This window comes from Ornithodoros turicata, chromosome 1 (assembly GCF_037126465.1).
Source record: "Ornithodoros turicata isolate Travis chromosome 1, ASM3712646v1, whole genome shotgun sequence".
NCBI classification, from domain to species: domain Eukaryota; kingdom Metazoa; phylum Arthropoda; class Arachnida; order Ixodida; family Argasidae; genus Ornithodoros; species Ornithodoros turicata.
This window is the reverse complement of record NC_088201.1, coordinates 109,755,363-109,827,451: the sequence shown is the minus strand read 5'-3', so window position 1 is coordinate 109,827,451 and position 72,089 is coordinate 109,755,363. Positions and strand designations below refer to the sequence as shown.

At 44.9% G+C, this 72,089-nt stretch overlaps 1 protein-coding gene, 2 long non-coding RNA genes and 1 other non-coding gene across 6 annotated transcripts in view; 2 read left to right on the top strand and 2 right to left on the bottom strand.

Annotated features, from left to right (window-relative positions):
* Positions 1-8,329: 8,329 nt before the first annotated feature.
* On the bottom strand, positions 8,330-8,402 carry Trnaa-ugc (transfer RNA alanine (anticodon UGC)). The gene has a single exon. It is a non-coding gene; the product is annotated as a tRNA-Ala (tRNA).
* Positions 8,403-50,321: 41,919 nt separating this feature from the next.
* Positions 50,322-52,444, top strand: LOC135367738 (uncharacterized). Of its 3 annotated transcripts, none has more exons than XR_010414511.1 (4): positions 50,322-51,092; positions 51,210-51,287; positions 51,451-51,705; positions 52,274-52,444. It is a non-coding gene; the product is annotated as an uncharacterized LOC135367738 (long non-coding RNA). The 3 variants fall into 3 exon arrangements; XR_010414510.1 differs by having other exon boundaries at positions 50,322-51,287; positions 51,451-51,521; positions 51,597-51,705; XR_010414509.1 differs by having other exon boundaries at positions 50,322-51,287.
* A 2,032-nt stretch (positions 52,445-54,476) lies between these two features.
* On the bottom strand, positions 54,477-55,350 carry LOC135367727 (uncharacterized). The gene is made up of 4 exons (XR_010414508.1): positions 55,258-55,350; positions 54,820-54,932; positions 54,664-54,749; positions 54,477-54,513 (listed from the first exon to the last, which is right to left on the bottom strand). It is a non-coding gene; the product is annotated as an uncharacterized LOC135367727 (long non-coding RNA).
* A 14,375-nt stretch (positions 55,351-69,725) lies between these two features.
* LOC135382848 (uncharacterized) overlaps positions 69,726-72,089 on the top strand; it is a 3,755-nt gene continuing 1,391 nt past the window's right edge. Inside the window, exons 1-7 of the mRNA XM_064612610.1 lie at positions 69,726-69,923; positions 70,035-70,253; positions 70,314-70,379; positions 70,442-70,510; positions 70,572-70,622; positions 70,683-70,733; positions 70,954-71,053. Of these exons, the coding sequence (XP_064468680.1) occupies positions 69,726-69,923; positions 70,035-70,253; positions 70,314-70,379; positions 70,442-70,510; positions 70,572-70,622; positions 70,683-70,733; positions 70,954-71,053 (754 nt within the window). The remainder of the gene's footprint in view (positions 69,924-70,034; positions 70,254-70,313; positions 70,380-70,441; positions 70,511-70,571; positions 70,623-70,682; positions 70,734-70,953; positions 71,054-72,089) is intronic.

Sequence of the window (72,089 nt, the reverse complement as noted above, 5' to 3'; positions counted from 1 at the left end):
CGTGAATTACTTGTTGACTTTGTCCCAAGGTGGAACTCGCCACAGCTCATTTGCCTATCTGTTAATGTTGCGGCTTGCATTGTGTTTTTCTGTTTGTGTGCTCCAGCCTCAGAACAGTTACTTTGGATCAGGTCAGGTACATTTCATTTAGACATGGCAAACAGGAAGCGGTGTTTCTCAACACAACTTAGCAGTGGCCTTCCTGCACTACTGCTGCGGCCATTAAGCGTGAATGGAAAGCCACAAATTATATTCACTGTACTTTTATTCTGTGCTATGTAATCCTGCAAGTTCTGTCAAAGGAGCATATAATGGCACGCAATGTAGTAATATAGTCCAGTGATTCCTTAAAGTGGGAGTTATGGGAGCTTATGAATGCAGGAAGGAAACTGTCACGAGTGTTATGGCAAGTGTCTGTGTATTGTACATTTAACTACTCATTTTATTTCTTGACTTTAACCAGCGTATCGTGTCAAGCCATGTTGTATTAATTTGGAACGTGTACATTTTAGCAGCCAGAGCAGCACAATGAGAACATAGCCCGTGTGTGTGTGTCTTTTCCACCATGTCCCTTGGTTTTCCTCCCTGATGCTACACATGGTAGAGATAGGTTTTAGAACCGGTAGTTCCAGCCAAGTGAGAATTGCTTTTCAGGGGATTATCACGCTGGCAGATGAAACATATGATTTAAATTATTTGGTAGACAGGAATTGCGTAGCTTCACACAAAAGCGACTACTACGATGACATAAGGGTGGTTTCAAATCTAGCTTTCTTGTGTTCCTGACATTATCACACAAGATGTAGTATCCACTATGATCCTTTATATGGGGGTACGTACAGTGCAATCAACAGATGCTATTTACAAATATGTGTTTCCTACTGTGTTGGAATGGGGTAGTTTATATCCGAGAGCCATAGTGAAACACAGGCAGCCAAGGAACTCTGATGCCCTCGAGAAGCTTGGCAACACATTGTAGGTGTTACGTTCCAACCTTGATTGTCCGAGAACGCCGTACATGCAACCGTCTCCGGTGGCTGCCAAAACCCGAATCCTCGACACACAGAAAACCACGCGGTCCCGTACAGCTTGACGCGCTTCGTCGTCGTTACCTTCAAACACCACAGTAGGGACTCTGGATGCTCCCTAAATTTCCAGAACACAGATAACACAGGTGGTTAGAGGAATGCAAGACAGATGCATGTGTAAGTAGTCTGCTTTTGGATTTGCTTCTGCCCGAGATACGTTATCTGAAGGGGACGCACGCGCACACTCAGAATGATACTACGGCTGCCTGTGAAATAGAATGACGAGAGGGGGAAAATATATAACCCTTTTTCTTGTCCGTAATTCTGTTGGTTAAATTGCCTGTTGGTTAAATTTGTTTAGCAGCATGTGTGTGGATATTTCAGAGTCTGCTAATTAATATATCAGTTGAGAGCTAGCCGCTATATTGTAGCTGTCTGTTCTAGTGCTCACATGGAGGCAATACAATGAGGTAACATGTTCCATTCATGAACTGTACATAGTAGTGCAGATCACAATGGCAACAAGTCAGATTTTTCTGGAACTATTTTTTCTTTTGGAGCTTTGATTGTCCAGCTGATTATTGGAGCTTTATGTGATTCCCCTCTTGAGATATTTTAAGATTGCTGATCCTGTACAGTTCGTTAATTTTGAAGCTGTACTGTGCTAAGGTACAAAAAGAGAATTGTCATATCTGCATTTGAATATATAGGAAAAGTTTGTAAGTACATTCGTTGTTGGCAGATATATTTGCACCAGGTCCCAACATTGCCGATTGATGGAAAATGTCAAGAAAGAGATTTATTTTCTTGCCAAACAATACAAAAGTGTCGTCTTTTCTAGTGAGATATCCTCTTTTCACAAGACATAAGTTGCAAGGCAACGGGTTGTAGGGGCACAATGATGGTAGAGTCTAGCATTGTTTTTTGCCACTTCACATACCTATATTCACTGTTATTCGTGTGCACATGTATGACTAGGAAGGTACAGCATGTGCGTAAAAAAGTAATTTCGTTTGCAGCCTCACATATGGTTCAGAAGATTAGATGATGCATTACATATGCGTTAGCAATTGAAGAATGGAACAATCTACACTATGCAATTTGTAGCTCCCAGTCATGTGCAGCTTTTACAGAAAAGCTGGATTCCCATTACAAATTCTCATCGTAGGGTCCTAGACGACTTTGATACAAGTTGCTCCTCAATAATTGCCTTTTTCTTTTCTTTTTAGTTCTTGTCATGTGTGAGTGTACTTCCTATGTTACTGAATTTACCCACTACTTCAATGGCTCCAGAAGAGCCAGCAGTATCTTGAAATAAATAAATGTTTGGCGTCCAAGCATATATGATTCTATTTCATGTGCGATAATTATGCTAAAGCATAACTTCCAGGAAGACTCTAGTTACACGGGCCCTGTAAGACTGGAATTTGTGAATCGCTTGGTAACGTGTCTCCAACTGTAAAGGTAAGAGGCCGCCGTGAATGCTGCAAACATAGTTGCACCTTACAAATTGAATATCATGTCCTACATGATAAATACTATATACGAAGTGATTTGAGCAATAATTCCTGAGGAGGGAATTAATTCAGAGGCTGACCAGTGATGTCACCCATGACGACAGTCACATAAATTGCCTCTAACACTTTTACACCCCATGGACTGAGTTGTGAGTTCAGATAGCACTCTACGGAGGGATAAGGTGCACCCACTGATTTGATTTCTAGGACCTATGTTATGCCCTAACTCTTCAGACCCCCGAAACAACATTTCTAAGTGGTAATATGTGCTCTGGTGCTTCTTTTGCATCTGCATGGTGTGCAACCACATGGCTTCTGGAGCTTTCGTGTGCATGTTTTTGTGGTACGGTGCTCATTAAAAACAAAATCCAGATGTCAGACATGAAATGCAACTGTTTGTAACGTGCTACATGACGCACCATGACATGGGAGTGTGTGATTCAAAGAAAGCTTCTGGAAAATGCACAGAATGCCACAAAAAGTTTAAAATGCCATTGGTTTTACGTCGCTCGTCGTAAATTGTTCGAGCACACAAAACACAAACGACGAATTCCTGTCACAACATCGCGCAGAGCTTCGTCACGAAGGAGTTCGCAGCTGCTGCACTGTTTACTCATCGCGACCCGGCTGTCCGCCATCTTCAAGGAGTGACACGTGAAGCCACGAAAAGCCGTAGCTAGAATCCACTAACAAGTACGAACGCGCGTACACGTCACAATGCCCGTTCCGGTGCATCTACGTCATAAACATGGCTGCAGCCATGTGTGTTTGGGAATGAATTATCTGTTTTTCTGACATGGCACTGTACCAAACTGGGAGAATGAAGGTGCATTTTGGGGAGAGTTGGATGTTGGATGTCAGAATATCACAACCGTTTCGACTATTTGGGATATCGGCATAGCTGACCTTTAAGGTTAGAGACGAAACCTTGAAAATCATTAGCGTACGGGGCAGTTACGAAAAGGCGACACTGATTCAGTTGGGACCCTCGTTAAGTTTTGAACATAACCTAACATATTTATACGTTTTCGCAAACTGAATATACAATGTATACGTGTGTATGTGACGAAGGAACGGAGCGAGCAGTTAACCGCAGTTTTTATTGCGCGCGCTGCACCTCCTCTTTCATACGTCACACTCCCCGTTCCAAGAGAAAAACGGGTAGGGGAATGGTAGAAGCGTAGTTTGCTAAAGTGGACGATGTCGGTTTGCCTCCCAAGAGGTAAGATGGAGCACTCAGTTTCATAATTGACAGGCGCAATCTTGCGAAGTATTGTGTAGGGTCCTTCCATGGCAGGAGCAAGCTTCCCACGGTGGGGTGCCACAGTGTCTCATGGAGAACGGCATCCCCGGGGGAGAAATCAGCAGAAAGAAATTTTCGGTAGTAAATAACTTTTTTTTTTCTGATGGTGGCCGTGAGAATTGGGCACCGCTTGCATACGGGCTTCTGCGATGGAAGGGATTTTGTCAGAGATGTGAAGATCGTACGAAGGGACGCCGTGCATTAAATAGGACGGAGAAAAATGGGTGAATTCGTGCGGGGTGCAGTTGTATTCGGTGACTATTTGTGTAAGGAGTAGGTGCCAAGGGATCCTGGGCCGGTTCTGAATTTTGCACTTGAGTCGGTTGATGATAGTTTGATTCGTGCGCTCGTTGAGGCCATTGCACTGGGTGTGACCGGTCGATGTGAATAACTGATGGACGTTACAGTTTTTGAGGAACCGCTTGAACGTGTTGGCGAGAAACCCCGGGTTTCGGTCGGAGTGAAATCGTCGAGGGGTGCCGGTCGCAAAGACTTCTCGAAGACAACAGCTGTACGCGTCGGCGGTCTCATGCTTCTGCGCAAATGCCCAAGCGTATCGTGTGGCATGGTCAACGTCCAAGTGAATAAGCCGTTTGGCAAGTTCAGCAAATCCCCCGATGGTATCCATTGCAATGAGGTCGAAGGGTTTCTCAACTGGCGGCAGAGCTTCTAGTATTCCAAATTTCTTCAGTTTTGACTTTTTGCGTCGTTGATAGATATCACAGTGACGAATGAAGTTGGAAACATGGGTTCTGATGTCGGGTCAGTAATACTGCGGATATATGAGACCGAGAGTCTTTCGCACGCCAATATGCTCAGAGTCATGGTCAGCTTTCTGGAGGAGTGTCTCGCGAAACGATGGTGCTACGTAGGTTTTGCGTAGTCCGCGTTTTCGTATTACGGGGACACCGTTTTGTACGGTATACACACCGTCAAGAAGGTCACAGGAGGCGTTTTGTAGCTCAAGAGTGGAGAGCAGGTAGATTATTGGTGATCTGGATAAGGCGTCGGCTCGACGTTGGCCCAGCCCGTCTGATGCTTGAATGAGATGTCCTACATGGACAGCTTAAGAGACCACCGATAAAGACGCCCGGTAGGACGCCTGATTGTCTCCAACCACTGGAGCGTCGCGTGGTCCAATCCTGCGAAGGCAAGTTCATAATCTGCTCGAAGACCACCAGTCAGACCAGAAACTACGTGAGCGGCCTCGAGTCCCGCGGAATCGCCAAGCCTTCCCCTTTCCTCATAATATCACCCGATCGATGGTCCCTTCGCTGTCGATAATGAATAAACGCACGGAAAGGGTCGGCAGCCGATGTTGCAAAGCAGAGAACCATGCGGGATTTGATGTCCTCCCACGTCTCGCTGGTGTCAAAAATTTCGTTAACGTGCCACCGGAAGGCTTCGCCTTCGGCATATTCGCTGAAACTCTGCACCTTTTCATACCTTTTGAGACGGAGGCATTTCTGGATGGGTACGGTGCCAGCCTCCCCGTCATATTTGCGAATGACCAGTAGTTGGTGTTTCGGTGGGATGCTGGTGGCTTGGTTTCAGGTTTTATCTTGTCGACTTATGCGACGAAGGAACACATCGAGCAGTTCACCGGAGAACGAACACATATTTATTGCGTGCGCTGCACCTCCTCTTTCATACGTCACATGTATACGTGTATGTGAACGTGTCACGCGTTCAGAACTCAAAAGAAAACACATCCGAAGTTATTATGGTTTTCGTCCTTTTCTTTTGGTTTTGTCTCAACGGTCGAATCTTCGGGAGTTTTGTGGATAGGGGCGACGTTTATGATAGTGGTTCCGGACACATGATAAGCAAGACCGACCATTCTTCCAACTCACTGATATCATCGGTAAAGTGACAGCGTCGGTTGTGGTATGGTTTTCGCAGGCTTTCTTTCAACTTACTAAAACTCGCCAACATGTCTTCCTTGAACGCACGAAGGCACTGCTCGGACGGCACAACGGTACACAACCCGTGAAGTAATACATTATGTAGGAAGTTTCAACGATTTTATTGGTCACTATATGCTTCCTATGCCGTCCTAGCTTCCTCCCGCTTTTATTTTCCTGGAGACCCAGCCAGCGATGTGCCCAAATTTAAGCATTTCAAAGGAATAACCGGGACGGCGATATCGCCGTTGCAACGATACGATGCAACGATACCAGACGAAAGAATAAAACATGCGAGATGCTCTACCGCGGGATACTACATCTCAATCTATTTAGGCGCTATGCACGTGTGCAAGTTGGTGCGCAGCGAGAGAGCTCAAGCGGTGGTATGTTCCCAGGCACTCTACAATATTGATTCTTCCACTAGCACAGGCTCTAGAAATTCGAAGTGGATTTCGAAAAGGAAAATGTTCGTTTCTTCGTAGCATCTGGGAAAGCGCATACTTAAAGGTCAGATATGCCGATTTTGAAGTGCCGCAGAACTGAGCGATACTCGCGCTGTGTGTTTGTTAGCGAAGACCGAATGTGTGTGCAAAATATCTTGGTCCAACTGTTCGTAGTTTTTTAGAAAACATTTTTTGTAGTTCCAGACCGTCGGCAAACCCTGCGCACCGGCGCACCGACGTCACTGCTCTCGGTTTATCTGTCTTTGGCTTGGCATGAACTCTTGGCTTGGCCGCTTGGCTTCTTTCGTTTTCTCCTCTGTGCATCGTACGTAAGCGAACAGCTGTTATGTTATTGCTAAGCCAGAAACAAAGCATGTGAATATTTTGTTGGCACGGCGTCGTTTGGAAAGTGCACTTCCTTGTTCTGACCTTGCCTTTTATGGGCTGGAACGATATGATACGTAATATGCCACGGCGAAGTTGTCGAAGATGCGACGGTGCTACGCTGTTAGAACAATTCATCGGAGCATTCAAGTGTTACCTATTATAAGCTGCCAAAAGACCAAGCAGTGCGAAGCTCTTGGCTGACAGTGGTGCCTGCTAATTTCCACTGCAAGGATTTCGTCCACGAATGTTATCATAGATTACGCGTGACTCCAGAGGCAATTTGGAATCTCGGCACGAAATCGCCTGATGAAAATCTGAGGCGCCCGACGCACAACATTTTGAACGTGGCACGGAGGATCAAGGCGAAAAACGAGAGCAAAAAAGGCAAGTCGAGGTTCAGATATAAAAATAGCAAGCTTAATGAATCGATTGTGCAGCCGTCCTACTGCGCTTACTCTGATATAACCACGATTAACAACACAATAGTTCCCACACAAGTATTGATAATCTAACTTCTGAATTATCACAGGGGCACGCCGAAGGCGGAAATGAAGCAGGATCTGACTTGCGTCTGATGCATGAAGAAATTGCTGACACGTTAGTCGCAGTCTACCTCCGCCAACAGGTATGACAATGTGCTGTTATAATTTGAGTATTCACCTATGCTCAACTGTTCATGTGCGCTCGCATGCAGACATCTTGACACCACTTTTAAATCTGCCCTCAAAGTTACAACCTGTGCTTTCAGGGTGGAAAACAAAGGTCGCCATTCCGATTAGCTGCTATCCCCCAGTTCAAGCACTTTTGCTGTCTGGTCACTGGTTCCTGTGGATGGTTGTGTGTTACAAGCTTCACTGTCTGATATCGAAGGTACGTTACATTGGTTCAGTTACTATGTCTTTTGCACATTTTTGTTACTGTTAGCTGGATTACTGTTGGACATACAATCCTTTCTGACACGCAAAAGCTGATGTCGCCTCTGATAACGTTTTAGAATTTTGAGTGTCATCAACGTCCACTGAGGAAGGTGCCTTTACTATCTGTGAATATTTGATTGAGGAATAGCCCAGAATTCATGTTAACATTGTCTACTCTTATTAATTCAGTGTCTGTGTTCTGAGAGCTAAGAAAAATGGAAACTATTTATTTGTCACAACTTCACACTGGGTGTGGTACCGGATTGGCATGTAAGCTAAAATACCTGGATTCTACAATAACTGTGTTGGACTTGGTGCATTACCGTGGGCAATGCCACATTCATTACATTTTTAGTGGGTCCGGCGAAGAAATACTGTGTGCATGGTGCATACATACATACATACTGTTGGATATGCAAAAATACCTGACTAGTGCTGTGTAGTCTTTCTACCCAAAGTCTGTACTCTTACTGCAAAGTCACAGTACGTAGAACAGCAATGTGCAGGTATGCTGCGATAGAAATTCACAACAGAAAGAAGACTGTTGAGAACATCTAAATTTTAATGAGACGAGACTTTTGTGCACAAGGGCGCTCTTGTTAATGTCTAACACGAAGTTACAAGATCCCAGAATATATAAAACATGTTGTAATGTAGAGAGCGCGGGTTGGTACAGACATAAAAATAATTATACAATCATATATAATAAAATAAAAAGGGGGTACAACCCCCCTCAACTCAACTCGACAACTCAATGACTCTACTTGTTCTCTACCTTACGACATGTCTTATATTAACGATGAAAGATGAAAGTCACTGAAAAGGTTAGCTAGCTGTAGGACTCGAACCCACATCTTCTGGATTGCAGGTCCAGGGCTCTACCAATTGAGCTAAGCTAACACGCCTTCTCAGCGACGTCCAGGGTGCGTCAAGCGGGTTCGAGTCCTACAGCTAGCTAACCTTTTCACTGACTTTCATCTTTCATCGTTAATTTCTTAGGCAAATTGAGGCTTTGTATGTATGTGTCCTTTCTATGTTGTTCCAGCCTCAGAACATCAGTTCTTTCATGTCTTATGTATTCCGGAATTTTGTAACTTGATGTTAGACCTCAAGAAGTACAGCCTTCTGTGCGAAAGTCTTCTTTCTGTTGTGCACAATCATTATAAAGTAAATATGACTATCCATTTCTTGCATTAAATGATTTTCCTTTTTTTTTTCTGCAGTGATGAGCAACCATAAGGACACATGCCAGAAGGGGAGTCTCTTTGGGATGACAAACCCTCATCACCTCATTAGGATACAAGTGTTGACGAATGGTTCATGTTCTCAAGCACATCGAAACTTCAACAAATAATTCATGAAAAAGCCAGTCAGTGCTAGCACCAGGAATTGAACGTGGACCGTCCTGCTACCAGTCAGGGATTTTATATTTCAGGCACTCATTGACTTTTGCTGAATTACTTGTTGACTTTGTCCCAAGGTGGAGCACGCCACAGCTCATTCGCCTATCTGTTAATGTTGTGGCGTGTGTTGCGTTTTTCTCTTTGTGTGTTCCAGACTCAAAACGGTTAATTTGGATCAGGTCAGATACGTTTCATTTAGACATGGCAAACATAAAGTGGTGTTTCTCAACACAACTTAGCAGTGGCCTTCATGCATTACTGCTACGGCCATTAAGCGTGAATGGAAAGCTGCACATTATGCATGATGTAAAACCCCAAGACTAGGGAACACGAAGGGACAGACACAAACACGTCCCTTTGTGTTCCCTAGCCTCGGGGGTTTTACATGATGCATCATCTTCACCAGCTCGCTTGCTTCCTAGCCATTTTTTTCTGCACATTATGTTCACTCTACTTTTATCGTGTGCTATGTAATCTTGTTCAAATTCTGTCAAGCGAGCGTGTAATGCTATAAAAAATTCAGTACACTCTTTATGTGGGTTGAATGGTAGCGCATGAATGCAGGAAGGAAACTGTCATGTTATGGCTAGTATTTGTGTATTTATGTATTATGTATACATTTAACTACTAATTTTATTGGTTAGCTTTCGCCTGCGTATCATGTCAAGCCATGTTCTATTAATTTGGAACATGTTCTTCTTAGTAGCCAGAGCAGCTGATACACAGTGAGTACATAGCCCGTGTGTGTTTGTCTTTTCCACCGCAGCCCTTGGGTTTCCTCCCTGATGGCTACATATGTCAGGGATAGGTTTCAGAACCGGTAGTTCCCGCCAAGAGTGAATTGCTTTTGAGGGGATCATCACGCTGGCAGATGAAGCATATGGTTTAAATTATTTGCAGGACAGGAATTGCGTAGCTTCACACAAATACTATAACTACGACGTAAGAGTGATTTCAAATCTAGCTTTTTTGTATTCCTCAAATTATCGCAAAGGTTTGTAGTATTCACTATGATCCTTTATATGGGGGGGGGGGGGGGTATGTACAGTGCAATCAACAGATGCTATTAATAAATCTGTGTCTCCTACTGTGCTGAAATGGGGTAGTTTGTATCTGAGAGCAATAGTGAAACACAGGCATACAAGGACGGATGCCCTCGAGAAACATGGCAACACATTGCAGGGACTCTGGACGCTGCATAAATTTCCAGAACACAGAGCTCAAGGCAGCGGTTAAACAACAAGTGGTTAGAGAAATCCAAGACAGTTGCATGTGTAAGCAGTCCGCTGTTGTACTTGCTTCTGTCCGAGATACGTTATCTCAAAGGGGACGCACGGGCACACTCAGAATTATACTAGGGCTGCCTGTGAAATAGAATGAGGAGAGGGGGAGATATATAACCCTTTTTTCTTGTCTGTTATTCTAGTGGTTAAATTGTCATTTGTTTAGCAGCATATATATGTGTATATTCCAGAATCTGCTAATAAATATATCAGTTGAGAGCTAGCAGTCGCATTGTAGATGTCTCATCCTGTCATTGGCTGCTTATGTTTCACTATGGCCATGCTTGCTATTTCAAAAACAGAAAACAAAAAAGGACCATAGAAAAACACGAAAAGAGCGACCTAAAAACCTGCCTGATCTAGTGCTCACATGGAGGCAATGCAATGAGGTAACTTGTTCCATTCATGAACTGTGCATAGTAGTACATATCACAACGGCAACGGATTATTCAGATTTTTCTTGAAGTACTTTGTTTTTTTTTTTAGCTTTGTTTGCTCAGTCTATTATTGGATCTTTATGTGATTCCCCTCTTGAGATACTTTAAGATTGCTGATGCTGTGCAGTTTGTTAATTTTGAAACTGTACTGTGCTGAGGTACAAAAAGAGAATTGTCATATCTGCATTTGAGTACATAGGAATAATTTGTAAGTACTTTCCTTGTTGACATTAATATTTGCACCAGGTCACAACATTGTTGATTGATAGAAAACGTAAATAAATATATTTATTTGCTTGCCAAACAATGCACAAATGTCTTCTTTTCTAGTGAGATATTCCCTGTTCACCAGACATAAATGAGGAAAAGTTAAAGGGGCACAATGATGGTAGAGTCCAGCGTTGCTTTTTGCCGCTTCACATATATTCACTGTTATTCGTGTGCACATGTAGGAATAGGAAGGTAGAGCATGCGCATAAAAAAATTCGTATGCAGCCACACATATGGTTCAGAAGACTAATTAGATGATGTCCAAGCATATATAATTGTGCCTCATGTGCAATGGGTATGCTAACGCATTGCTTCCATGAAGCCTTTCTATTTATTTTTTATAAATTATTTTTATAAATTTTATTTTTTTTATTTTATATAAATTTTATATTACTTATTGTATACTTATTTTCTTATACATTTTATAAATTAAAAAACCCAAGTTACACGGCCCCTGTAAGAGTGCCCTTTGCAAATGGTTTGGTAACGTGTCTCTAACTGTAAAGGTAAGAGGCAATCGAGAATGCTGCAGACAGGGTTGCAACTTACATATTGCTTATCATGTCCTACATGATAAATATTAAATACAAAGTGATTTGTACAATAATTCCTGAGCACGGAATTAATTCCGAGGCTGGACAGTGATGTCACACAGGACGACAAGTCACATAATTGCCTATAACACTTTTACGCCCCATGGGCTGAGTTGCGAATTGAAACAGCACTCTACAGAAGGATAAGGTGCACCTGATTTCGAGGATCTATGCTATGCCCTAGCTCTTCAGAACCCACATTTTTAAAAACACCATTTCTAAGTGGCAATATGTGCTCTGGCATTTCTTTTGCGTCTGCGTAGTGTTCAACCACATGGATTCTGGAGCTTTCGTGTACATGTTTTTGTGCTACGGTGCTCATTACAAACAATATCAAGATGTTAGACATAAAATGCAGTAGTTTGTAGCGTGACATGGGAGTGTGTTATTCAAAGAAAGCTTCTGGAAAACGTCAGTCTCTACAATGGACAAGTGCTGTAAGGGGGCTAACGCAGACGCGACTTGATACAAATTGTATGTGCTCACAAAACACAAACGACGAATTCCAGTCACAACATCGCACAGAGGTTGGTTCGCGAATGAGTTCGCAGGTGCTGCACTGTTTACTTATCGCGGAACGGTGGAACCCGGCTGTCCGCCATCTTCAAGCACAGATACGTGAAGCCGCGAGAAGCCGTAGCTGGAATCCACTGACAAGTACGAAGGCACGTACACGTCACAATGCCCGTTCCGGTACATCTACGTCATCAAAATGGCTGCGCCCATGTGTGTTTCGGAATGAATTATCTATTTTTTTTTTACATGATACTGTACCGAACTGAGAGAATGAAGGTGCATTTTGGGGAGAGCTGGATATGGGCTTTCAGAGTATCACAACCGTTTCCACTATTTGGGATATCGGCATAGCTGACCTTTAAAGCTCAGCTTCGCCGATTTTACGCCGATGCGCAGCCGCCTACAGGGGGTCGCCATGTTGAATGGCGTGGTTACGTAGACATTTGAGCCCGAGAGTTGAACATGCTTTGTACTTATAATCCCGTAATGTGCTTTGAGTCTTTGTGCTTGTCTTGTCTTTCAAGTTTAGCGCAAGGTTGCCATGACTGCTCGCATGAAAACGCGACTTTCGACATGCCGTCACTAGGGGCGTGGCGAACATAGAAACAGTCCATTGAACGATACTCACACAGTGTGTGAATTAAGGAACAGTAAATCTCTCTGTGAAATATTTTCACCGTGCTGCTTGTTGTTTTTCAGAGGCACATTTTTTGTAGTTTCGCCAATCTGCGAACTTTGCACAAGGGCGCACTGATGTCACGGCTGTAGGTTTTAACTCATTTGGCTTGGCATATGGGAATCTTGGCTTGACTTTTTTGGTCGAGATAGATGATCATGTATTGTGGACTTCAGAGCACCTTCGAAGGTGTCGGAAGAATGATATGTGATTAATGGGCCACCTATCTCATTATAATTTCTGTGTGAGCCTATGTGCGAAGTCATTTTTATCCTGGCAGGGTCGCTTCCCGTTCAAAAACATTATTCGAGATGCGGAAAGAAATGTCCGTTCCCTGCTGTACAGGCATTTGTAAATACGGACTTCGAGAAACAGCTGTTATTGCTAAAGCCGGAAACCAGAAACATTTGCTTTGGAGAAGCACTGGCCGCTTCGGGAGCGCACTTCCTTGCGCTTAGCTTGGCCTTTATGAGCTGCAGCGAATTTATTAAGAATGCGACGAAACTCTACGCTCGAGGCTGTTCGAACTATGCAACCAACAAAAACTATTTGGAAATCAGTGTTTGTTATTCAAAAAAGAAGCAAAAACGAAGAAAGAGACTTGGAATGCTGTTCTAGACTAAAGCTGACGTTACAGGCAACGTAATCTGGCAACCCATTCCATTCATGAACTGTTCAATCTCTTTCCCGGGCCGATCTCGCCTTTTGGAACTTTTAATAATACTAATGTATGTACGTATGTATGTCTTTATTTCATTTCCATTGGAAACGAGGATCAGGTACAATTTGTACAGGGTCAGGTACCTTGTCAAGGTTTCCCCCCTTTGTACCGTACAAAGGGGGGAAACCTTGACAAGGTACCTGACCCTGTACAGAGCAGTCATGGCGGCATTTACATTAATACATCATACACAACAGATTCAACAGTAGGTATCATGGTACAGATTGTATCATAATCCCAGTTATATTACTAACATGATAAAGTTAACATAAAATGCACCCTCAATCATTGATCCGTTATAATGATAAGCCGCTCGTTCGTTAACTTTTTCTTATAGGCACGTGGATTCAAAAAGGCTGCGTAAAGGTGCCTCCAGTTATTCAGAAAGTTTGGGACGAGATACCTAGTAGTCTGTGAGCCATAATTTGTTCTGCTGAACGGAAGAGTAAACAGATGTGGATTTCGCAGTGAATATCCGTAGCTCCGAGATTGCTCTGATACACTACCTGAGTAAAACACTGTATATTTATGTACGGCCAGCTTTAATGTGAATAATTGTTGTATTGGTAAAATAGCTAACTGCTGAAAAGTTGCTGGTACAACATCCGAAGTATTCGCGATGAAGCTTAGTACTCGTTTTTGCAGAGCATAAATTCTATTATAATTGGTGGAACTGGTAAATCCCCATACTAACAGACAATTAGTGCGAAATAGAGTGATCTCTTTAACCAGGCAGGTAATAAATCCCTGATGCGGTACAATGCTCCCATTTTCCTGGCGACTTCTGATGTGACATTCTTAACGTGAACATTCCACAATAGATTCTCTTGGAACCAAACATCTACACTGTAAATACGGAGACGCATTTTCAGCGTCACAATTGTAGGCCTATTTTGACGCTAAAGTTCAACGTCACGAAGCGACGCGTTCTACTGTGACGCCTTTTCAGCATCAAGATAATACCGGTTTTGTGACGCCACCTACCAGAGACGCCTAGGACTGTGACACCATATAGGCATCTCGCGACGGTCCCGCTGTTGACGCTCGTATGGTTTCACCGAGGATCCCTTCCGCCTGGACGGGCGGGCGCTGCGCTGGTAATAACCTCCTTCCTTTCCGGAAGCTTTTAAGAAAGACACATTCACGACAGCAACACATACAGGCTGTACGTACAGGCTGTTCTTCCAACTGGGCTAAAGAGAACTCTTTGTAAGGGCACCAGAGCTCGCCCACCAGCACGCCTGCATCTATAACATGTGATCAGCTCGAAAAATAAAATATAAATAATAAAACGTCCATGGTAAATAAATAAATAAATATTAGAAATGGAAAACTCTATCGCTTCTCAAGGTATAACGCATTTTCGCCTGTATAAATTTGCGGTTCTTGAAGAAGCGTGGAAAATAGTTCCACAAGTGGTACTCCGATATGTGTATGCAGAGGGTGCCCCCCTCTCCCCAACATTTACAGGGATCTAGTTTTGTTGGAAAGAGAACAGATCATCGACAGTGGTTAAAAGGAAAGCACAACAAGTTCCATGTGAATAGCTCAAGCACTTTATTTTTGGGACCGGTTTAGTTGTGCAGTCCACTGTTTCCAACAATAGAAGCACAGTAGAGCAGTGCCTTACGGAAAGTTCACAAATCTCTACCCCAAAGCGTCCAGCCCCTCTCTTCCCGCCCCCCAGCGCACTGAGTTTTATTACCGTGGGTGCTTCATTTAGGCAAATATGTTGGTTTTCACTTACACGTAGTGGCACGGCGCCGCCGTTATCCTGTGCAGTACAACTTTCAACGCCATTTTAGCGTTTAGTGCCTACCCCCTCCTACCCCAGAAAATACAGATTTAACAGCGCAGGGGATGCATTTATTTATGCTGACGCCTTCAACATCCACATTACATTTAAGTCTCATTGACGGCGGTATGCAGATAATTGCAAGCGCCAATACGGGGTGGTTATACGTATACACACTGACACTTCTTTTGTCTTTTGATAACACAACAAAACTCACAAAGCACTCACGAGGGAACCTTCGTTTAGAGCATATCAACAATCTTACGCAATTTGGCTGTCATCCAGCCTCTCTCAAACCCGGAGGCAGGTAGCAGTATCGTTTGGAGAAGTCCGAGAAGCTGTCCATATGATGCAGGATATGTCAGATTCTTAACGTAGTACACAATGAGGCACAAGATTAATGCAGCTTCGAGGGTCGTGTATTGGCTTAGTAGAACACTTTCTGTGTCGTCTGACCCACATACAATTGCATGTTGCTCTGCCCACACTAAGAATGGTCCAATGTAATCGTTGCTACATCCGGCTGCCCGCTTCTCCTACGAGGCAAAAATAAAAATAATTAGTCATATCAGTTGACTATTTAAGGCGGTGTGATTTATAGAAATAATGCAAAATGATGCGTTGCAAATCTCAGCTGATGGTTACCGTCGCCATGGAATGCCCGCCGGGCACGACAGACTTATGCACAAGCAACACTAACTTCAATAAAGAAAAGTTATATGTCGAAAAACAAGCACGGACCTCTTGTGCAATTGTTCCTCTCACCTAGCTTACTTGTTAAGAGCATGTAGCTGTAGTGGCTAGTATGAATGGGTACCCCGAAAACGACTCAATTCTTGCCTTCTGCATGAACACGTTGCCCGTACTTCCTGGGATCCTATAATTCGCGGGGTAGACGCTAAACTAAATTTTTCTGCGAACGACGAAAAATGAAATACCTTTCGCCATATTGTCACTCGTGCTATCGTCCCTGAGATGCGCGGTTATGACCTCGCCGAAATTTGGACCATATCCGGACGCTTCAGGCCTTGGTGCTGTGGGGCATAAGCGGTTGGGTAAGAGATGTTGTTGCAGCTCGCGTGCATGGAATTTTCAACATGTATTTGAGACTGGAAGTTCGACGCCCGCCCTCCGCGGCATGCAAGAAGTTCGTGGTATCGGCTAAAATTGGTGCATAGTTACCTGGCGTATCTTGTCGTGTAGTGTTTTTCAGAATCTCTGAAAGGAGAAAAATATATTATATTCAGCAAGCACATCGCGTGTGGGAGATCAATTATGTTACACTTCCCGAAAGTATTCCCCAGCGAAAGAAACATGTTTAGCAACATGGGAAGCGGCGCATCGGAGCCCCTTCACGCCACGGGGCCGGTTATGCGGGAGCTGTCCCTATGTCTCATCTCCTTCAATGCGAAAAGCTGCCACGGACGTCTTAAAAGGTGGGCGGGCCCGTAGCACAACTGTCACGTCAATGATCTGCTCGAACCGAGAAAAATAAATAAAAATACGGGACAATTACGGTACTCGGTAACGTGAAGTTCGAGACCAGGTCAAATTTTCCTTAACCGTTTTTAATTACATGTCGTGAAGTCAATATGTTATTAGTAATTATTACTGCACATATGCACTTATAAGCACTTCCGCCAATTCTGTCTCTCTGTCAGCCATGCGTTCTTCCTGATACCGCACTACCACCACCGCCGCCGCCGCTGAATACAGGAACGGGCGTGGAAGTGCGCTAAAAAGAAAACAGAAAACGGGGCAGAATAAGTCGTTCGGGGTAGCCCACGCAACCGCCTGACCCCCCCTCCCCCCTCTCCCCCAGCCACGCAGGGACGCCGTCATGGCAGCACGGCCCCGTTGAGCCCCCCCCCCCCCCCCCCCCCCCCACTACGCGACGCACTACGCACGATTACACACGTTTGTTGTAAGTCCACAGCGATCCACTAACACCGCAAGCAGTTGGAAATTCGACTTCCTCTCTTGAATCGTTGAAGCAGTATTCAAAAAAGTACTCACCTAAGCTCGTGTGCTGTGTTGGCGCGTGGCCGCAGTGTATGCACCAACCAAAAGGATGACGAGCACTAGCAATCGCCGAACTTCCCTGAAGACGCATAAATTCGGTGCACTCGCAGCCATTTTCGCGGCGTCACTACGAATTTAGGCGTCTCCGTTTTTAGAGTGTAGAAACTTAACGTGAGATACTCTTTCAATTCCATTCTGATCAATGCGTAAATTCAGAGAGTCGTCAGTGACCGGCTTATTCTTTGCTGCGAATACCATATATTTCGTTTTCTTCACGTTCAACATCAACCTATTTTTACCTAGCCAAAAAGATAGTTCATCGAGATACTTATTTACTACGATATTTAAGTGTAACAAAGAATTGTGACTGAAAAACAACCTTAATAACTGAATAATAACCTTATCCTTGTTTAGGTACCCAAAAGCAACCACTAGGGTCTTCTTATTGGTGAACCACGAAAGGTTATACATGAAAAACAAAGATATTCAAACAGACAAAAAGGCAACAAAGTTAACAGTGAAACAAACGAAATTAAACAGAAACAATGGCACTAATAATTGTAAGAAACTCGTCAAAAGGAGCGAAAATGTCAATGTCATAATGTTGTAACGCGATTCGTTCACGATTAGTTGTAAACGGTTGATTGGATGAAGCTTTGCAAAAGAGTGAGGACAAAAAACAAGATTATATCTCAGAGAATGTGAGGGAACTCGGAAGTTCTTGCTCGATAGTAATTCGGAGCAGTCAATGACAGAATGTATGAGCTTGTATAAGAAATGACAGTCACGAATCGTTCTGCGATGAGATAATCTGGGGATAGCAAGTTTGTTCAGAATATGACCGTAGTTGTAGTAAGTGCTGCAACCAAGATGATGATGAACAGAACCAACAGAACAGATGATGATGAACCAAGACGAAGATGAAAAACAGAGATGAAGCGTCGCTGAACGTTTTCTATTTCAGCGGACTGAGAGATGTTTCTTTAGGCACTTCCAAGCGTTCCGCTCGTTCATGGTAGCCAAGGTCGTGCTTAAGAGTACGAGGTGGTGGGTTCGAATCCTACGACTGGCTGTGCCGTCTGGGGTTTTCCGAATAATTTCCAGAAGAATATGGGGACAGGTCTCCCTGAAATCGACCCAGGACGCATACTAGCCCCATGTGCCCCACTCCTTCCTGCTGTCCTCTCTCCATCTGTCCACGTCTGTAGCCGCTCACAGTCACAGTTGCTTCGACGCGTTAACACAAAATTTAAAAAAAAATGCATTCATATGTATGATTCAGGCGTTTAGGTGATTCAGTACCTAGTGGATGTCAATGCATATATAGTTGTATTTCATGTAGATGCTATGCTAAACCATATCTGCAATGAAGACGTACTGTTACACAGACCAAACACGACAGAGTTTGGTGAATCATTTGGTAGCGCGTCCCCTGCTGATATAAGCTATACCAAAGGTAAGACGCTTCTATGGAAGTGGGAGAACACCCACGAGAACTATACCTAGGATTGGTGCGGACAGCGACCGTCCCGTTTGGCGATGCGAATTAAACTTATGATTCACGCACACACACGTCATTGAAATCATAGCGAACCTGTATCATCCTGTGACACAGAGAACGAAGAAGACGATCCACTTTCGTTATCGTCCAAACCTTCGAAGAAAAGGTAGTCTTCACCACGGAAGTGCACTCCAGGTCGGAAATTTTTGCGGATCTCAGCCTCCCTTCCGAAATACTAGAGCTGCAAAAAAAAAAAAAAAAAAAAAAAGAACAACTGGAAAGGGTCTGTCTAAGCAATGAGGTGGAAAGCCAGCGAGAAGAAAAGAAGTTGGGACCGGCAGCTGGATGGATCCCACAACAGGATGTGCACTTTGATGGTGTATGCCACTTTCCGGTTGCCCTACTCAAGAGACTGCTCTGCAAGCATCTACAGTGAGCAGGAATATCATTCATCTTCTTTGAAATGCGCCAAGTAGCGTTGTGCTTGAACAAACAGCGCAACTGCTTTATGCAGTCACACCGTTTCTTGGATATTATTTTTTTTTTTTGCTTTACGGTTGTTGCCAATGTACCTCGACTGCATACATTGCCATATATGACCCAGGCCCTGTTTTGTCTCAAAATGCAGCAGCTGCTCCAGCAGCATGAGCAAAAAATATGTTGAGTTGCAATATAATTAATGCCTAAATATTCGAGAAATATGTTAGAAAATGAAATTAAATAGAAAAAGTCGTGCAGTGAAAGGTTACGCTTTCGCGTGGACGTTGGTCGGCTACATTGTTCATTAAAAACAAATTGCACGTACGTTGGGCATGAGTGTGTCACTCTGTAACTCCTTGAGAACACAAAGGATTCCAGAAAATTGTTTAAAATGTTATTTGTACATTGTTTTACGTCGCTGGCCGTTCAATAATATCATCGTGACTGTTACACATCGAGTCACCGTACGTAGAACTGTCTCGTAGCGTTTCATGTACACATGTTTCATGCTTCATTCATATACACATCATTTCATGTACACATAGCACGCTTTTCCTTTAAAAACAAAACAGTGTCGGCATGTTGCGGCTGAAACGGCTATCAAAACAGTAGTCAGACTCCTCCCATACCTGTCCCTCTACGGCAGCCGCAGCAAAGGTGCTAACGGAGTGCTAACGGTTGATTGAAACTTTCCCAGCTCACAAAACACAAACGTCAAATCGCAGTCACAATCTCACACTGAGTGTGGTTAACCGGTGAGTGTGCAGCTGTCGTACTGTTTACATCTATCACGGATCCCCCCCAACCCCACCCCACTCCCTCCAGTACAATTGTCCGCCATTCTCAAACACTGTCAGGCCACCGGCATCAAGCCACGAAAAGCCGTAGCCGTATCCCACTGGCAAGTACCAAGGCACATACACGTCACAGTGCGCGGTCTGGTTCACCTGCGTCATAAAACATCGTTGCACCCACAGTGGTGAATTAAACTCGCCATGTTTGTAGCTACCTTACCGCGGGTGCTTTTTGTAAGATCGCCATCTTGTCCTGGTCACACGTCATAGGGAACGTCATTTTCAGGTCATGCGACTTCGTTTACGTGTGATTTTAGCGCTTCCCCACATATTCCCGTCGGCATAAAGCCAAGAGGTGAACATAGTTTGCAAGCGTAAACTATGCGGTGCTTTTTCCGCGACATGGATTCCCATATCTCCTTATAGTACTATGAGTACATCGCATCGGTTGAGTGCGTTATAATGTCGGACTGTCATCACATCTTTGGAAGTGTTTAAACGTGCGAGGCCTTATGTGCAAATCTGGTCGTTTTAGTGCGAAAATGTCGGATAAATATAATTACCGGGGTCGAAAACGCTAAGTGCAACGTGTCACGTGTCCCTCTTAACGAATACCCCCTAACTACACGTTGGAAATGCAAATGATTAAAGGAGGAGTCAGTCAATCAGACAAGATTTCACGCAGCTCGAAATCCTGTCTCTTTCGTCAAGCTGTAAATCAAGAGCCAACACGCAAAATATTTTCGCTGTGCGATGTCTTCCCAGCGCGCAATGAAATTTGCCAAAGCAAGAAAGCAGCCACGGACAAACGACCCAGTTTCCTCGCGTAACCTCGTTAATGCATCCACGCCTCTCCCCTACTTTCCTTTCCTCTCAGCTCAAGAGCTGCATATATGATCTGTGATGATCTGTGCGTATCTACGTCACGACTCACATGAGCTGCCCTGCTAAGGGAATATGTGTCGTTCACTATGTGCCCTCCTCCTTCCCTCGCTCTCTTACACGCCCTTTCCGAGATCTGCAGGCTACCTGCTCTCGTCGTCCCCTTTTATTAGTTGAAGAGCATGCCGCAGCGAATAACAGTAGCACTACGGGAGCACTTCAGTACTGATCCGGCTCCGATGTTACAGCGGGCATCTTCGCCACTAAGCATGCAGCGTGGGTGAGATCACGTGCTTACGACTACCAATGGCAAGGGTCGTAGCTCTCGCTCCTCTGACGTCGGAGCTTGACGCGTTCGTGTTCTAACGGGTTTGTGTTGGCCGAAGCGCATAGGACATTTTCCCCTCGTCGAAACGCCGCACACACGCGGCGTCTTTGCACGTGCGTTTCTGTCCGAAACTCATGGACGTGCCTAAAGCGACCGATCCGGCGACCGATGCGGCGACGCGTATCTGGTTCTTCCTATATTCTTTAAAACGCATGTCCCACAACGGAGGACGCATGGACCCTTTAAGAACATTTAAGACCGTTTTAGCATGGGAATACGATGACATCATGATGGAAATCACTGGTCGTAACGAAGGGACAGCGTGGCAGACAGAACACGACTAGAGTGTTTGCAATTGTGTCAAAGACACGCCTCGGTATCGACTCATTCACCAAGACTACAGACGCCTCATGTGACCTAGCTTCCCTAATTTCGCTTTGACTGGTTTATTTTTGAATCCCCTTTCCTCTTCATTTTTCCAAGAGTCATGTTTATATGTGTGTGAGTTACCTCGTAAACATTTGCTGGTTTGAGTCGTTTGTTCGTCGCCTCCCTCTAAACGACCGTTGCGAGTTGGGGTAGTTCGCGCTTCCTTCTTTCTTCCCCTCTACATGTTCCCCTTGTTCCCTCTAGTTTTTCTTTTTATGTCACACGCACGCCGAGAGCGCACGACATGACATCGTCGAAAAAAAGAAAAAAAACACGTTGCATGCCCTTCGGCCTCATCTCGTCAAGTACGACCACATAGAAGAATAAATATTTTATTTTCTCCATAGTACTATGGCTTGAATTACAGCGGGTACATCATTTAAAGAACGTAATACATATATCAAAGTGTCACAACCCCTTTAAATATATAGGGTGCCTCAACAGCAGCACCAGCAGTAGTAGAGCGCCATTTTAGCTTTGTCGTTTTGGCGGCGCTGAAAACTTCTGGACTGCTTGGTTCAGTTTAAGAGAAGAAAAAATAAACAGGAATGTCTAGCCCTCATGAAAAAAATACATTGCAATTAGTAACAGTGGAACGCCACAGGGACGCACGAGTGCATTGTTATTGCGAAAACTCATTAAAATGTGGTTAGAGTTTCGCGGCAAAGGCTCGCAAAGTAGATGCAATTTTCGGTGCACCAAATCCTTCCACATTGTGCAAAATATATTTGCACGCTGTTTCGACGTGGAAATATTACAGCGTTATATAGCAGCTAGCTTCTTGAAATCATTACTGTAATTAGCGAAATTGTTTTCGACAGTCTTGGAACCCCTGTTTGCGATACTGCAGGGAAACACGGCATTTCGAGAAGGAGCATGCAGCTAATTCACCTGCACAGCACAAATGCTCCGTAGGTGAATATTTAATCATCCTGCCGTAATCCTTGCACTACTTTTCCGAAGGATACGTTTGATAGTTGAGGTGTCCCTCACCAGATGTCGTGGCGCTTTCTCGTTTTTCAGCAATGGAAAAGTGTGTGATGGCTCCAAGCTACACGCCAAATGTTTGGACTCTGCGGCGCAGCGCACTTTTCCAAACGAGGGAGTGAAAAGTCTTTATGCTTTACTCCTCCGACCGGCGGCGAAGTATAGCGGCATTCCATTGGATGTGACGTAAACGGGGTTAGGATAGAATGCACTGTGTTTGTGTTGAACTATCTGTACTAATGTGTTTCGCGATTGCACCGTGATTGCATGTGCATTGTTCCGTGTTTCTCAAAATCGACGTCGTAACAAACACAGCGGTGACAACGAGCACGGAGCTTTTCAGTGATTTTGAGAGGAATCATGTTGCGCTATGCTCAGTTCAACAGCCGTGGCCTTGCTTTCGAAACGACGTCAGGGCAGTGACTTTACATTCGAAGCCTCACAGACATTTCGCATGCATGAGATCTGCAACGTCAGTCGTCTCACTTCGACAGACCGGTAAATGAGCTTTTACCGTTCATGACGATCAATCACATTTACAGTTTGTGTAGATTTAATGAACGCTAGCATACCCCAGAAATTGTGGAGTTACACAAGCTAGCTTGCATGCTGTTACTATACAGGGTGTCCCAGAAAACGTGTCATTGAATTATAATAAAAAAACTACACCACCTAGAGTCATGCGGTCAACGGGATTTGTTCTTACTGGGTTTTTGTCACCTCCTGATGTGAATGTCGTGTAACGTAAGTTTAATTATGTAAATTTTTGCGAGCTTAAGTTAGAAATTTGCCAAGTAAAGGTCGCTTTTTTACCCCACCAATGTGAAGAATGCGTCTAATTTACTCAAATTAACGATAATTGACAGGGATATTCAGGAGCTATCCCAACGGAAAAAAGAAAAGCTTTGAATAGGTTACCCTTGCACATTAAGATAATTTATAGCCACGTAAGAATATTGCGTCTTAATAATGTGTTACGGTTGAAATCAAATATGTTGTAATACCTATTTTAGAACCACACGTATTTGTTTGAAAATGTGTTTTGAAGTTTCTAGTAGGCATAATCATGTGAAGACCATGCAACCATTTCAGCACTGAAATCATTCAACGTGCGAGGACAAGAGCTGCATCGTTTATGTTGCGCATGAAGCAAGGACAAGCAAGTTCTACCTTTGTCCATGTACAAAACAATTAGGATGTACACGGTTTTATACGTAACCAATAACACTAAACCTGCAAGCACCTGTGATAACAGTATTCAGCATTTTTCAAGCTTCACAATGTGTTATAAAGGTTGGACGGACGGGGTCAGTGTTACAGATAAGTTGCAATAGCTTCACTTATCATTGTTGACACGCGTCTAAAGTTGAAATAACAAAGGCCCCCAGTAGGAAGTGCATAGGAAAGAAAGGGCCAAATATTTGTGGGGTCCATGGCTTGTCAGGATAATCAACTGGTACGTCACATATTCCACGCACTTCTCAGACATTTCACTCAGTGTTTCCCCCAAATGGTACGAAGAGCACTCTCACGGAAGCACACGAAAGTGCACTTTGAAAGTATGAGGACAGAGGCACAGCTACATTTTAGTATGTTTGTCATGAACAGTGCACGTGAGATTTTTGTACCAAGAAAGATCTCGAGCAGATGTTCAACATGCAAGTCTCAATTTTTGTCTCTGTCTGTAACATCTGTTGCAATGCACTTATGGTACTATAACTTGCTTGCCAGTTTTGTCATCAAGTACTGGAGCAAACGACACCAAAAATTAGTGTTCTGCAAGAAAATTGTTCAAGACAGCTGAAGTCACTTCAGCTATATGGAGTCCCCTAGCCTCTCATTGTTTATGCTCTTGTATCCCACCCCACCCAATGCATACAACACTGCTTCTGCGAATTGTGGAGCAGTTGCATTTATTTTACAGCGCTGCTGTTAACAGGGAGGTTCGAGGAGATCACCGTGTCTGTGGAACAAAAGCCGGCCCTTACAAAAATACGAATGTGCTTTCAATTGACTGGCTAAATGCCTCAGTCAACAGGACGCAGCAAGATGTCAATTGGCCACCCATCGCTTGTTTTTGATTGATATTTGGCCAGTGTCTTTTGATTGGCTGTCAATTCACTTTTCTAAGTTGCATTTTATGATGCTTGGCCAATGTCTTTTGATTGGCTGTCAATTGACTATTCTAAATTACCTTTTATGATGCTAGGCCAATGCTTTTTGATTGGCTCTCAATTGACTTTTCTAAACTGGATTTTATGATGCTTGGCCAATGCTTTTTCATTGACTGTCAATTGGTTTTCCTAAATTACCTGTTATGATGCTTTGGCAGTGCTTTTCGATTAAACGTCAATTGCTACTTCCAAATTGACTTCGGACATCACTCATATTTCCTCGTGAGTACCTTTGAAAGTGGTACCCGACATTGGTGAAATTTGGTGAAATTTGTGTGGTGCTTGGGCACTACGTACCCGCGAACAGTGAATGAGCTACACAGCAACCAAAATACAATATTGCATTTTCAATTTATTTTATTGATATATGACAGGAAATTATCTGAATGCAATGTCATTGGCACGCGAAAATAAGAAACAAGAAATAACAGGACAAATGAAATTCAACTATATTTCTGAATGAGCATGTTGCTCAAACTGTTCTTCAAGGTGTGTGGGGAACACTGAATTTTGCACAAGTGTACCCTGAAGCAAAGAAGAAAGTCACAGCTGCAAAATTGACACAGTCTGCTACTTCTGTCAAAAACAAACTGAATACACTGAACTCTCCTTAACTCAAAATCGGATAAGCTTTAACTTATGCTTCACTCAACACACCATAATGCACCTTGTACGTTTACACTGTTATAAAGTGCATTCCAAAAGTGAAATTACTGCTTAGCTCAAACAAACGCTGCTGGACACTGGGTGCTTGAGTCATTGAGGGCTTACTGTACTATGAGTAGTGAATGAGCGTGCTCCTATTGCGCACGCACTTTACACACATTTTAGTATAATTTAGAGAACTTTACACATGGTTGAGACAGTCTGCCACTTCTGTAAAAGATAGACTGAATACAATGAGAAGGAAGAAGTGAGGAAACATGCTGCTACTGTACACACACCCTACACGCACATTTTAGTATACTTTATGAAACTTTACACATGGCGCAAAACTTTCACAATATCTCGATGCACATATACATTAAAAAGTGTACTAAAACGCTACTCTACACATGTCAGAGAGTGCCCTCACGTGTGCCTGAGTGTTTTTAAGGAATCCGGCAGCATGGGAATCGTACAATTATGTTATTAAGCTAAGTTGACTACTAAACATGAAGTGGCCACCGTTCATCCTTGGGTGGTTGATGTGGTGGCATCAGCCCAGCAACAAAGTCAAGGAAACACCTCATACTTCTGTGCTCTTCACTCTTCCACTGAGCATACTGCTGCATGAAGAACCCTTTTCCAATACACAAATGAACTCCGTCATCTCAACTGCATGAGCAGGTAAGCATAAAAACACCTACTCACTCATAACATAGCATAAGTGCAGGTGGGCTGGTGGCGAGCCCCAGTATGACAAGAAGGCTGAGACTTCAGTGAAAGCAGAAAAGAAGACATGCAAACTGCTCCAGCTGAGGACCAGAGAACATTTCTGTGTGTACCACCAGAGACATGCAAATCACAACATGGGAAGATGAGGAAATGAGGGCACCAAGTATTCTTTTGTACAGCTCAGGGAGGAGTAAAGCATGAAAAAGGGCGTGGCATACCAATCACCGCATTCACCGGCACAGGGTCCAATCCCTGCTTTTGTGGTTTGTCTTTGTGGGCATTCGCCTTGCGTCCAGTCAAAGATTTTCCTCTCAGCCCCTCTTCTGTAAATACAGCCCTTAGGTGGTCTCTTGCATAGCGTCGCGAGTTTTCTTTGTGGTTGGCAGTAAGCCGAGCGAGGATGCTTGTATCGACAAGGGTTCCACCCCCTATGTCCACCTGCAATGCACATAAGCATAGAAGCTAACTATTTTAAGAGGTCACGCTGGCCAGAAGAAATCACAAAACAAATGCAGAGTGTATATGCAGTATAAACATAGCCCTATCCATGACCTGTATCTTTGTGCAATAGCTAATCCGTGACAAACCATGTAACGTTGTGGCAATACTTAAGGGCGGACAACAGTGAGGCTGAGGCAGCATGGTGTAAGGTTAAGCTTCTGTATGCGTACAGAGAACAAGCCAGCTCAACCCACATATGCATTATGTATGATACAAACATGCATAACCTGAATGCAACACACATTACCTTGCCTGGCTGCGATGATGCAGAATGACCCTGAAACGTATTTTTTTTCCAGTTGGTGCACCATACGTGAGGCATCTGCAACAGCAGAGTTAACAGGAAAGAAACGTCCATATCAAGTGAGATCGAAACATGATCATTATCAGGTTATTGTTTAAAACTGCTTTTCTTTCTCTCTCTCTCTCCCATTACCTACCCAGCCACTTCTGCTTCGGAAAGATACTGCAGGATGGGCGTTTTCCCTGTCGCATTTCTAAGCGATATCTATGTGCCGTATATGCCGAGTTGCCGAGTAGAGTCCAGCGTTTTTGCTGGGATGAGCTTGCATGAACGCAGACCGCGAGTAGCATGCTTCCGCTAGAGTGGCTAATATATATTCCAGCCACTATGCTCCGCTGACGCAGGAGTGGTTTTCATAACACTGCCGCCATTCTGGTTCGTTTTATGAACGGCACTGCAGGCCTGAATGGGTTGAAGTCCTTCAAGGTTCATGTTTACAGACGCACTGGGTGTCATTTCGATGAAGTTACAAGTTTGGACCCAGTAGCGACGAGAAAATATGTGTCCGGCCCAGGGCAAAACTACACAAAAATATGCGTTGTCTCCCACTATGCACTAACCCAAAATTATGTATTTTCATGTACAATAAAACTTAGTATTGCGTTTCCATGATTCCCAAAACATACAAATATCGTTGACTGGGATTCCTGCATATCCAGGAAAAATATGCAAAGCATGCAAATCCGCGGCCTGAAGCGACGCCACGTGGTCGGTCTGTGGATTAGCTTTGCTCACCTGAGAGAACGTTTTTCTCTCGCTTTCTTTTTTTTTTTTTTTTTGTCAAGTGCGCTGTGACCTCGACACACCGAACATTATCCTTCGCGGAAGACGGCATGTTTTGAGAATAGGTCGTATCATGGCGCGTCCTCGGCCGGGATTGAACCCGCGTGTAAATGTTTAATGAACACATCACAAGCACGGAGTTAATCAGGTTTAATATTTCCTAGTTGAAAAACTTGTATGTTTCACGATATTTTCATTTATGTTTCATCTGATGTTGAGTTAGGTCAATTGACGTGGAATTGGCAAATGTCTGTTCAAGGCTGTCAACGTATCATGACGAACATGTCAATTGACATGGAACTAACAGGTGCCGATTGAAACCAGGCGACGTATTACCATTGACAGGCGAGTTGACGTAGAAATGGCAAATGTCAATTGACGGCTGTCAATGTATCGCCACGAACATGTCAACTGGCGTGGAACTGTCAAATGTCAATTGAAACCAGTCAACGCGTTGCTACTGAGAGGTCAATCAACGTGGAATTGGCAAATGTCAATTGATGGCTGTCAACGTATTGATACTGACAGATCAATTCACGTGGAGTTGACAAATGTCAATTGAAAGCTGTCAACTTATTACCACTCATATGCCAATTGACTCTTATTGACAACTGCCAATAAGAAGTCATGGGATAGTCAGTACAGTCAAAACGAAGTAAACAAATTGTCAACAAAAAGTAAACATTCGTTTTCGTAAGGGCCCCTCGCCTCTCGGCGCCTGCGAGGAGGAAATCAGGGTATGATGTACAGCTGAGCGCTCTGGTGTGGAAAGTGCAAGCATGCAGGAAAGGGAAATCAAAAAGGAGCACACACTAGGGAGTTTTAGCATATCAGAAACCTTCCGCGAGCCGAGTTTACATGAACTCGACAGAGCGGATCGAGTTGACTGTCGAGTCGAGTTGAACTCGACCCGACGCTGTTTACATGAACTCGCTCCAACGGGAGACAATCGCAGCGACGCCCCGCGTTGAGTCGAGATGGCAGCGCAGTGAGAGCATCTTCCGGTTCCTGTTTCTGGTCCTGCATGCCGCCGTGTGCGTCGAGCGATGGCTGTATCTGTGCAGCTGGTTATTTTTTTATGTGCCTGCACCTGCTCTGCTTTATGATACATTTCCTGTCATGGATGAGCTTGCACCTGGACCTGTTAGCCGTGGTGTTTTGGCGGGCTTCATGTACGTACATCCGCAGCCTGACATCCAGGTCCTGTACAAATGTGAGTTTCGGGTGTTTCGTTCATGAGTTGGCCGTAATGCATGGTAAGTAGTTAGCTTTGTTGTCTTTGTATAAGTACGAAGGGAACTATTGAAAGTGTATGATTTAGTTGGGGGGCAGCGCTGATTAGCAGTGATGGGGCGGAGACAAATTACCTGGCAGCCGTGGGACTTCTCACGTCAGACTCTACACACAAGATTACATGCTCAGGAACATGTGTTAGCTGGGTGACATCGGATATACATATACTCCATAATGTGAAGAATTTGTGCACTCGTGACAGTAGCTAATTACTTTCAAGTTAGAGCTAGTGAAACTCGCTGTATGTAATTCAGAAAAAAAAATTTTTTCAACGACGGTAGCACCACAAGTGAGTTTACGTACGTGACGCACATAGAAGTAGCCCAAAATACATTGGATTCATCAACCAAATGAAATGACGTTTCTTGTGGTGCCCCGGAAACGTGTAATGAAATAAGCATCTTGTCAAAGTGCCTCAGGAAATAAAGATGTTACTTGAAGTTACCCTGAAAAGTAATTTAAACATATTATTTAGTTGCGTACATGCCTGAATAACATAATTAATGTCTCACAGAACTTGAGTGCTCTGCTCCACCGCACAAGAAGCGAGATATCTGGACAAAGGAACGGAACACCGACTGGAGGGACAGCATCGTGTGCCACATATTTGATGATGCACAGTGGCGAGAGAACTTTAGAATGACACGAGAAAATTTTTGCCCGCAGGTCGCTGCCGTGATGCCTTTCATGTCTCCAGAGCCAAATTATGTGAGGCCACCCATTCCAGTGGACAAACGTGTTGCTGTTACGGTATACAAAATTGCCAGCTGAGCCGAGTACCGAATTGTAGCCAACCAATTCGGTGTTAACAAGGGCACCGTCAAGAAATTTGTGTATCTTTTCTGCGTCACTGTTTAGAGACACTTGGCAAAGGAGTACATCAAGATGCCATCAGCGCAGGAGGCAACCCGCATAGCAGAGAGATTTGAGGAGAAGTGCCACCTCCCCCAAATGTTTGGTGCTATTGATGGTACCCACGTCCCCATCACGGCACCGAAGAAGGGATACAGGGACTCCACAAACCGGAAGTGTTGCTCATCATACAGTGTGCAAGCAGCGGTTGATGACGGTTGGGCAGTAAGTACACTGGCTCTTGCTGCTAGTTACAACTGAAATACATACCCAAGCAGTACAATGTACTGAAAGTGGAGTGCAATAGGGGTGGTCGGGTAGGTGGAAGGCCTTGAACAGACTCGTGAAACTAAAGAACATTGAGGAGGCACATGCCGTCCACCCCTATTGCACTGGACTTTCAGTACATTGTACTGCTTGGGTATGTTTCTATGAATCCAGTCTCCTCTTGTAATTCCAGTTGTTGTGACTAGATACCCGGGTATGAACGGAAAATATGTAAAAAAATGAATATGGCTCAGTCAGGTGCCTTCTAGGTAATAAACATAATGAGGGATGCTGCGGAACGGAGGAAAAAATGTGGGTACACGAGCAAGCTCTCAGCAAAAACCTTCGAAATGACAACATGCTGTTCCAACAGTATTCTAACAGACGGTACAGGTTACCACATTTGAAAAACTGAAATTCATAACAGAGAACTACGCAGCGGCCTTGTGAAAAGTTTCCTCACGAGCTATCTATTAAAAAGCGGCGTGGGGGAAATTTTTCATCGCGAACACGCCACTCACGGAATACGGTAGTGTGTATGCCTACATGAACCCGAGTTGAGCCTGTGAAAAGTGAAATAACAGGCACACGTCTCGAACACGGTGAGCACACGGATGATCGCAGGTAAAAAAGAGGTCCCAACACGGACGCGTTTGACGGACGCGGAAAACGTCACGTTAGTGTGAAACCGCCTTAAGAGGGGTACCTCAGGGGGTCATTTGAGGAACTGTGTGGGATGCGAAAAATTGCGGACCTATCTTTAAGGTTGCGTCAATTGCTCCGGTGAGCACCTCTTATATTCAAGATCTTGTCCAAAATGGAACTATGAGAAAGAGATTCTACATGTCAAGGTCACCCAAAACATCAGCTATCCCGAAGCAAGGAAAAAGGTGTCACCATGTTTCATTGAGAAATCTTTCGCGGCAATAGTCAAGGGAAAGTCACAAATGGTTACCAAACACACACATACTGAAGCAATCATAAGCACATCACCAAACACACAGGGAATCAAGGGAGGTCCAACTCCACTCACTTCTTTGGCGTCACCCTGATCGACTGCACTCCTGTCATCGTCACCCAAGGAAAATACTTCTGTGGAGTGCGATGATGATACAAGCTCGCAAGGCTCATTCTGTCCCAGGAGGTCCCAGCCTAAAAGACAACCAAAGGGTAATCTATCGGGGACTGGCTCACTCCCCGATATATCACCTAAGGAACTGGCGGCTGCTTGGAAGAAAACTCAGAGACAGCCCATAATGGCTCCAAAGAAGAAATAATGAAAGTTCGCTGGAAAGTTTCCCCATAATGCAGACACGTCTTGTACGCATCTCCATCTTTTCTCCAGTATGGCTATCACGCAGTGGAATGATCGAGGGCTTTTTACAAATCTTGATGACGTCAACGATCTTTCGGAGAGGTACGACTCATTGTGTTTTGCATTACAAGATACATACCTGAGTCTAAAACAGATACATACACTACGGCGGTGGAACCTATTTCGAAAAGACCGGGTCGATGCAACACGTACATCTTGAGGTGTTGCTATTCTTGCATCGAAAACCATCCCTGCGAAGCATTTTCCACTGAAAGCAACACTCGAGGCATTTGCTGTTCAAATATATATTCATGGGGGTCCTAACGGTATGTTCTTTATACCCACCACCGTCAGATATGGTAGATCAAAACACACTTGAAAGTTAAATGGATGAGCTCCCGTCACCTTTCTTTTTACTGGGAGATTTGGATGCCCACAATTTTTTTATGGAGCAGCTTAAAAGCTGACAGACGAGGAAAAATGTTGAAGAGGATTCTACTCTCAAGGTCCATCTGTTTGCTGAACAACGGAAATCCAACTTACGTAAACAGTGCAAATCAGTCATTTTCAGCGCTCGATCTTTCCTTCTGTGGCCCATCAGCCAACCAAACCGTAGACTGGGAAGCGGATCAGAACCCTATGGGCAACGACCATTTTACTATAGTGTTAAAGTTACGTCAGGCTACGGATAATCGAAAGGCGTGTTGACTCTGTTTGAAAAGACCGCAAGCAGATTGGAACAACTTTCAAAAGAAAGCTATTCATGCGCCGTCCACTGTTCGCGATATTAATGTTAATCTGGCAAATGGCCTCATTACGAACACAATCATAGAAGCAGCCACTCAGTCTATCCCACAAACATCCGGTCGTATCCCCAAGGGCCCAAAGCCTTGGTGAAAAACTGACTGTGAAAGCACTCGAAAAGAAAAGGAACAGAATCGTTCACGAGGTATCTCCCGTATGTACTCAACAGTCAACACCACAGAATTGGATCAATTGCAAGACATCCCGAGCGAAAGTGAGATGGAAAAGGAATCCTGGAGAAAATTTATTTCGACATTGAATTCTAATACCCCTCCTAAGAAAATCTGGGAAATACTAAGAAACATTATAACCTGTAAGCATCATCACTTGTCCATTCCTGTTTTACAAATTAACGAGAGCCCTTGTAAGAATCTAGAAGAACAGGCTAATTTTTTGGGTGAGCACTTCCAAACTTTGTCCACCTCTGCTCACTATGCTAAGGAATTCTTCGAGATAAAGAAAACTGAAGAGAAAAAGTACAGGGGATGGGGAGAAAGATGTATATGATAAGCCCTTTAACCTGACTGAACTATAAAGGGCTTTGTCGTCAAGGAAGGACACAGCATAAGGGTCGGATAACGTATTCCGTGCTAAATCATTTGACAGCTGAATCTTAGGGATGCCTCCTTGAGCTTTTCGCCTTGTCTGGAAAGAAGGAGAAATTCCATCAGATTGGAAGGTAGCAATAGGCATTCCTCTGTTAAAGCCAGGAAAGGTCGCATCCACGCCTACCAGCTACATGTCCGTCGCTCTCAAAAGTTGCACTCTAAAAAATTGCCGTAAAACTAACGGTCAAAATCCGTCTTTTGCCGGAGAAGGAGCAGGTGTGCTACCGTAATTAGAAATACGGTCCAAGTAGTGTAAATAATACTGCACCAATGCAATAAACCATAATTATGACGGTAAATAGAGAGTTTTAGCAAACGACGTTCTCCCGCACGGTATGTTACCGTCGGCGCGGCCACGCAGCTGTGCGTGCTCAGAAGACGTCAACCGCACGGTGTCTCTCCGGAGCTACGCTCGCTAGCCGCCATTACCATTGTATTGGGCAAACGAACGTGATACGTCTGGATAGTATCCTCAAGCGCTATTTGAATGTTGTGCGACGTAGATTTCCACTAGTCACTGTACACGACTCAGCTATGTCACTCCTGTCTAATCGTAGGGCCAGCCGTGATTTTCTCTTTTTAATATAAATGTCTACATAATATATTCGATGTCCCATCTGTGATTGAACTACTACGCTTCCATGCTCCGACTCGCTCTATTCGTCGTCCTACCTTATTTTATGTGGATGATGTTGCCGCGTGTGAATCACCTACTCAACGGATTCAGATTGCTTTTAACCTTATATCTAATCAACTTGACCTTTTTTATCCATCTTGGAGGTGCTTCGTCACCTCAACCTGAATGTGCACTGCTACTGAGGCTTGTCTGTTTGCAGGCACCCATATTGCCGGACATATTTACGGTTTGAAAATCTCACAATGGCTGCGTCGTCTGCTAGTATGACACCCGCCCGAAAGCGTTCTACGATTACCGATTATCTTCTCATTCATCTTCGATCATTTTCTCCGCGAGAAGCTCAGAGAGGACGCCCAGAGTCTCCGGTGCATTTGACATACATTGCGGCAGCAGTAAGCATTGTTTCAAGCGTGCAACAAAGAAAGAGGAACTGAGCCGCAACAGTCTTTTCTCTCGGTAGGCAAGTTTCGAAGAATAGACTTTAGGTGTACACATTTGTGAACACTCCGACGAACATTTTGGTGCATACCCCGGTTTGCTAAAAGTGTTCGTGCTGGGGTTCTGTCCGGATACGATCGGTTCGATTTCACCGTATTTATTAGCGGTCGGGAGCTGCCAGATCCGACTTGCTAAAACTATCTAATAAGACGGAAGTGTGTCCGTAATCGTGATTACGGTCAGGTGGCTGTAGGTCTTATGCAAGTGTGCCGTAGTTTCTACATTGACTTCCACTACCCTACATTTCAAAACATGTTAGGCTTGCTAGGAACCGAGAATTTTAATAAATGCTTGATTGCTCTAAGATATACATGTATACATGCATACCGTGAAAAAACGGCTAGGAAGCAAGCGAGCTGGTGAAGATGATGCATAATGTAAAACCCAGAGACTGGGGAACACGAAAGGACAGACACAAACACGAAGTCTCAAACACAGACTTCGTGTTTGTGTCTGTCCTTTCGTGTTCCCTACGCTCGGGGTTTTACATTATGCATGCATACCGTGGCACAGTGTTACTATGCATTGTACTTCGTCAGAGGCCAGGTCCACGTTTCGAATAACTTTCATATCTGCTGCTTTATCCACACACCTCGACATGTCGTACAGACAGTTGACCATTATACCACATCATTATTTAGCTTACCGTGTGCTCTGAAGATAAAACACACACGAAAAACACGAAGGAACAGGGGAGAGCGTTTACTAGTGACAAAAACGCAACGACACTGGAGCCCAGCCTACACTGCCAGCTCCTTCGCTACAAAGGCTATTTACCCTGGAACAGGCCGACGGATTTTAAATATACACAGAGATTTCATAAACAGACAGCAAAATACGTGCCAAGAAGAAAAAGGACATGGCGGTAGCGCGCAATGCTGCTGGCAGCAGTGTCGCCGCATCGGCAGCATTTGCAGAGCCGACGATGGCGAAGCGCGCGTAGCGCACACATAATCATCACTCTGTTATTTTCGAATTGACAGACGACGTTTGGAAATGGCGACTGGGAAGTCGATGGAAGTTCCATATGTCCAAATGCAGTGGCTTCCATGTATGTTTAAAGCGTGACTATTTATCGACACTCACCTCACATTGCGCTAAGATCATATTTCGCATTGCCGAAAGGTGTATCCGCAGCGCACGATTATTTATTGCACGATTACGTCTTCCTTACCAGTATAACGAAGGTGCTTCACGGAGCAGATTAAAAGTTCAAACTCCGCTGACGGTGCAAAAATAAGCGCACTGTACTCCCAAAAGACGCATACTCTTTCCTTATTGCACACGAAAAAGGAGAATGATCACGTGTATTCATGGGCGTTCCCATGATTTTTTCCAAAGGGGCAAAGCGCTTCGAGGGGGTGGGGAGGCACGAGAGCTCTTTTTTTGGAGGCAGACGATGCGCACTGCGTGGGTCTTCAGAGGTTCCTATTTGTGATATCTTGGAATATAATCATTACGGCCCATGACTAAAGAGTGCACTGTTCGCAAAAGCGACCTTGGAGCTCCAGGTGGGGCACGCCCCCCCCTTGCCGCCATATCGGTACGCCCATACGTGTATTGTTTCCAGGTGCCGTTTCTTGAAGCAGCTGCCGGCAAGAAGACACTGAGCTAACTCCGAGCGCATATGCCCCCTGGAGCTATCTGGAGCTATCTATAGGCTGGAGTTATCTTACTTGTGTGTTAAATTTACTGCTTGGTCCTACTGCATTGCTTCAATATACTGAATGCTAAACTGTTTTGCTGTAAATTATGTATTCTTGGCGAAAAGATTTAAGAAATGCGTATAGGGCATATCATGTGCTTTATATTAGAACACTGCACGAGCCGTATTTTTAGGCCCAGGCCTTGCCGGAGCCCAGCCTTCCTTTGATTTACCCGCCCTGGCCTGGCCCGACGTCTGCATACCTAGCCCGAGCCCGGCACAAGCGCCGAATGATTCTAAGTTTATCGACCCGAGCCTGGCCCGAGGCCGAGAAATTTATAGGCTACCCGGCCCGGCCCAGCCCACTGTATCATACTTTAAAATTTGACCGTGGCTAACTAAGAGAGGGGCAATACAGCCTCGATTCCCAACTAGGCCCAGAAATGTATGAGCCCGAGCCCGGACCGGACCCATGTTGGTCAAATCCAAGCACAGCCAAACCCGCAAAAAGAAAGCTTTACCCGGGCCGGGCCGGGTGAAGCTTTCTTTTTGCGTGCTCGGGTAAGCCCGAGCCTGTGCAGTGCTCTACTTTATATTCCTATGCATTTGAAGACTACGACGAGACGAATACAGACGTGTCTGCACAGCACTGCTTCTTAGGCCTACTGACCGATAGATACTCTCTCGGTTGTTTGTTCTACTCAAGGCCCATTCAAGTAAGGTTTACTTGTTCTCACCAAGCACCTTTGATCTACGGCGCCGCTTCTGCAGCGAGCGCTGTGGCGAGAAACTGCCGCGCACGTGTGGCCTGCTCATTTACTCCATGAACCGAATGATTAGCCACACAGTTTTATGGCTACATAGCAGACAGTGACAACAGAAATGTCAATGCCATTGCCAAGAGAAACAGTGACTGAAGCTACTCGTCAAAAGCCTTTATGTAAGCAAACAGCCGCAAAGCGAGCACGGGTTGATCAGCATGAAGAATACGACTTGGACGATTTTACCACTAGTACAACAATCAGTATCGGGAATCCTAACAATGCGAACGCCGATGAACGTACAGGAATGAACGCTGATGAGCCATTCTCAACAGTAATCCATAAGAAACCCCGGAAGCCAATAATCCCTCTAATATTGAGACCAGTCCGTCCAGACGACTCTTTCATCCGTGTAAACCCCAACTCCATAGCGAAAGAGGTCATGATGGCAGCCCAAGAGAAGATAAAGACGCATAGGACCACGACAGATGGCTCGCTCATTATCATAGTATCATCGCTAACCGCAGCCAAAAGCGTTTTAGCAACAACAAGTCTCGCTGGTATCCCGGTCACGACGAGAGTTCCAGACTCATAGCGCGGAACATCGGGAAGATAAGAGTAGTTCGCAAACTGTACACAGATGAACAACTTGTAGAGTTTCTGAGGGATGCGGGTGCCGTTGAAGTACGTAGGCAACAGCTGTTCAAGTTTAATGAAGATGAATCGTCTGTTGCAAGGAATACACAGAACGTTATCATAATGTTCAGGTCTCATATGCAAATAAGAGTCCGTTACACTGGGGTTCGTCACTTACTAAGTATCGGAATTCTTCAGTCCCACACAATGCTTCCGATGCCTTCGATATGGTCACCTAACAAAGAACTGCCGGGGACATTTGCTCTGGCCTCATGAGCGCAAGACATGCACAAAGCGAAGAGAAAGAAAATGCGCCAACTGCAATGGGCCGCACGCCGCACCATATAGGGGCTGCCCCAAACGACATATAACGGTTCAAGCTGTCAGGGCTGGCGCATGCGAAGAAGACCACTGGAAAAGGAGGGAAACAGTTGCCGCGTTCCAAGATCAACTTCAAGCACCAAGAGCAGTGGTCTCAATGCCAAAGTCAGCACCAGCGCCTCACACATATCACAACGATGTCCACCCCTCCCCTAAGGTTTCCCCAAGAAGAGGACTATAAAGTCATCTCAACCCACACTGGACGCACAGCACGGCCGTGCCCCAAAAGGAGGCTACACCTCCACTTCCCCGAAGGTCCCCCCCCCAAAATACCACCTCCACCAGCACCGTTCGTCTCACAAGAGTACTCAGAGGGACCACTAGTCCTATCAATCATTCAATTCCTCAATGAAGTGGTCAAAGCACTTGTAGCAGCGATTCCCAATGTTCAAAATCAACCAGAAGTCAAACAGATGCTCTCATTTGAGACACATCTAATGCAAATTCTCAGAAGACCGCGGAATGAGTAGCATCTACACCAAAACAAGTATCTTCCAATGGAATTGCAACGCCCTCAACGACAAGATTGGTGATATAAGAAACTTCCTCTACAGACAAACTATTCCAATATTAGCAACATCTGAAGCCCATATAGGCCCATCCTACGCCTATCACAGTATCAAATCCACTTCTCGGCACCGGCAACATCAAAACCAATACTGACCATTCGGGCCATATTCCTCAAGCATTGATTTCTTCCAACTCAACAAATGGAATTCACTACGTTGCCTGTAAAATCACACTCATGGGGAATATCTTCACAATTGTGAGCATCTACGTACATCCCAAAGCAAAGCTAGACAATACTTGTATAGACATCCTTCTTAGCCACCTCACAGAACCGTATCTGCTCTGCGGAGATTTTAATGCTCACTCGCCACTCTGGGGAGGATCAAAAACCAGTCACAGAGGTAGAATTACTGACGCCATGACATCAGAGTACGACATGTGCATATTGAACGATGGGTCACCGACTTACCGGCGAGGCACCTCATACTCCAGTGTCTTGGATCTTTCCATGTGCTCTCGGAATCTCGCAAATGTTCTGACCTGGTCAACTCACCTAGAACATCGAGGTAGCGATCATATCCCGATCCTAATTAACCATATTAAGATAACTCGCTCTACACTGCGACGCACCAACATGCTGTATAACTGGCAGGCCTCCAGGAAGATGAACATGTGTCGAGAAAGAGGAAGTGAGCTCAGGGCTCGCGGCTGAATTAAAATCACGATCAGTTCCGTAGCTAATCTGGTCGCATCTAGACGTCTTTGTTCTGTCCTCCATAGTGGTGACCCGAACGTTCTTCACCGTGGAGGACAATGCACCAGCCCCTCTTCTGTCGCACTTCGCGATCAAGTTACCACAAGTCATCCTCCCTCGGCCTGATCTGTGGTTTAGCCAGGCAGAATGCCAGTTCACATTGGGCCACATCACATCACCAACAACAAAGTTTCATCACGTGATGTCAGTGCTACCCGAGGACGTAGTGATTGAGGTCGCAGACATCCTAAGCTCCCCTCCTTTCGACGACCCCTACGAGGCCTTGAAAAACGCTATCATTAGCAGAGCCTCTCCTTGGGACCGGGAATGTCTGCGCGAGCCTACATCGAATGAGCCGTTAGGGGACCGCAAACCCTCCCAACTACTCCGTCGACTGCGGTACCTTCTCAGTGGCCCCCCGCCGCTCCTCGACACCAGGATTCTTCGCGAAATGTTTCTGTCGAAGCTTCCACCTTCGGTCCAGATGGTCCTCTCCGCCTCGGAAGACACCACCCTCGAGGCGCTGGCCGAGCGTGCGGACAAACTCATGGAGCTAGGCCGAAGCAATGATTTTTCAACTAGTATCTCTGCGCTCCAGTCACCCAGCAACGACCCCGGTGCTCCGTGTCAGGCGGCAGTCTCTGTGAGTGGCCAGGCAGACTTCGCGTCTCTACGTCAGCAGGTGCGCCGACTTGCCGACATTATGGAGGACTTTCGTTTCGACAACCTTCCACCCCGCTGGCCCTTCCCTCCTCGCCCTCCGAGCCGTTCCCGCCCGCGCCGTGACAGCAGCCCGAACCGTGCAAATTCCGAGCTTGCCCGATCGCCTCCACCTCGCCACCTCTGCTGGTACCATAGCCGTTTTCGCCATCGCGCAAGGCGCTGTGAGGCACCCCGCGGTTGGCAGGAAAACTTCCGCGGGGATCACTAGCGGCGACGAGAGATTCCCATCACCATCGCCAAGAATGTCGCCTATTCTACGTCAGGAATCGGCTCGGGAGGCAGCAGTTTTTAGTAGATACCGGGGCAGAAGTTAGCGTCCTCCCCGCCTCTGTTGCCGACCGCAAGCGACGCCCAATTATGTACCTTCGGGCAGTAAATGTATCACGTGTTCCAGTTTACTACCGGCGCTCCTTGACCCTTGATTTTGGTTTGAGAAGAGTATTTCACAGGGCTTTTCTTGTTGCCGACACAACGCACAGCGTTCTGGGCAGTGACTTCCTGGCGCATCACAACATATTGGTTAACGTCGGCCAGCGAAGGCTTCTTGACGCTCTTACAGGCCTTAGCATCAACGGAGTGAGCACAAGCCTTCCTTCAATGGGTTTCGCCACTCTCCTTCCGGAAGATGCGACCTATGCCGCGATCCTCAAGGAATTCCCGCTCCTAACGTCGCAGTGTGACTGGACCCAACCCGTTAAACACCCCGTAGTCCACTGCATATCCACATCCGGACAGCCAGTTTTCGCTAAGGCCCGACTTCTCAGTCCCGAAAAGCTGGCTGTTGCACGCCAAGAATTCGATCATATGTTAGCCGTCGGAATCGTTCGCCCATCAGCCAGCACTTGGTCGTCACCACTCCACATGGTTCCTAAGAAAACTGGCGACTGGAGGCCATGTGGAGACTACCGTGCATACTTAGCTTGGCAACCGTTCCCGACCGCTATCCATTACCCAACATATCGGATTTCACAGCGAGTCTATCAGGAGCACAGATTTTCTCAAAGATTGGCCTCACAAAGGCATACTACCAGGTATCCATGGCAGAAGAGGACATCCCCAAAACCGCAATCGTGACTCCTTTTGGACTATTCGAGTTTCTCCGAATGCCATTTGGACTGCGAAACGCAGCCCAATCGTTCCAACGCTTCATGGATAATATCACGAGGGGCCTGCCCTTCGTTTTTGCTTACCTTGACGACCTCCTTGTGGCCAGTACCTCCCGCGAAGAATTCATACATCATCTCCGTGTGTTATTCCACCGCCTTGCCGACTACGGCCTTCTTATCAACGCCGACAAATGCGAATTTGGAGTCCCCGCGCTCGAATTTCTGGGTCATCGGGTCGATGCCAGCGGGATTACGCCACTCGCGAGCAAAGTCACTAATGTACAGGAGTTTCCCCTCCCAACGTCAAGTACGCAACTCCGACGATTTACTGGCATGGTAAACTTCTACAGGCGTTTTGTCCCCCATTGTGCGACAATCCTCCGTCCACTCGAGGAGCACCTTAAGAATGCCCGCAGTAAGCCTTCGGGTCTCGTTTGGTCACCGGAGCAAACCGACGCGTTTAACCAAGCGAAACGTGCCTTAGCATCAGCTACAACGTTATTCCATCCTGTCTGCGAAGCTCCCACGTCTGTAATGGTGGACGCCTCCGGTCGCGCACTTGGAGCGGTCCTGCAGCAGCACGTCGGTGGCCATTGGCAGCCGCTAGCATTCTTTTCCAAGAAACTCTCACCAGCAGAAGCAAAATACAGCACGTTCGGTCGTTAGCTTCTGGCTTATTGATAAACCGCAGTGATACTTCTTGGAAGACAAGCAATTCATCGTTTACACTAATCACAAGGAACTGGTATATGCCTATGAATCCGGCAGTAGCCGCTACTCCCCTCGAGAAATCCGTCAGCTCGCTTTCTTGGCAGAGTTCAGTGCAACGTTCGAGCACGTCAAGGGCGCTGACAACATCCCAGCCGATACCCTTAGCCGCATATCCTCCATTCACCACAACCCAATTAGCCTCGAAGAGATCGCACAACGTCAGCACGACGATCATGAGCTAGCGCACCTTCTCTCTGCACGTTCTTCCCTCACCCTACAACGAGTACGCTATCCCGGAATTTCGGAGCCTATTTTCTGTGATATATCTACGGGTTTGGAGCGACTATTCGTTCCTAGGAGCCTCCGGCGCCCAATCTTCGCAGCCCTCCACGGGCTTTCCCATCCGGGTACACTCTCAGAAACGAAACGGATAAATTTACGCTTACGTCCAATCTTACCCTTACTAAGCGTAAAGTTCGACAAAATCGCAGACGCCGTATCCGTCAAGCTCTGTTTTATTCCTAGTACCCGTAAACGCGCTCGCTGTGAGCGTAAAGGGCGGACTTTTATGCGTAAATGGGGCGGAGGACATGATTTACTCTTATATCCTGATGCATACGATTTCGTCTTGACGGATAAACTGAAGCTCTGCGTTGGAGTATTAGCTCTTCACGCCTATATTGACGCATATTGTTTTTCAATTGTTATACGGGCGCGGCTTTCTTAGAACACGTGCATGGTTCCGTGTGGAAAGCGTCTTTTCCTTCGCTTCGTTAACGGTCACTCTGGCTTCTGGCGTCTCACGGTCTCACATGATGTACGGTCTAGCAAATGTAAGTTGTCACATTTTGCGCTGGGTGTCTGTAGTTTTCTAAATTTCATATTTCATTTGTGTCAAACTTATCACAGGAAGAGATGGCATCGAACGAGACAACGTCGCACGATATGTGGGCAAGGCACGCGGAGGACGCTGCTTGAACAGTTGTGATTCTCCACACTATCTCGGCGCTACAAATTCGTATGCGTACGTCCATTGTCCACCAGGTGAGACTCTTTTTGTTCTCGTTTTTCTCGGATGTGCATTTCTCCCCGTTGAAGCATCTTTGTTAATGATTCCTCAATCCGTTCTTGTAATAGGAGTTCGGATGATTATTGCTGATTATACCGCAGCATGATATGTTGACATGAAGCAAATCGATTTTCTGATGGTCACGATTTTCGATAACGTGGTGCAGGTGGTGGTTGTGGTGGTGCTGCAAAACGCGTGTGGAACGCCACTTCTTAGACAGCTGAAGTGAGTTACGCGTCTAACATTATTCAGTTAACTGTTATCTTAAAGGACTAGAGTGTTTCCAGTTGTAGTAAGTGGTTTTTGAAGTCCATGTTACGTTTATGACTATTTCATGTAAGCGGCCTCTGCGGGGATGGACTCAGGTCTGGCAAAGAGCACCACATCGGCATGATTTATTTCGGCGTTACCATATTTACGAGATTAGCTTTCCCATTTAAACGCTAGAAACAGTATCAGTTCCGCGATATATACTGCTGCACAGACACATGCACCCATTTGACAGTACCACAGATCACATCAATGACATGATAAAATGATTTACAGGTCTAACAAAATTCAGTTGAATGCTACTTAAAGGATGAGAAAGATTTCAGAATGCTATGTTTGCCAGTCTGTGACCATTTCATGTGGGAGGTCTCTGGAGATGACCCAGGTCTGGCGAAGAAGACCTTATCTGCATCACGTATTATGACGCCAGCACATTTTCGAGATTAGCTTTCTCATTGAAATGCAATACCATATCTTTGGAATCTACTGTTGAACGGACATGCGTAGCCATTTGACAATATCAGCAAGCACATTATTTTGCGCTCATGACAATAAACTTCTATGTCCAGCATCCTAAGGAACAGGACACGACACGCTCTTCGTAGCCATGCTGGACTGCATAATACCACGCATGCACCCTCAGCTGCATTAGGTGGTGCTCCTAAAATTTCTACTCTGCGACACATTCTGGGAAGAAGTACACAAGACTACTCCCTCACGCATGTACAACCAGTACAACTCACCTGTAAAGATGACTTGTAAGTTGTGACTGCTTCATGAGTAATGATGCGTTTCTCGATAAATGCAACGTCTGCAATACACTGAACTATACATGGTGTTCAAAATTAAGCTTTCACGAGCGCTACACAATCACAGCGATATCAGGAAACCGGATGATAACTTTACGCTACTTGTGTAAGAAACAGCTGCTGCTTATTATGTAGCACCTGTTTCTTACTCAAGTAACAGAAAAATAGGAGCCAGTTTTCCTTTGTTCGCCTATTTATAAAGTGCTCGTGAAAGCTTAATTTTGAACACCCTGTATACTTCAGTTATTATACGGTGATTTCATGCCGGATCATGCACGGTGGTGATTTTTTTTCCTTTCAAATATATATTAAAAGCTCGTCCTTAGGAGGCATATTGGCACTGAAAGTAGCTAAAAATAATAGGTGGTTCTATTTCAATGAATGATCATTCTGATGTGGACATTTCGACCATTGCGTTTCCTACGCAGTTTGACGCCACGTATCTTCATAACTATTTAATACTTTTTTTTTACATATTGTCTGGGGTGGGTAGCATTGCATTGTAAGTTGTGAAGATCCTAAGGTTTGCCTTTGAGGAAATAAAAAGTCGCAAATTTGCCTCATTTTTAAAATATGGTACGTTTTGGGAACCTCACAACTCGGCTCCCAGTTGAGATACCCTGATCTGATACCCGATAACTAAATGACATAATTAACATTGATGTCAATTGTGAATTTATTTCGTATGCGGACGATGCAAGCGTGTTTTCCAGTGGCTCTGATAATGATGTAATAGCTACTACTGCTAACGAGATGCTTTGCAACTTGGAAAAATGGGTTAATTTAAACTCTTCACGCATTAATAGTAGCAAAACTGAAGCAATCATATTTCGACCAAAAACAGGAGCGTTAGTCTAAATAAAGATATAGTATATCTTAATAGTCCTGTTGATATTGTAAAATGCATCAAATGTTTGAGTGTCATCTTTAACGAACAGTTGCTATGGGATGAACACATTGAATACGTTCGTTACTAGATGGGCAGGTTGATACATGATCCTTCGATGCATCGAAACAGGAACGAGGACAAACACGAGAGACACGCTACGTTCGCATTGAATACGTTCAGAATAAACTGTGCAAAATATTAGGCATGACCGCTAAGCATAGACACATGTTTCCTTTTCGAATTAAGCTACTTCTATACCGTTCACTGTTCATGTCTCACCTAAGCTATTGCCATTTAGTCTGGGGTACGACAACTAAGAATAGTCATGATGAACGCTTGCGAACAAAATGAACGATGTTACGAGTAGGAATATATGGGATGCGCGGTGTCGAATTTCTGCATTTTCCGTAGATATCCCGCACAAAAAGTCTATTGGGGGCGTTGCCCAAATTCACAATACGACGTACTCGTTATGCGAAGAAAGCGCATTTCGAGACGAACACAATGATGTAGATTACTTTCGGGTATCACAACTGGGGGACGAGTTGTGAGGTTCCCAAAACATACCATATTTTACAAATGAGGCAAATTTTCGATTTTTTATCTCCTCGAAGGCAAATCTTAGGATCTTCACAACTTAGGATTCAATGCTACCCACACCAGACAATACGTGAAAAAAAAAAGTGATTGGCTGAGTATGTCAAATAGTTTGAAGAATCGTGGCGTCAAGCAGCGTAGGAAGCTCACATCTGAATGATAAATCATTAAAAATACCCACCAATTATTTTCAACTACTTTCAGCACCAATATGCCTCCTTGGGCCAAGGCTTTAATATGTGTTTGAAACAAAAAAATTGAAGAGGTCGACCGGACCACCCTGCCTGATCCGGCGTGGAATCACCCTATATATAATTAGTTTATGACCTGTCTGCTATGGATTTCTTTTTATATATGTCTGATATTCTGTGTACCTCGATGCCTCATCCTGTGATATAACGCTCATTAAATGTTTTTCCATTATAAACGTAATTTAATTCAATTATTAGCTCATATAGCTAGTCTACAATTTATATTTTGTTGTGTTGAAGTGTTGTGAAGATGCACAAATGTCATTTCATAATTCTCTAAAATATTACAGGTGTTGTAATCTGTTGCTTTATGGCTAGTATGCTGTTCCCATTTTTTTATGTTTGGTCACGTGCACCTTATGCCACATCATTTTCACGCAGTAGGTGCAATATTCTATAAACACATGCATGTATCTATTATTCTGGGCTCTTTCCTGCAATAAAGTGGAATTATTTGGCGAATTTTTGTTGCATTGCGGTTTAGATGCGTGCTACTAACGCTGTGGGAAATACTTCCATGTATTCAGATGTTCTGATTTAAATGAGATGGCGGCGTACGCGGGCTATAGTGAGACGATGAACCCGGTTCAAGTGATGCACTCGTGCTTCTTATTTTTCTTTTGACTGCCGCTTGAACTCTTGTATATTGCTGCCTTGCGCAAGAACGTGCATTTTATATCTGTGATTCACGTGATGATTCTGTGTCATACGATTTTGCAGTGCAGTGGGCCTAGCTATTGTGGCGCACTGTCAATTGCAGGGCAGGCAACTTGGGCAGGCAATAGCTGCAATGCAAAATTGACAGGCAATCCGATTTTCCGTCAACTGCTCTGGAAACTTCTTCCTGATGCTTTTGGCAATCGGGAACCACATACCCTTTTCCAGAACAGCCGCCGGAAAACCGCATTGCAGGTCATTTCAGAATTGCAGCCGTTGCCTGTACAAGGACCGTGAGGTCACGTGACGTCTACGGTGCTCAGGTTGGACGCATACCGTGTGGTATTTTTAGGTTCAGTAAGCGGTATCACAAGGGTAGCCAAACAGCACATAGAATAACCGGCATCGAATACCGCTTAAAATAGGGGTAAAAAATTTGACGATTTTTTACCCTTACTATCCGGTTTCTTTGTGAGAGTGTATCAAGGCTTCGCAGCGCCTCGTGAGCGCCCGTTACGTCTGGCCGTCCATGAACACTGACATTCGCGTGTGGACAAGGTCTTGCGCGTCTTGTCAGCGAGCCAAGATGCACAGACACACTGTTCCCCCTTTATCCACATACCCATTGCGAACTACGCGTTTCGACCAGGTCCACATCGATATAGTCGGGCCGCTTCCTCCTTCGAACAACCATCGTTACCTTTTGACATGCATCGACAGGTACACGCGCTGGCCTGAGGCCGCCCCGATGCAGGACATTACCGCCGAAACCGTCGCCCGCACTTTTGTCTCAACATGGATCGCCCGCTTTGGTACCCCTTCCCAAGTCATAACCGACAGGGGAAAACAGTACGAATCTCGCCTTTTCACGGCCTTGACGAAGCTCCTGGGTACCAACCGCTGCCGTACGACCGCGTATCACCCGGCAGCTAACGGGCTTGTCGAACGTTTCCATCGGCACCTCAAAACAGCGATCATGGCACGAGAAGACCCATCCCGGTGGCACGACTCCCTTCCCCTCGTCCTTCTCGGGATCCGGTCCGCTTGGAAAGAAGACCGCGGGTGCGCGGCTGCTGAGCTCGTTTACGGTACGACTCTTCGCCTTCCGGCCCAGCTTTTCGACAGCCCCTCGCCGGTTCCCGTCGACCCTTCGGTGTACTTGTCCCGCCTCCGCGAGGAGTTCTCCAGGATGCGCCGACTCCAACACGTGCTCAGCAACCCGGAACAACTTTCGTATCCCCGCACCTGCGCTCCGCTTCGAAAGCTTTCGTTTGCACGGATGCGGTCCGCAAGTCTCTCCAACCCCCATATTCGGGCCCTTACACCGTCCTGAAGCACGGGCCCAAGCACTTCACCATCGACTTCAACGGGAGACCAGACACCGTATCTATCGACCGACTCAAGCCTGCCTTTACAGAAGCCGACGTCTCGGCCTCCAGTTTCACATTTGAAGACTACGAGTGACTCCGTCCCTTCTAAGGGGGGGGGGGGGGAGCCATTGTGGCGACAAAGAGGAAGTGAGCTCAGGGCTCGCGGCCGAATTAAAATCACGATCAGTTCCGTGGCCGATCTCGTCGCATCTAGACGTCTTTGTTCTGTCCTCCACATCGACATTGAAGACAGAGAGAACCGCTTCTGATTTTACAGAAATCATCAAAGAAATCTAAAAGCCACCTCCAAGACCACTGTTATCCAAATTGAATACTCAATAATTGATACACAATTTGAAAAGCTCCAAGCAATAAAAAGAGGCCCAGAACGGAAATACCGGCGAACGGGAGACAGCGAACATTGGAGATAAGCGTGTGCTACCCAGGCCAGCATCAAGAAGCATCTCAAACGTCTCGCAAACATTCACCGGAAAGAAATGTGCCTCAGCCTCACAATTTTACACCGATTACTCGCATGTGGCAGGTCGTCAAGACCTTGCGCTCAATACCTCTTCAAACGAACGCCTTCAAATCAATTGGTATAGTCAACAATCTATCAGACATGGAGGTTGCAGACAAGTTCCTCGCCGAAATTACAGCCAAATCAAAAAATTCTACTAGTATACTTCATCGACACTAACCGAGGATGACACTGATAAAACTACGTATCGAAGAAGGACAACCAAATCAAGACTTAGATTGTCCCGTTACACGCCAAGAACTTCAACAGGCATCTACTAGACAATCACTGAAAAAGAAAGCATCCCCCGGAGCAAACGGCATCACTTATCAGTGCATGGCAAATCTGGGCCCCAATGCAACACAAGTCCTTTTGCAAATAGTTAACGCCAGCTGGGAGACTTCCATTATTCCACCACAGTGGAATGAGGCAACAGTCATGCCCATCTTCAAGCCACTGAAGCAGCAAGGTCTGACAGAATCGTATCGCCCCATATGCCTCAGCAGCTGTTTAGTAAACACTATGGAACGTATCATTCTTAACTGACTTAAATGGTACCTTGAAGAAAAAAGCTTACCAAAGCAACTATAGCTGGATTTGGTTGAGCGGGGTGCACAATGTATTGCGTGATAGACTTAGTCACATACGGTCAACAAGCGAAAGCCAATAAGCTTATTGTAACAGCAGTTGTCCTAGGTATTCGGAGGGCCTTCGACACAGCCAGCCACGCGCACATACTCGGAGCCCTACTGGACCTGGGAGTCGGCTGCAAAACCATTCGATGGATTGACCACTACCTTACCGGGAGAACAATCTTCATTACAACCAGTAACGGATATTCTCACCGGCACCAGACATCTCACAGGGTTCCTCAAGAGGGGGGGGGGGGTTCTCAGCTTCACTGTCTTTAACGCCCCGATGACTCAGATTATCAAGGTACTGTTGTCTACAGTACAGTGCACGGTATATGCGGATGCTATCTGTTTCTCTGCAAGTGGTATACAAACACTTGAAAAGCAAGCTCCAGTATACGCTCTCATATCGACTGAGATCTTCCTCGAAGAGAGAGCGATGGATGTATCTTCGGAGGTAATCAATTTAATTCGGTTATTTAATAACTGTGGCGTGTTTTGTCCGGAAAATTAGCAGTATTCCATTTTCAACAAAGGGCAATCGAATGGTACACTTTATGAAAGGGGCAGGGGGTACGAGACCGTCCCTTTAAGTCCGAAAGTGTGAGCTTGTCCGTTTCCTGTGCGCATATTCAGTCACTCATTAAAAACCTCAGTCTGGACCCACCTTTCGGCTTGTGCATTCAGCAGCCACAGCGACTTTCACCTTCCCATGGCCAGTTAAGGCCGACCCATGGTGGCATGTAGCTTACCCGGACAAAGTTTGTACAGTGCGGGACAAACGTTTACGGAACGCGCGATCAGTGTATTTTCTCGTCGGAGCGGCACGCCAGCAGCGGGCAGAAGCGGGCTCGTTCACTCCTTCAGAGAATGGGACAGGAGTCCGCCGGTAGCGACACCAATCGAAACCACTATGTGAGCACATTCAAGCGATATCGAAACTACCTCTGTGTTGAAATATGACACTCACCGAAAAAGCCAGACAACGGCGGAATTTGAAACGCGCATCTCTCGATTAGCTGTCATGCGCCCTGACCGAGCGAGGCGTTTTCGACGAAACTGCCATATTTCAAGTGTTGTGTTTGTCCCTTTGTATGTTCCAGCCTCAGAACAAGTACTTCCCATCGCGTTTACCGCTGTGTGTCGCAACCCACTCGTCCAGGCTAGGCTGCATGAATACTAGCTTCCTCTGTGTAAGGTGGAGCCACTCTTTGTACAAGCGAATGCAGCAAAGCCGCCATGTTTACTCCCACGCTTACCATGCATGAATGCACTGTACCGATTTCACCTTTTTCAAGCCTCCTCTGTTATGTATTTACTCAAGCCCGAAATGTAGTGTGTAGCTAAGCGTATATAGCTGCGCCTGTGTTAGCGCATCGCGAGCTGTGCGTGGGCGTAAACATGGCGGAAATTCGTCGCAGACGACGCGGTTGTCTTCACCTATGCAGAAGGAGCTAGTATAGGGACCGTGCGACACCTAAAGGGGGCGCGCTGCTCTGTCGCGACAGCGCCGCCAGTGGTGGTCTTCGAAGTATCCGACGTGATACCACGCCGCCCGTTCTATGCATTCTCAGTGGAACCGTAGCTTGCGTGGCGACCGCCGTAATTAGAAGGACTAATTTTCGAAGTGCAAATAATGTGGAACCTTTCTGGGGCGCGAACGAAGAGAATGGAGACAAACTGCACAGAAGCAACCACCGTATTTATAATGTATCTAACAGTGCGGAAGGAGAACTGAACAGCCACTTGCGTCTGTCTGGTCAAAACACCTGTAAGTGGTACGTCGAGAGGATGGTTATTTGACGCCTCACAAAATCCTGGCTTGCTAGCGAAGGCTATATACCCTTGCAAAAAATTTTTGGACATGCTTTAGAATTCCAATTGAAAAAAGTCAAAAGAGGCAATTGAAATTCAATAGAATTGCTTTTGAATTTATTTGGAAAAACGTTTGGAACTTCTTTTGACTTCATTTGGTTATTTGGGACAGACTTCCCCAGACAACACGAAACCTCACTGGGACGTCCGAAAAAGATCCCCACATCCCACGTCCCGCGTGGGCAATCCCTTAGACGTCCCAGGAACAGCCGCGGAGGGCAACCACCATGAAGTCCATCATGAGTACTTCGGCGGTCGTAATGTGGACTTTCCTCCCGCTCTCCCACTTTCCTTCTTCTACTCTCTCGCAAACACTCGCAAACTGCGAGGCCGAATTATGGCGTCCGTTAGCAACCAGATGGCGCTAATCATTTTAATTTCTCACTAGCTTTGTAATGTTGCTCACAGCATTGTTTGAGTAACGCAAAGCTGCTTACGTAGACGATAGAGAATAACGTGCCGCGGATAATTGCATGTCATGGTTTTGAAGTTGGTAACAAGGAAACGGTCATACGGTACTGCGGCTGAGTGAAACTGAACGCTAAAAGTGGCGGGAGCAGGACGGTTGTCCGTTCTTTGTATTTATGGCTTCCATGATGGCGGCGTGCGTCCGTGCGTATTGCCGCAGTTTGATGTACAAGTGAGAGACATGGACGGCAGTATAGGTATGTTTGCTCTTTTTTAGGTAACGATAGTTTGTCACGCATTCTGTTTTTCATAATGCAGTGAAGTTTTGCAGCGTACGGACATAATTTTCTAGCAGTTCAGAGAGAACACGTTTGACAACGTAGAGAGCGTTTAGTGTGTTTTTCCCCAGTCTGAGGGTTCGTTATGAAGACGTTTGACAAGTTGAGAAGTTGTTTGAGAACTCGCTACCAAGTCCAGAACAACACTGTAAGTTAGAGATGAGGCTAGAGACAGTGAGTTTTATTATCAAATACAAATAGTATGAAAACACTGGCCTGTGACAAACATGTATCTTGCACCGTAACACGTTGAATGTCATTACAGGGAATCAGTCAATGAAGGATTTGCCAAGTTACAGCAGCCTTCTATCCATCACAAGCTTTTGGCCTGAACGCAGACATGGTAAGCTGCAGTACTATTTCTCTAATTTTACGTAAACCAGGGTCAGTGCATTCATTGCGTGGGAATCAGCTTGTACACATAGATAGCGTAAGCTAGCTTCCAGTACGACAAAAAGGAGGCTGTGCCAGGGGTAACTGACTGTCTCTATCCTATGCACTTTAAGATTGCTCTCAGCAGAAGATTACTCACTTCCATCTTCTCAGTTCAGAGGAACAAGTCAGCGTCATTTGCAAGGTGCCCCGCTTTTTCATTTCTATCCCAAGCAGAGCACCCAGTGATGCAATTCTTAACATTTTCCTATCTATATAGGTAACCACAACAGTTCTTTCACAGCGGCCTGTCCTGCAGCATCCCAATGAACAACTACTGTACGACCCGTATGGGAATTTTTTTTCATGAGCAGATCAACAATGCCAAGGTAATTAAATTTGTGATAGGATTCCAAGTGTGTCCCTGCTTGCAGGGGCTATATTTGGCATGCCACTGACCTGTATTACCAGGTGAGGCTTGCGAACTGGGCATGTTTACCTCCTGTACTGTTTCAGAGCAATCAGTATAAGCTAAATAATGCAATCTATTTATTTTCTGTGTGTATATGCATACTATGTGGACAGTATAAGTACAGCTTGGGACAAAAGTTTACGGAACACGGCACCTGCGTATTTCTTCATCGGAGCGCTTCCCTGCTAGCTATCACGAAGCGGCCGAATAGGGAACAGGTGGCAAGCTATTCTATCCATCCCTCAGTATGTATGTCCACTCCTTGTTGCTGCTAGGTTGTCGCTCCATTGGAGAAATACGACACCCTGTTGTTCCGTGAACTTTTGTCCCAAGCTGTACATACAGGTTTTCGCCCCAAGTGGTATCTAATTATCTCTTTCTTTCTTTTTTTAATTGTATTCTCAATAACAAAACATTTGTATACCGCCCTGGAACGAAAGAATGATCTAAATATTTAATGACGTCTCGATTTTGTTTGTTGTCAGGTTACCTCACGAAGATCCGGGTGCCTCAAGCGTCTCTACCTTCTTGGGAGGGAAATGAAATAGACAACTATGTCGTGACTGTACCACGCATCGCGAGCTCAGGAACGTCACAAATCAAGAGCAGCATTTGGAAGCAACAAAGAGGACATTTAAACTGTGTGTACTCAGATACATAGCTTTGTTTTGGTTACTTAGTTAGTAGTTACAAGCATATGCTGCCTTGCGCGTTAGAAAAATGTATTAAAATTGCCTTTGTAGTAAGCTGTGTATTTTTATAGGGACATGCTACATCAGCCATCAGCTCTGGATTCATGGTGTAAAAATCTGATACTAATACGGCAAATTTTGAACTGTAATTTTGAAAATTTAATTTCTCATCATGAGAAAATGATTAAATTGCTTGTAATTTGTAACAAAAGTTATAGATAAAACTTAACATTTTAAGCGAAAATGTGCTGTGGATGTGCAAGCTATCGTTCCTATCTTTTTTAGTGTGGAAGCTGACAGGACTTGTGCGTACAAAAATTCCCTATGGATCTTCGGGGCAATCTCAGAAACGACATTATATTAATTCGCTTGTATCTGTATGTTGATATATGCATAGTTTGCTACAAGTGCTCTTATTTGGGCACACCAGTGCCACACCTTACCTTTTTGGCTTCAACTTCTGAATTCAATTCGACTTGCCTTTTAATATAACCGGTGTCCCGTCTCTGTTTAGTGATTCACTGTGCCGTAATGAGGCTGACTGGGGAACGAATCACTCGCTGTGACAAGCCAAACTGTTCTCTTTACGCAGATATGGTGTCATGCTTACGGTATTGCACATGTCATTTTCGTCTGTGCAATGTTCCAAGTAAATGTGATTTGTAGGATTTTGGATTGCTATAGGAACTGTGCAGTGTGATATTTTGTTCCTTTGAAGCTCAAATATATTTGAAACCAATAAACTGACAGTTTTTCCCTGTATAAAAGCGAATCTGGTTTCCTTATAGCGTGTACATAAACTGTATGGAGGTCGCAAATACGCGCACTGGATACCGATGACCGCCGACCCTACAGAACAATCAGCAGATGAGGCTAGCACCTCTGCAGAGCAAATATGCTATGCTGTGAAGCCTCCTACCAGCGTGGGTTTGAGGTACCGGAGAAGTCCCTCAGAAATCCTTTAGAGATCTCGAGGGACGTCTATGGGACCGTCACTGTTACGTACTTTGGAGTTTCATTCAGATCTCCCAGTGACGTCTATGGAACCAACTGCGGTCATCTCTGGGACGTCTGCAACATCCACATGGAGGCATACCTGGGACGTCCCTGGTACGCATCTGTGTTGTCTGGGTCCTTTTGACTTTTGTCAAAAGAATCTCTTTTGAACTTTTGCAATTGCCATTCAATTGACACTTTTATGACTTCAATTCGTCATTCTTTTGACACCTATTTGCCATTAATTTGATTTTCTTTTGACATAATGCCCAAATTTACCTCGTTGGCTGCCCAAATAGCACCCAGTACCCCTGGTATTCACGACAAATAAGCCATCTGTTACTGATAATACACATAATTTATTACGGGTGATTATTTCTTTTTCGAAAGCATGGACACAACGCTCTCCTTGATCTCTCGCAGACTTGTTGTTTTCTTGCATCTGTATGGTGCAAAAGAAGTGCAGATTACCATCTTGGTCTACTTCTGGCAGTCCAGCTCCAACTCTTAGAACATGGTTGTTGCTGCCAATGGCATTGCAAAAGTGTGCCACATGAATGTGATGGTTCCAGCAAGCCAAATCACGAGGTTGACACTGCAGGAGTAAAATTAACTGGTTAAGCAGTAACCAGCTACTTCATGTAGACAAAGCCAGAGTTTGGCCAAATCAAAAGCCAATGGACCTGCAGTAATGAAGACAGAAAGGGGTCCTTACCCAGAACTGCTTCACGCCGTGTCTCATCCACTGCAGGTTTCAGAGCAGCACCTTAGTGGGCGTTGCATGGTATCCCATATGAAGTTCGCCCAATCATCTCCTCAGGAGAAAATACTGCCCAAATGATACTGCGGGCCAGCCTGCAAATTAAAGAGCGTGTTAAGAAATGGAACAATGAAGCTTGCAAAAGAGAAAAATGGGCAAATTGGGCAAGAGAGATAGCTATGCTTATGCAGTCGTACCTTGTCCTATCCACTTTGCTGCTTCTCTCTATTCTGTGCAGAGCACCAGCGTCCACGCAAACACCTAAGCCGATGTCCAGCTGCATAGAAAAGAGGTATTACACGTATTGTCCTTCAAACTGTTAACTTCAAATGATATATCTTCCAAGCACACTCTTACGACTCATCCGCACTAACCAAACACAAATAAAATATCAAAATCCGAGTTCCACAGGTGAGACAAACATTACCATTAGAGCTGCTGTAACAGCAGCAGCGTTCTGGCTGGAGGCAGTCTGGATTAGATTTTCCATTTGATCCACCATGTTGGTCATGACTGCAAATAATTACCTGCTACATGCTTGTCACAACATATGTAAAGAATATATATATATATATCAGCTTACCACACTTCTCTTTGGCTTTGCGAAGCTTCTTTGTCAGGCGGGCATTTGCATGCTCAAGCTCCTCTATTTTCCGGTTGGGCTCTGCACAATGTGTACAGTGTGCACCCTGAGGCCTAGTGGAATATCAAGTAGTTAGGCTTGTGGCAGCAGCAAATCAATGAACAAGCAATCAAACATGAGAAATTGATGTTCTGAGTCTGGTTCTACAACAGGACCAATAATGCAGAACCGATTAATGTCTTTTTACTATAGGCAACCGTAGGTAAGTCTAAATTGGTAGCGCTAAATGACACGCCATTCCACGTCTGCGGTTGATTTAGACAGCGTAACAAATACTGGGCAGAAACAGGGAGACGTACGTGTAATTGGTTGCGGAAACGTCTGGCCTCTCGCGCTTTGGAAAAACAAAGCATATTTCTCTGTACACGCTGGACTTACCCGCAGCAACGAAGAAGGCTTCAGAGGGCTCTGCATTCTTGCTGCACCGTATGAGGAATGTCTTCCCCTTAGCGATGTCCACGTTTGCCGGGACGGCCGGGCCATACGAAATACTTAAACCTAATTCGATATCTTGCAGGTTGTCGACGGGATAAACGTCCAGTATATTCACGCCTGGCCACTTCACCAAAATGTGCATGTTACACGTAGTTACGCATATAGAAAATTGTGTGAATGAAACGTGTGAAGTACAGGACACGTATAAGCGTATACGTTTATTTCTCTAATTCCAGCCACTTGTAATATGTTTTTGACTGAGTCTTGTATTCCTTTCGTCCTCTTTGCACACACATAACTTCGTCACTGAAATCTACATCGTGTGTCCGTTTTATCCATACAAATAATCACGTGAGGTCACAACTTATTCTCTAAACTTGTACTGCAGTTTTTCCAGTATCTTCAGATACAATAACGCTAAAGAGAACATCAACGAAGAAATTACATGAGTTTTTACCTCGGCTACCGCCGTAGGCTTGCGGCACGACAGCTGTGAAATAGTTGGAGCGTAAATACTAAAACTAAACCTTTTGGACAAAGTAGAACTTCCGTTCTCACTATGAGACTCGTCAACCAGATTACCGGGAGCAATATCGGCTCTGGGCACTGGCGATGAAACACCTCAATCAGTATCACGATCCAGCGGAATTTCACCGTCACGAAAGTGGCACCTGTATATCATTGATCATTTTGCAGGTCCTCATTCAGTTTCATTGAAACTAGAGCAAAAGAAATAGAATATGTTGTGCACACCTCATGCAATGGCCGAACGCGCGCTATTCGCTGCCAGTCTAGTGCCCTCGGTGGTATTGGAAGCATAGAAATCACGAGAAATGAAACATCAGGTCCCTAATGAAGAGTTCTTTTAGGTGCTGGCACAGTTAGCGATGCAACAGTTCCAGTGCGGAAAAAAAAGACAACCGCACTTCACATGTAAACAAAGCTGGTTACCCGGCGGCTATCACGCAAGGTACTTTCTCCAGACACCGCATCGCGGCGCCACCAGTTTGTCGCACACTCCCTAGTGAGGCACCGTAGCCCACCCGCCTGAACGAGTCAACTCGCCCGCTTCCGTCCGCCGCTAGGGTGTTCCGCCGAGGAGCAAACGTACCGCTCGCGCATTCCTTGAACTTTTGTCCAGCACTGTACCACATAATATTCATAAACAAATTACAATGCAGTTTTAGAGATAGATACCGGCATGCTTACCGGAACGTATATTGGGATGAAAACGGGGATTCGTACGAACATTTGCGCAAAATGTTTGGGTGGCATTGGGCCATGACTTCTCGCCGTTGTCAGCCCGATACCTCAAAAAGAAATCAGCCACATATACATTGGCGATATCTCTGCGAAATCGCAAAACGTTGCAAAATTACATCCGCATGATATCGGCGCCAATGCCTTCAGGATAAGTTCGGTTGACGGTTCCCAGCATTGGCCCAACATTGACCCGATGGACTGTGTTACCGGGGAATTTATGGAGTTTTGCGGCTTCTCTCGAAGATTCGTGGAAGCGCATCAGCTGCACTGACGGCATTTGCATTTTGCGTACTCATTCAGTGAGCGAGGTTGACTTATAAGAAATGAAATAAATATATGTTTTGCCCGCGATGACACTTTCGCTTTACCATTCGTTTATGTGTGATTGGCGTACAACATACATTTCCCCAGGACGGTCACCAGCGGCCTCACGCTGTATGCGTATGTGTTCCCAAAACGAAACCCCGTCATGCAGTTGCCGCCAGCGCATCTGGCCTCATTTGCAGCTTATTAGCACTGCACAAATAAGCCATAAATGTGCATATTAGGCGCGTCCACATCCTATTTTCAGCCCCTCGCCGTAAACTTTAGACGGATGATGCATTGATAAATCTCTCCAAACGACGAACGACCCATTATTTGGGTGGCCGTGGTGTCACTGAATTATGCGGACGTAGGTCCATTGGGGCCCTGGCAAAGTATTATGCACTAGCGATTGGGAAAATCTATTTTGTTCGTAAACATAGCTCGGATATTGCAGAGTGGGGGGGGGGGGGGGGTTATGGCAGCCAATTCCTCCGTGGTCTCTATTTCTGTCCCTTGCTCCAGCGAATGGCAACTGCTTCCCCACGCTATCGTCAATTCTTATTCCGCAAATTGGGACAGCGCTCTTCCACCAACTCACTCTACTAGTCTGTGACTTCTAGTCTCCTAATGTCCTAGCCTACTGGACTGAGGCAGGTTCTGCTTCCCCATTCGTTTTATTGGTGGCTCATTCCAGTCCTTGTTTCGCGATCAAAAGACAACAACGACGAACTTCCCCAATTCGCGGTGACTGCAATATGGTGACCATGGGAGCAGGAAAGAAGAACAATGGACAGAAAAAGTGTTTAATCAAGATTCGGTCTTATGCAGAGCGGTACAAAACATCCGCCATTTGTAAGCAAAATAATTTCGTGTTTTCAAGCCTTTTCGATGACTGTTCAGCGTCTAAAGCGCGTTGTCTTTCATGTACCATTTTTTAACTTGTAAACCATCCTATGTGTCAGGGTAATGTAGATGTTGCGTGACCGGCTTCTAAAAAAAACAAAAACAAAAGAAAAACATAAAATAAAAACTTGAAATAGCGAAAGTTGTATTAGTGTTCTAGCCCGATAGCATTGCACGATGGCAATAACACCAAATTGCAGCCCCAATTAGGAAAAACAATGAATAGCACAAACCTATCTGAATTTAAGTATTGCGGTATCGAAATCTCAGCCTAACGTTTCTTCTTGTTTGTGCTTGCATAGCTTATTGAATTCTACATCACTTTAGCTACATACCACATGATTTCACTCGACCGAGCGGCGCTGGCAAAAATAAATAAAGTCTACATTAGTGAAAGTTCCGAAAGGGCATATTTGTATACTTTGCTTACCATAGCTGTAGCACCGTCGCGCCATTCCGCTCTGTCAAAATGGAGCAATGGATGCTTTGCTTTTAGTTAGGCAATAGGCATTAAGAGCAAGTCATTAATTAATTTTAACGGAAGCAATAACTGAGGGGCATTCTGTCGTATGCGGTTCACAGTCGCGCATTTTGGTGTCTCCTATGTGTTACATATGTTTCAATTACATAATATGGAAATCTATGAAATGTGAGCGCGGATAACATTAATAATAATGTACCGCGCATAACAAGCGCGGTACAGAGTATATTCGCGCATCCCCTGTCATTGAATTTGTAGCAGGAACTACATGACGGAAATGTCCCGTTACAGACGTTTTTGCTTGCCAGCGTACAAACTGCACAGGAACGTTATGAAGAAAGCTTGAAAATCCTGAGAGCCAGTGAGGAAATCTTAAAGGGGCTATGACACTTTGATAGATGTGGGTTATTATATCATGCACGCATTGCATTGCGCTCCAGAGTTGAATTTGCCATTGAGACAAAAATCACATCGTGCTACATTTTCGGTTGGAGCAGGCTGAGTGTTAAATTTTTCGTTGTATTCTAAATATACATACGCAGTTTGCTTTTGCTTTTTTTACATCCCGTGCTAGAACCTGGAAGCAACTGTGACCATGAGCGGCGTATAAACGTGAACAGATGCAAAGAGGTCAGCAGAAAGGAGTGGGGTACAGGGGGTTAATATACGTCTCGTGCCGACTTTAGAGGGAACTGTGCCGACATCCGTCTGGAAATTCCGCCGGAAAACCCAGGGAAAACCTCAGCCGGCACAGCCCGCGGTGGAATTGAGCCCACACTCCCAACCTACAACACAACCTTGGCTATCGTCAATGAGCGGACGCTTTAGTCCACTCGGCCGTGCCGCACAGATGTGCGATGAACCAGAGTTAAGCGGTAACCACATACAACGAATACTCGACGGAAAACCGGCCACCGTCACCGTTTTTCCGGTGACCGACGCGAGCAAAAGGAACGTCACCGATTTCTCGACGACAGCGATGGACAGAAAAATCCGACGAAGAGCGGAAGGTGCCACTCGACGGCAGCCAATAGGACCGCTCCATGTGCGGTCGATCAACGTACCTACGTGGCGGCGTGGTGGGCATTTCGGATACCAGATTTGCGAACCTGGGAAGCATCCTGATGCTGTCGCCCGTCGGCTGCTGTCTGGGGGCGCTTTTGTAGCGCTTGCTTTGCGAATATTCTTTGATTGCAATTACTTATTTCCTGTGCCACTATACCTTTTCTATGTGTAGCAAAATATTGATCAGCTAATTTGAAGTCAATATTTAACGCGGACTAACGAAACGCACGCTAGGACACAACCGTCCGCCACAGTGGAAATCTATGCATGCGGTTCCTCCCGCCGTTTCTCCGTCGAGTTGTCGTTCCAGTAAGAAAATTGGCCGTTTTTCCGTCGAGAAATCGTCGTATGCGGTTACCGCTTTATCGTAGACACGGCCCACGTAGGCACATGGATCACATTTTGTTATTTTAGCTTACAACATCCTGTTAGCAACATCCTGTCTCATCTCCAGCCAATCGAATCTTTCGTAGCTGCGCAAAGAAAAATTTGATGTGGAGCTATAACTGTAATCTCGTCCACGTGGGAACATTTATAGCTGCGAAACCGCTGTCTCCGTTCGATTAACTCAAGTTTAAGTTATCCAGCATGAACCCCTGTGACTATGCATTGTATGCGCACGGTAAGTAATTTGATAAGGGTTTCGATTTGCACATCGACAGTTGTTCTTCATGGCGACATTTCATGATTTTATTCAGTTAATCAATAAAAAGGGTAATTTCGAAACCGCATGCATCATAAACCTCACCCGAACGTGCGCTCAACTACATTTGTCCTTGTAATTGCATTGAGGCACGTTAGTAATATCTAGACCGCCCACCGAGAATCAGTAGCACTTCCGTATGTAGGTCTAGTTAAGACACAACCCATCTACCCAGACATGTAGAGGATACTACAAAAAGTATTTAAAATACGTTACTAAATACTGAGCGCTAAATGTACTGTAATACTGTATTTAAGATACATTAAAGATAGTTAGAAATGAAAGTATTTAGAGCAGAGTAGTAAATACTAAGAAAAAGTATTTAAGTACTTATAAGCAGAGGTGGGCAAAACTCCTCACGGTCTTTGCCCTCACCTCGATTTTCCTGGACGGAGCTTTGTCCTCACCTCACCTCACCTCAAAAACAAATTCAGAGAACTTTCCTCGCCTGCCCTCGCCTCAAATAATTTTTCAGAAAATTTTCCTCGCCTCACCTCACCTCAAAAACATTGTCAGAAAAATTTCCTCACCTCACCTCAGCCTTTCCTGAAATCTTTCCTCACCTCCCTCACCTCAAAACCTTTTCAGAGAATTTCCCTCACCTCACCTCAGCCTTGCATAAAAAAATTTTCCCTCACCTCAAATTCCGTGAGGTGAGGGGGTTCAAGGCGCCCTCACCTCACTTGCAGTTAGGAGGGTGCCCCTCCCTGCTCAAGGTCGACGCTTCTCACTTTTTTAAATGACGAAAGTACGCAGCGTAAGGCAAGTATCGAGACTAAAGCATCAGGTCCCGACTCTCTGCTTCCGCGGTAGATTGTGACTGTAGGTGTTTGTGGCGCAAGCGCAACAGAGGCCAGAAAGCGCCACGACTGCGATGAGTACCTTATGAATGGCGAGGATTGCTAAAATTATTTACGGATCATGTCCTACGCATTATATCACGGCCGCTCGCCATCAGCTAGTGGGATAGCAGGTGCATTGCTAATTGTCTCGTTCACCGCCTTCGCATGGCATCCGATAGGTTGAGCGCTACAGTGGTGGTCGAATCGAAGCGCAGCTTTGTGAATCATAATCGTATGAGTGTCACGTCATCAGTGCACCCAATGTCGTGCCCATATTGTCCCCTACTTTTTGTGGGATGTGCAGCCAGAGTCTAGACCCATCGTCAGGACTCAGGACCAGCCAATAAGCAGCGATTATTGATAGTTCGGTTTACAACAGTCACTGAAAAGCAAATAGAGTAAAGAAGACAGCCCTAACAACTACCTTTTGCCAACTTGCCTCATATCACCTAAAAATTTTCGGACAAATTTTCCCTTTTCTTCTCTCGACACACGAAAAAAAGTTCTCACCTCACATGAAAAAGGAATCCTCACCTCACCTCACCCCAAAATTTTTTTTCATAAAATGTATCTCATCCCACCTCACCTCAGCCTTTCTGGAGAAAAAATTTCCTCACCTCACCTCAAAATTATTTCAGAAAATTTTCCTCACCTCACCTCACTTCAGTCTTTCCCAAGGAAATTTTCCCTCACCTCACCTTACCTCAGCGTCTTCTAGGAAGATTTTTCCTCACCTCACCTCAAATTCCGTGAGGTGAGGGTGAGGTGGGATGAGCTCACCCTCACAAGCCCTCGCGAGGGTGCCCACCTCTGCTTATAAGATACTCAAAGAATAAACAGCTACAGAAGTGTCAAAATATGCCTGCAAATTAGGCATATGCTTTATTTGCACGCAATAGAGCTGCAGTTCAGGGTGCTCATCCGAAAACCGTCGTCTTTTCCTTTGAAAAACGATTCCTGAGAGCCCAGTTTAAGATCGGAACAAACAAAAACAAACAAAAAACAAAAAAAGAATGCCAATCTCAATATTCGACAAAAAGGAAATAGTAATCAGAGTGCTGAGTACTAAATACTGAAAAAAGTATTTTAATTACAGCACAGATATTTTTCACAGAGCGTACTCAGTAAGATTCCAAGATACCAACAAAAGTATTTAAGTTACAGTATTTAGAGGCTGCAGCACAATGCACTTCTAGAGGGGGATCCCATGGGTCGACGAATATATTTGTCCAACGGTATAGCAACGACAAATTTCGATAATTTCGAGAGTAATTAATTGGCTTCGGTCTATCTTTTTATCGGGTAGGTAGGCATAGCAGATTGATCTTTCGTTCAGATGCCTGGACTACCGTGTTTAGAGTGCACTGTTGAAAGTGTTCCCCATAAGTGGTCTCAAAACGCGCTAACTGAGACGCTAATTGCTGTGCGCAACGTCATGCATGGAAGAGGAGAGGGGTTTGATTTGACAGCTTCCTGTATCGTATCATTTGCGATACCACATTTGCTGATCTACTAAAAATCGCCAGTAAGAAAGGTAGGAACCCACTGGTGAACCAGGACAATGAACATGATACTTTCCAACTGCTGAATGAACAGCCTGTCACAAGGTGTCGACGTACGTAGGCTTCTTGAAAGAATGTGTTTTGGTATATTGAAAAATGTATTCCCAGATGAGGGGCGGTGCCGCAGGGGTTCCGAGAGCGCAAGAAGAGAAACGGAAAACTTAGAATTGGCGACTGTCTCGAGGGTATTAATCACAACAGAAACGTTTACGATGTTATCAGTTGTTATTCAGTGAAGGCCCATTGGTGAAAAACACTGTATAATTATTGTTTCGCCATTCTTTTCATCTCTTAACACTTGACAATCTAACTGGAGGCCCGATTCCGGACGACTTGGGCGGAAGCACTCGTACGAATGATAGATCTCTTAATGGATAGAATGGCGTAGATGCAGGCTGGCTGGTGGATAAACTCCATGAGAGGCGAGCCTGAGCAATGTGCAAGACACGTATACCACACACACGAAGGCCCAAAACCTGAAAGCTCAAAGGCTCAAGGCCTTCGTGTGTGTCGTTTACGTGTCTTGCCCATCGCTCAGGCTTGCCTACTATGATGTCTTAATAGCCTTTTCAACGATGGCATGCCAGGAAGCTCGGACATTTATCGACATGGACGTCTTTTTACGGTCCAGATATTCCAAGCACGAGCTCATATCAACGGTATGGACACTGCTTTATTACTTTCATCAATTTACTCCGTATTTCTTAAAGAATCAACTAGCTGATCTGTCTTCGTCAACAGATCATTCCGGAAGAGATGGCATTACCAGGGCCAAAAGTATTATTCGGGAATCAAACGTTCTTCTGGTGCGGCCCAGTAGAAACCATCGAAATAGAGCAGTCAACCACACTGAGGTAGCCCTTCTCTGCTGCCTGACCGTCTATTATGCTCATATTTTGTCTCATCCTGCTGCATTCGGTCAACTTTTAGGCCCCTTGCAGATATATATAATAGTCGACCAGCGGTTTCCTAAACCTTACAGAAAGCCGTGTCTCACAGAGATCGTAAAAAAAAACTGAAAGTGCAATAAAGTACGGCCCACTACACTCTCAGAAACGAAACGGATAAATTTACGCTTACGTCCAATCCTACCCTTACTAAGCGTAAAGTTCGACAAAATCGCAGACGTCGTATCCGCCAAGCTGTGTTTTACCCGTAAACGCGCTCGCTGTAAGCGTAAAGGGCGGAGTTTTATGCGTAAATGGGACGGAGGACATGATTTACTCTTATATTCTGACGCGTACGATTTCGTCTTGACGGATAAACTGAGGATCTGCGTTGGAGTGTTAGCTCTTTACGCCTATATTGACGCTTATTGTTTTTGAATTGTTATACGGGCCCTGCCTTCTGAGAACACGTGCATAGTTCCGTGTGCAAAGCGTCTTTCCTTTCGCTTCGTTAACGGTCACTCTGGCTTCTGGCGTCTCACGGTCTCACATCATGCACGGTCTAGCAAATGTAAGTTGTCACATTTTGCGCTGGTTGTCTGTAGTTTTTTTTTAATTTCATATTTCATTTGTGTCAAACTTATCACAGGAAGAGATGGCCCATCGAACGAGACAACGTCGCACGATATGTGGGCAAGGCACGCGGACGACGCTGCTTGAAGAGTTGTGATTCTCCAAGCTTTCTCCGCGCTACAAATTCGTATGCGTACGCCCATTGTCCGCCAGGTGAGACTCTTTCTGTTCTCGTTTTTCCCAGATGTGCGTTTCTCCCCGTTGAAGCATCTGTGTTAACGATTCCTCAATCCGTTCTTGTAATAGGAGTTCGGATGATTATTGCTGATTATACCGCAGCATGATGTGTTGACATGAAGCAGATCGATTTTCTGACGGTAACGATTTTCGATAACGTGGTGCAGGTGGTGGTTGTGGTGGTGCTGCAAAACACGTGTGGAACGCCACTCCTTAGACAGCTTAAATGAGTTACGCGTCTAACATTATTCAGTTAACTGTTATCTGAAAGGACTAGAGTGTTTCCAGTTAAAGTAAGTGTTTTTTGAAGTCCATGTTACGTTTATGACTATTTCATGTAAGCGGCCTCTGCGGGGATGGACTCAGGTCATGCAAAGAGCACCTTATCGGCATGGTTTATTCGGCGTTACCATATTTAGGAGATTAGCTTTCCCATTTAAATGCTAGAAACAGTATCAGTTTCGCGATATATATTGCTGCACAGACACGTGCACCCATTTGACAGTACCAAAGAATACATCAATGACATCATAAAATGATTTACGGGTCTAACAAAATTCAATTGAATGCTACTTAAAGGACGAGAAAGATTTCAGAATGCTATCTTTGGCAGCCTGTGACCATTTCATGTGGGAGGTCTCTGGAGGTGACCCAGGTCTGGCGAAGAAGACCTTATCTGCATCACGTATTATGACGCTAGCACATTTTCGAGATTAGCGTTCTCATTGAAATGCAATACCATATCTTTGGAATCTACTGTTGAACGGACATGCGTAGCCATTTGACAATATCAGCAAGCACATTATTTTGCGCTCATGACAATAAACATCTATGTCCAGCATCCCAAGGAACAGGACACGACACGCTCTTCGTAGCCATGCGGGACTTTCATAATACCACGCATGCACCCTCAGCTGCCATTAGGTGGTGCTCCTAAAATTTCTACTGTGCGACACATTCTGGGAAGAAGTACACAAGACTCTACTCCCTCACGCATGTACAACCAGTACAACTCACCTGTAAAGATGACTTGTAAGTTGTGACTGCTTCATGAGTAATGATGCGTTGCTCGATAAATGCAACGTCTGCAATACACTGAACTATACACTTCAGTTATTATACGGTGATTTCACGCCGGATCATGCACGGTGGTGAATTTTTTTCTTTCAAACATATATTAAAACCTCGTCCTTAGGAGGCATATTGGCGCTGAAAGTAGCTGAAAATAATCGGTGGTTCTATTTTAATGAATTATCATTCTGATGTGGACATTTCGACCATTGCGTTTCCTATGCAGTTTGACGCCACGTATCTTTATAACTATTTAACACATTTTCTTTTTTTTACATATTGTCTGGGGTGGGTAGCATTGCATCGTAAGTTGTGGAAATCCTAAGGTTTGCCTTTGAGGAGATAAAAAATCGCAAATTTGCCTCATTTGTAAATGCCAAATTTGTCTCATTTGTTTATCGTATGGTTATCGTTTTGGGAACCTCACAACTCGGCTCCCAGTTGAGATACCCTGATCTGATACCAGATATCTAAATGACATAATTAACATTGATGTCAATTGTGAATTTATTTGGTATGCGGACGATGCAAGCGTGTTTTCCAGTGGCTCTGATATTGATGTAATGGCCACTACTGCTAACGAGATGCTTTGCAACTTGGGAAAATGGGTTAATTTAAACTCTTCACGCATTAATAGTAGTAAAACTGAAGCAATCATATTTCGACCTAAAACAGGAGTGTTAGTCTAAATAAAGTGATACTATATCTTAATAGTCCTGTTGATATTGTAAAATGCATCAAATGTTTGAGTGTCATCTTTAACGAACAGTTGCTATGGGATGAACACATTGAATACGTTCGTTACTAGATGGGCAGGTAGATACATGATCCTTCGATGCATCGAAACAGGAACGAAGACAAACACGATAGATACGCTACGTCCACATTGAATACGTTCAGAATAAACGGTGTAAAATATTAGGCATGACCGCTAAGCATAGACACATGTTTCTATTTCGAATTAAGCTACTACTATAACGTTCACTGTTCATGTCTCACCTAAACTATTGCCATTTAGTCTGGGGTACGACAACTAAGAATAGTCATAATGAACGCTTGCGAGCAATATGAACGATGTTACGAGTAGGAATATATGGGATGCGCGTGTCGAATTTACGCATTTTCCGTAGATATCCCTCACAAAAAGCCTATTGGAGGCGTTGCCCAACTCACTATACGACGTACTCGCTATGCGAAGAAAAGGCATTTCGAGACGAACACCGTGATGTAGATTACTTTCGGGTATCACAACTGGGGGAGGAGTTATGAGGTTCCCAAAACATACCATATTTGACAAATGAGGCAAATTTGCGATTTTTCGTCTCCTGGAAGGCAAGTTTTAGGATCTTCACAAATTAGGATGCAATGCTACCCACCCCAGACAATATGTGAAAAAAAAAGTAATAAGCTGAATATATCGAATTGTTATGAAGATGCGTGGTGTCAAGCTGCGTAGGAAGCTGGCACCTGAATGATAGTTCATTAAAAAGTAACCACCAATTATTTTCAACTACTTTCAGCGCCGATATGCCTGCTAGGGACAAGGCTTGAACATATGTTTGAAAGAAAAAAAAATGAGGAGGTCGACCGGACCACCCTGCCTGATCCGGCGTGGAATCGCCCTACAGATAATTAGTTTATGACCTGTCTGCTATGAATTTCTTTTTTTATATGTCTGATATTCTGTGTACCTCGATGCCTCATCCTGTGATATAACGCTCATTAAATGTTTTTCCATTATAAACGTTATTTAACCCAATTACTAGCTCATATAGCTAGTCTACAATTTATATTTTGTTGTGTTGAAGTGTTGTGAAGATGCACAAATGTCATTTCATAATCTAATAAAATATTGCAGGTGTTGTAATCTGTTGGTTCATGACTAGTATGCTGTTCCCATTTTTTTAATGTTTGGTCACGTGCGCCTTATGCCACATCATTTTCAGGCCATAGGTGCAATACTCTATAAACACATGCATGTATCTATTATTCTGGGCTCTTTCCTGCAGTAAAGTGGAATTATTTGGCGAATTTTTGTTGCATTACGGTTTAGATGCGTGCTACTAACGCTGTGGGAAATACTTCCATGTATTCAGATGTTCTGATTTAAATGAGATAGCGGCGTACGCGGGCTATGGAGAGACGATGAACCCGGTTCAAGTGATGCACTCGTGCTTCTTATTTTTCTTTTGACTGTCGCGAGAACTCTTGTATATTGCTTGCCTTGCGGAAGAACGTGCCTTTTATATATGTTATTCACGTGATGGATGCGTTTGTCTGTGTGATACGATTTTGCAGTGCAGTGCGCCTAGCTATTGTGGCGTACTGTCAATTGCCAAGTCTTTTGGATGAGCAACAAGCTATGCCTATACCATGGACATCTTTCAAGCGATAGCATATAAAAGTGAACGGGCTTCCGTCCGTATACATGCTTCGTGCACCTACGTGGTACTGCTGACGAGTCTCGGATGATACGAACTGTTTTTTCGTGGCCTGTGAGATTCCTATTATCGATATCCTGTTGTAGCAGCTGTTTTTTTTTTTCTATGAAACAATTTCGCATGGTATGCCGTCTTTGCACAGAGAACTGCACCGTCAGAATGCCGCACAGTACGCATCATATCATCTTCGGCGCCGCGTGATATCAGCGTCCCTTGGGCAGGCAATAGCTGCAATGCAAAATTGACAGGCAATCCGATTTTCCATCTACTGCTCTGGAAACTTCTTTCTGATGCTTTTGGGAATCGGGAACCACATATCCATTTTCAGAACGGCCGCTGGAAAACCGCATTGCTGGTCATTTCAGAATTGCAGCCGTTGTCTGTACAATAACCCGTGGGTTCACGTGACGTCTACGGTGCTCAGGTTTGACGCATACTATGTGGTATTTTGAGGTCCAGTAAGCGGCATCACAAGGGTAGCCAAACAGCCCATAGAACAACCGGCATCGAACACCGCTTAAAATAGGGGTAAAAAAATTGACGATTTTTTACGCTTACTATCGGTCATACTTTTATGCGTAAGGTGTTGACCCTTAGAATATGTGTCAAAAATTTGACGATTTTTGACCCTTACTATCCGGTTTCTTTGTGAGATATGCGCCTTGTGTGTTTACATGTTACGTGTCTGTGGTTCTAAGAAGATAAACAGCTGAAATGTGCATAAATCACCTCAACAGCCTTTACTTTCCTGTAACGCTCAACACGCACACGTACATGCACTTAGAGCGTACACTTTTATTTATTTCTAGTATTGTTAGCCCTAGTAAAGACTGTTACAGCAGGGAGACAGGAACGACACAGGTAACCAACACTAGTAACAGATGGCAGTAAGAAAACTAATCTACAGGAAATTGGAGAGGTGCTTCTATACATTCGCATCGAAAAGTGCCTCAGTAAACTTTTGTACATCGTCAATATCGGTGAGTGATTGGGGCAGTCCAGAGGTCAATAGTGCTTGGAAAAAACGAATATTTAAAGATGCTCTAAACGTGCGTTATATGGTTTAATGCGTTTGTCATGACCAGTTCTATGGCTGCAGGGTTCAATTTTTGTAATGTATTTGTTAGCATCACTATTTAAGCTCTGGTTGTAAAGAAGGAATAAGAGATTCAGTTTACCTATGCGCCGTCGTTTTGCCAAAGGTTCTAGCTGTAGTTCACTTAACACTGCTGTTACGGATGCTGTCCGTCTGTAGTTAGACATTATAAATCTTGCTGCTGTCCGTTGTATTTGCACGATTTTGTTTATTAGCTTTCCCATATACGGGTCCCAAAGAACACTGGCGTATTCTAATAATGGTCGTATGATTGTTGTATATGCCATAAGCTTAGTTTCTTTCGTGCAAAGTTGTAATTTTCTTTTTACCATCCAAAGCTTTTTCCTTGCTTTGTTACATACTACATATATGTGGTCATCCCATTTTAATTTAGAGTTAATAGTGATGCCAAGATACTTAAAGTTCACTACTCTCTTAAAGGAGCATGGAAGTGACCCAAAAAATATTTTTAGTTTTTCGCTGCAGGGTCTTCTACAACAAGTAAAATGAGCTGCTGGGAAAGAACGATGAGCGTAGGTAACCCAGAGAGCACGCGCAAGGCTCTGTTCCGCACACCGTTAAAGGAGCATTCTAAGGCATATTTGGTCGGATTAAATTTGCTTTCATTCGATCCAAAGGGGAATACAGGAGACGCCTGCAAAATATCTACACTAAGGGAATTGTCGTTGCAGTGCAATCTGATTATCAACTCTGCTCCCTCGGCGAGAGGCCAGCGCGGCTGAGTCACCCGCCGCTGTGACGCTGAATGTTTCCTGTGCGCCGATTGGCTGTGAACAATTCGTCTGCTACTGGAACAGCTAGCTGCGTTTCCTCTGGAACCTTTCACTAGTTTAGCTTGCAGAATTCACGAAGCACAACGCAGCCATAAAAAAGAAAAGTAATACACAAAACAACCGTCCTTGACTGCATTCCAAGCCTTTCTTTGCACCGTGTACTGCTGAATAGCCCATCATGTGACACATGAGACGCCCTCAATCCCCTCAATACTGCGACGAACGGCGGGCGCCGTTCGCCCTTCTTTTCACTGTTTTCGGCTGGACCTACTTTCAGTGGAAGACGTCTCCGAAACAGCTCGACATCTCGGCCACACAGTTTTGCTACGCTGGCGAATGTTCGTTGTCTGTGTCCGTAGTCATGCCGTGCGCTGTGCCGGGATGCGTAAACCGAAACACGAAATGGATGCGTGGTTTTCGTTTGCATAGCGTTCCGAAGAATGAGCCAGAAAGAAGCCGGTGGCTTGCTCTAATTCAGCGTCATAACGCTGAACAGGACAGCAACATTCGAGTATGTAGTCTGCACTTCAGTCAGGACGACTACGAATCTCCGCCAAGCATCGTGAAATCTATCGGCGTCAGTTTCCGGGTCTTCCTCAAGCGTGGTGTCACCCCGTCACAGAATCTGCCAGGCAGCAGCGAGTCGAGGAAAAGACAGAGATTGGACGCCGGCGATGTACCACTTGCTGCTGATGAAACTATCGGCGCGAGGACGGTGAGTTGGGTGCCCGTCTCGTTGCCTTTTCACTACAGTGACGCATATATATTACTCTAGATTGAGCCAGTTGTCGGCCAACCGGGGTTGACAGATCACGGTCAGACAGTTTGCCGTACAGACGTGGTAAGTTTCTTGAAGGTATGCCGTTGATGAATGACGTTGTGAAGTACGAAAACAACTTGCAGGCGCATCCCACGGTACCCGTTGCTGAACGCGAGGTCCCTTTGGCGACTTTGACTGACTCCACAGACACTGTAAGGCTGAAATCAGTGGAATAATATTTCAGAAGTGTAACTTAAGCATGGTGATTTCCAGATATCTCAATCGCAAATCACTGGCAGCAACGACAGCAACTGCAGTGCAGCGGTAAGTGGTATTTGTAATAATCAGAGACCTCTGGTAGTGACATTTATTTGCTATGTACAGAATGAAACAGGATATGACAGCTACACAGATGAAGGCACAGATATTCCACACGTGAGTTGCCATTCATATAATGATCCTCATGCCCCACAATTTGTCTTATGTGGAAGTGCTTATACTTCATGAATTTGGTTGAAAGCTGCCAGGGCTCCTTTTCCTGTTAGCAGGCACCAAGGGCAAAATACAGAGTACTCTCTCACTACTTGTACCATAATGCACACTGTCTGTATAGTTTGCACGACTAGTCAAGAAATAAGGAACGTGTACATTTCAGGATCCTCAACCGTCACAGAAGAGCGTTGGTACACAGGCACAAGGTCCTGTGAAGGTGACCAGAGGTGTACAGACATGCAGGCAAAAGGGACATTCAAAGGGTAGGCATCTAAACGAGGCTCCAGGTCCAATGTTTTTATCCCTCAGTTACATATTTATTGCTAATGCAACCGGCACTTAGAGTGGAAAAAAGAGTAAGCTGGTACATAGCTCTTACAATCGCACAAGCGAAGTAAGGGTTGACACACATACGTACAACTCCTCTTGGAGTTGATAATAACACAGGGTTGTGTCCCCAAGCAAGTCGGACAGTCCAACAGAAATTGGGGAATGTTTGTTGAACAGAATCCTCTGGCCAGGCCAGTTCTAAGGTGTCTGCTCAACAAGCATTCCTCAAGGACCACCGAGGTGCCTCTGATCTTTTTTGGTGATGTAACCATGTGCTATTATTAACTCTGAGAGGAGTTGTACAAGCAGGGAGAAGCTTGCCCTTTGGCTGCTAAAGAGGCCACATGGTTCTCTGCTATACGGGTTCACATTCCACCCAATCTTACCCTGTGTTTTGTGTCTGGCACTTCGCTCATGTACTTTTCATGATCTGTTAAATAGGGTGATCAGAATTAAGCTTTCATGGTTTTTAAAAAAGAAACAGTGCGCAGTACAAGAATGCTGTTTTCGTGTATAGGTTATGCGGCCGGGCGGACACAAGGTGAGACCATGATCGTCACCGACAACCAATATGTAACTAAAATTCATTAATTACTGAGATTAGTGCACGTGTTTATATTGGAAACTTTGGGATGTCCGTATTCGTAGGTGCTTCCCATTTGTCGAATCATCGTAGTGAACGAATCACCTACAAATATGAATATCACAAAGTTTCCAATATGAACACGCCTGCTAATTTCAGTAATTAAAAAGTTAATGATTTTTAGTTAATTACAGGACTAACAGCAACAATCATCATCTCACCTTGTGTCCGCCTGGCCACATAACCTATACGCGAAAACGGCATTCTTGTGCTGCTCACTGTTAATTTTTAAAAATCGTGAAGGCTTAATTTTTTATTACTATACCGGGTGCGTAATTAAAAACTGACAGGAGCGATAGCCAGAAATCTGAGGTTATGTTTGCGGT